At 38.0% G+C, this 60,436-nt stretch overlaps 4 protein-coding genes, 1 long non-coding RNA gene and 1 pseudogene across 7 annotated transcripts; 2 read left to right on the top strand and 4 right to left on the bottom strand.

Moving 5' to 3' along the window:
• Positions 1 to 3,783: 3,783 nt before the first annotated feature.
• LOC120112255 (protein BEARSKIN1-like) lies at positions 3,784 to 7,376 on the bottom strand. Its single transcript, XM_039131125.3, has 3 exons — positions 7,060 to 7,376; positions 4,716 to 5,005; positions 3,784 to 4,398 (listed from the first exon to the last, which is right to left on the bottom strand). The coding sequence occupies exons 1-3, from the start codon at positions 7,232 to 7,234 to the stop codon at positions 3,907 to 3,909; spliced, it is 957 nt and encodes a 318-aa protein (XP_038987053.3). The 5' UTR covers positions 7,235 to 7,376; the 3' UTR covers positions 3,784 to 3,906.
• A 5,741-nt stretch (positions 7,377 to 13,117) lies between these two features.
• Positions 13,118 to 16,951, bottom strand: LOC103701619 (chlorophyll a-b binding protein CP26, chloroplastic-like). The gene is made up of 6 exons (XM_008783755.6): positions 16,618 to 16,951; positions 16,381 to 16,465; positions 14,714 to 14,764; positions 14,280 to 14,400; positions 13,868 to 14,002; positions 13,118 to 13,520 (listed from the first exon to the last, which is right to left on the bottom strand). The coding sequence occupies exons 1-6, from the start codon at positions 16,841 to 16,843 to the stop codon at positions 13,260 to 13,262; spliced, it is 879 nt and encodes a 292-aa protein (XP_008781977.1). The 5' UTR covers positions 16,844 to 16,951; the 3' UTR covers positions 13,118 to 13,259.
• Positions 16,952 to 19,743: 2,792 nt separating this feature from the next.
• On the top strand, positions 19,744 to 21,199 carry LOC120106681 (uncharacterized). The gene is made up of 2 exons (XM_039119716.3): positions 19,744 to 20,039; positions 20,831 to 21,199. Exons 1-2 carry the CDS (start codon positions 19,798 to 19,800, stop codon positions 21,036 to 21,038), a joined length of 450 nt encoding a protein of 149 aa, XP_038975644.1. The 5' UTR covers positions 19,744 to 19,797; the 3' UTR covers positions 21,039 to 21,199.
• Positions 21,200 to 21,961: 762 nt separating this feature from the next.
• LOC103701617 (CLP protease regulatory subunit CLPX1, mitochondrial-like) lies at positions 21,962 to 37,606 on the bottom strand. Its single transcript, XM_008783753.4, has 15 exons — positions 36,737 to 37,606; positions 34,746 to 34,807; positions 34,443 to 34,540; positions 34,187 to 34,266; positions 31,696 to 31,746; positions 28,149 to 28,223; positions 27,988 to 28,065; positions 25,513 to 25,569; positions 24,118 to 24,188; positions 23,926 to 24,025; positions 23,671 to 23,775; positions 23,239 to 23,301; positions 23,026 to 23,148; positions 22,652 to 22,810; positions 21,962 to 22,146 (listed from the first exon to the last, which is right to left on the bottom strand). Exons 1-15 carry the CDS (start codon positions 37,529 to 37,531, stop codon positions 22,075 to 22,077), a joined length of 1,989 nt encoding a protein of 662 aa, XP_008781975.2. The 5' UTR covers positions 37,532 to 37,606; the 3' UTR covers positions 21,962 to 22,074.
• A 1,469-nt stretch (positions 37,607 to 39,075) lies between these two features.
• Positions 39,076 to 44,816, top strand: LOC103701616 (uncharacterized). Its single transcript, XR_001879126.4, has 2 exons — positions 39,076 to 39,584; positions 43,249 to 44,816. It is a non-coding gene; the product is annotated as an uncharacterized LOC103701616 (long non-coding RNA).
• Positions 44,817 to 52,119: 7,303 nt separating this feature from the next.
• Positions 52,120 to 54,626, bottom strand: LOC120112145 (zinc-finger homeodomain protein 4 pseudogene; annotated as a pseudogene). 2 transcript variants are annotated; one of them, XR_016398249.1, is made up of 2 exons: positions 53,763 to 54,626; positions 52,120 to 53,346 (listed from the first exon to the last, which is right to left on the bottom strand). The product of XR_016398249.1 is annotated as a zinc-finger homeodomain protein 4 pseudogene, transcript variant X1 (transcript). The 2 variants fall into 2 exon arrangements; XR_015972761.2 differs by having other exon boundaries at positions 54,191 to 54,626.
• Between the last annotated feature and the right edge of the window lie 5,810 nt (positions 54,627 to 60,436).

Raw genomic sequence — 60,436 nt, 5'->3', positions numbered from 1 at the left:
GGTAGTATCAAGATTGCCCATATTGGCGCATTAATATCACTGATTCAGGAAAAATAGCAGAATCAAACATATATTTATGGTCCGAAGGTGCCAAGTTACTGAGTTGGTAAATCTCTGTGTCTGTGCTAGAGACATAGGTCCAAACCCTGGCTTCACTAGGGTTTCAGGGGTTAGTCGTATCTGGTGGAGAGTTTAACCCCCTGTCGGCCTTCTTCTACCCTACACCCTACCCCACAGACACACACACAAAAATGATCATGTAAATTAATAGTGACAACAAAAAACTGTTAAGTTATCCTGAGTGACAAACAAAGGAAAGTTACTATGCATTTTCGCAAGCAGTAAAAACTAAGAGCAGATTGGTGGAAAGCTTAAGCTATAAATATGGATATAGCTCTCACAAATTTTTAGCATTAGTAACAGTCCAGTTACAAAAAAAACTCCACTCATGGTGGGTTTTTTTTCTGTTGTTGGTCAGTCATTAAAAAAAGGGCTCAAACTACAAAATTACAAATTGAAGTCAACTGAAAATGAATGAACATACATAACTTCAACGAAGCTTGAATCAGGACACATCATCTGCTTCTATCTTCACCAGTAATACTTGCAAGAACAGGTTCTGTCCCTGAAATTGTCGAACTGGTTCCAATCGGCCCAACAATTATCTCCTTCTGAAGTAACTTAGCTATAAATTTTATTGTTTCATGGCAATCGCTATACCCTCTAAGGTTGTTCACCGCTCAAATCGGGTTCTTTCCCCTTTTAGTCATAAGCCCGAAAGCAATTGCAATATTCTCAGTGTGATACAAAACCACATTCTCCTTCTCCTCATCCTCTATTTCGTAAAGTGCAGAATCTGCACTAGGCTGATACCCAGACTTCCTCAATTCCATTTCAAGCTCAACCAGAAAAGCATTTATCTGTTCAAACTGCAGGTACAAGGTATCACCAACCACAAACTCATGAACATGTTATTCACCTAGATAGAACTACATCCATGTACTTTTCGCACACCTCTTTCAATCATAATCTGCCTAACATCTCTCCACATCATTTCAGTGCTTTGACGATGCATATAAATTTGACAGAAATACATAATTAGCACCATCATTAGGATCTAACTCTAGTAGATAAGCACAAGCAGACAACAAGCTCAACATGGTGGTCACAGCAGGCCTCTTCTTCTCTACTTGCATCATCAAAACCACCATACTGAACTCCCTATGATGAAGTAGCCTGAGATCATCATATGCCACATCACCGACTTCTTCGCCAACCCCATCCTATCGAACAACTTGCATTCCATCTCCAGCTGCCCCAACCGGATGCCCGTGAAATATTCACATGCAGCACAAATATCATACTGCTTGCTATAGCAAGAAACTGAGCACGGGTCTCGACATACTCTTTCTGTTCAAGCCCTGACGTCTTCGTCGGGCTAAGAATTCAAATTCATTCAAAATTAAATTATAAACACGACGATTAGCTCGTGCAGTGTTCCCTAATCCATATAGATTATGAGTCGAGTTCAATACTATTTGTAACAATCCAGTATCTCACCTAAAATGGCTAGCTGAAAGGTATTATTTGGGTTCCTTGATTCTGTATAAGTACCTAAGATCTATTGAGCGAATAATTGGACTAAACACATGCCCGCACGGGTCTGACAATTGCAACTATTGGCAATAACATCTCTCTCAGGCATTTCTACAAACAGTTGCTCTGCAGCATTCAAGTAGCCTGTCTTAGAGCATAAATTCGAATAACCAGCGAGCAAGAACCGATCGGGAGCGTGGGCGAGTTTAATGATTTGGCAATGGAGGGCTGCAGCGGCATCGGAGGCGTTGGGGAGAGAGGGGAGGGGGAGGTGGAGGACTGGGCGGAGGATCAGAAGAGGTGGTTCCATAAAGAGAGTTGGTGGAGTTTGGGGAGGAGGCGTGGGTTGGGTCTGGGAGCAGCAAGAGATGAAGCCGAAAAGGAGGTTGGCGTCGGCGCGGAGGTCGGGATTTGTGAGGATCTGGGGCATGGATTTGTCGGAGATTTTTGAGGGATTTGGGGGATTCATTCCAGCACAAGACTTCATCAAGCAATGAAATGCATGCACTTTGGTCTTTGCAAAGAATCATGTCCATCCGGTGTGATGATATATGTATGGCAGGATTTAATCCGGGCCAAAAATTGACATGGGGCTAGCTTGAGCCTGTGCTGAAATGATTGGGTTTGATCTAGCTCCCATCAGACCGTGTCATGTGCAGGCCCAAGCTGCAACCATCAAGGGCAAAGGACAGGAAAGTGATCAAGTTAAATTAGCTAGATTTGGGTCAAGCAAATTAAGATTTCTGGTACCAATTTACTTAAATCATTTTTATATGTCACTACTCCTTTATCTCTATTTCGCATTATTAGATATGTTGTGATTTTAATCTAGTATCTATCGCAGCACTAAAGATTTTTTTTTAGCAAAGGGGATGGTAGATCCATCTACTTTTTTTTTTTTTAGGCGAACCGGCATCTCACTACATGCCGTGAGTACGTCCAGAATAATCAGAAGACAAAATACACTTAAATGCCACCAACACATGCTCCAGGACATCTCATGCGACGATCTAGAATGATGTGCTGCAAAGGAGGCGACCCAGTCCGCCGCACTATTCGCCTTCCGAAAAATATGTGGGACTCGGAATAAGTCAAACTGCCCACAAGATGACAAATATCATAAACTAGAGGGTGCAAGTCTGTCCTGGTACGTCCGTTCCGAATCCAGTCGACCACTGTAGCCGAATTACCCTCAAAAAGGACCCGTCCAGCACCTAGATGCACTCTGGCCTGAACGAGGCCCTTCCACGCCGCACGCAGCTCCGCCACTAAGATAAACTTATCAAAAATACACCATCCTCCAGCTGCAATCAGCCGATCCATCTACTTTATTTCACTATTCTATACTTGGTATGATGGTATGGTGCCCCATGCAATACACTAGCCCAGCTTCATCATGGCCATCTCGCGATAAACAAATAGCAGTGATTATAGAGCAAAACTACGTTTCAAACTCAATTCATGTTGGATAGGATTCAAGGAAATCAAAAATATAGCATACTTAATGTATATTATGACTGAGTCAAGTTGGATTCTAGATGGAAAAACTTTTAATAGACTTAATCCAAACTTAACAATTGAATGGATTTATCTTTGGACCAATACCTGACAGATAGTTCAGATCAGCCACATATTTACAGGTATCACAACAAAAATCTATCCCAACTCTTGTAACTGGAGTGGTAAATCTAATTATTGTCTCTATCATGTTAAGTTATTAACCCAATAGATCATATTAAAATTAACAACAGTCACACCTTCCACCTCCCTTCAAATCAAAAGGATGGAAAACCCACCATGTACCGGCAGTTCCCTCAAGCTGATGCTCTCTCGCTCGCCAGTAACATTTGGTCCATATTACAACAAACAATAATTTTGTAATCTTTGTAGGCTAACTTTAATTCTTACTCCAAGTTTTAAAAAAAAATTTAATTTCTGATCCCTAGTAGCTATACATGGACGCTTATTCTCTAATATATATGTAGTTACTTTGAAGGCCTGTATGGGTGTGTGTTTAGTTCCATATCCTTCATTCTCCAAAGGGATCTTGAATACCTATATAAGACTAAGAAATCCAAAAACTTTGGCTAGTTTTTTTGAGCGAGGTCTTCGATTGTGACATGGTATCAGAGCAAACTTAGCTCATAGTCTTTATAGACGAGGACATCAAGACTTGAATAGAGGGAGTATATAAGGACCACGACAAGAAACAATTTATATGTGCAAATCTTGTATGAATATGTGTTGTATTAAAGTCCGATCAAAGAAAGAACATGGTGTTAAATTCCCGTTATATTTAAGAATCTGAATTTACTTGCCATATCCCCACAAATCCATCTCACCACCGTGTTGGCCGGAAACCTGATTCATCTGCTGCACAGCGGCACCTCCGACGCTTCCAAACCTCCTATCAACGCCGCCGATCACTGCCCAATCATTCAGGCTCTGATCCCTGATCCCCTCCCCCACAGGCTGCACGGCCCCGGCCTGGAGCTCTCCTTCGTAAGGCCTGACCATCGCCGAGGACTCGCCGGGGAGCACGGAGAAGTTGCAGCCCGTCGGCCTGTGGTTGCTCAGCAGGTCCTGCACCTGGGCATGAGAGTAGGATTGCAGGGGCAACTGAGAATAGTAATGGTTAGAGGCTGGGTGTGGATGGATGCATTGAGAGCTTAATGGCCAAAGCTGGCCATGGCTGGCTGTGGTCATCATGTAGTTCTCCGAGCCTTGGCTTGCTCTGCTCTCGGTCCCAGGCTTAAAGAAGCACTTCTTCTTGAACACCCGGCACACCACCCAGCCTCCCTCCTGTTAGAAGACAATCATGTATATTAGCATGACATCTATGGTGTGTGTATGGATAAAACAACAAAGGCTTGTTTGGTTTCACGGGAAGAGTAGGAAAATATCTCATATTTGAGAATAAGATTTCTACGTTTCACTTTTTCTAAAAAAAATTATATATGGCGCATGAAAAAGTCTAATTCTCACTTATTGAGAATTTAGATATTTTTCGGATAATATATATTTTATATATTTTTTTAGAAAAATATATGCTCAACCAAATATAAGTTATTGAAAAAATTTTAGTGAAGTCCAAAGAGAATCGGAGAGGAGGGGCTTACGGCATTGCTGCTGCTGCTGCCGGCGGTGGCACCGGAGTCTTCTTCAAGGCGGTATTCATGCATGATCCAATGAGTCTTTTGGCCATGGGGGGCGCGGCCGCGGTAGAACACGAGGGTCTTGCGCATGCCGATCTTCTTGTAGCTGGTTCTGATGCACTTGTCCCGGCCGGTGGTCTTCCAAAAGCCGGCGTTGGTGGCGCGGTTGGTCCTCGAGCCGGTGGGGTACTTGCGATCCTTGTGGTTGAAGAAATACCATTCGTTTTCGAGTGTGGATCCAATTCTACATCTCTCTAAGCCAGGAAATTGAGAGCATGTGAGAAGTTGCATTCATTTAGAACAATTTTGTGATCTCTTTTAGTAATTTTTCTTAGACGCAACATTGTTCATGCTAGCATTCCACGTGTGCGTACATGTCTAAACTTGTTGCGGTAGGTAAAAAAAAAAGGATAACAAAACAAGAAGGCAAATCAGAAAAAAAGAAAAAGAAAAAAAAAACAAAGTACATAATATTTGTATGATTCTATCTATTAACTTTCATTCATGGATAGAAAAAAAATGCAAAAGTTTACCATAAAAATTTGGAACTTTCAGAATACAAGATTTCTTCACAAATTCTAATTCTCAGTACATCTAATATCTAAAACACTTAATTGCTTTCTTTTTTTAGAGTTATAGAAGATATATATAATAGAATAGATCGATTAGATTCAAACCGGTATCTTACAATAATAAGCAAATTAGTCTGGCCCGCAAGCTATGATCAAGAAAAATGTTCCTTTTTGGCTCTCTAGGGTTTATTATAGACTCAACAAAAGTTTCTCCTTCAGTATGCTATGATCTAAAAATATTTTGTAAATACATTTAGCCAGTTCTATCTTAACATTCACCCAAAACATTAGATATTTAAAGGAGAATGACCCTTAAGAATAGGAAATAGTAACGCCATATTTCTTTTTTATTGCCCTTTAATTTCCTAGAGAATCAAGTGTATAATTAGATTTTTTTTTTTTTCCCAAAGAAATACAAATATACAAAACATCACTACTGAGACTTCTATTTTTCACCGGGAAAGACATATCCAAGGGGACTGGGGTGGGCCAGAATCCTGTAAGTCCATTACTTGGAAGAGGTCAAAAGGTACAAGAAGTACTATAACATTCATCTATCAAACAAAGTAACAATGAATATCTCTCTTTTATCTTTTATTTACTAATTCTAATTAATTCAATAGATCTCTGCTGGCAAAAAATGATATATCAAGGGATGATATATTTTAACGTAGATAAACAAGACTCCAATTTCATAACAAACTTTAATGGTCGATAATAGTGAATGCAAGATGACATCAAATGAAAGAAAAAAATTAGTGTAAGGCAGATCTTTCCATAAATAAGGATTGCCTGTATGTGATAAGGAGTAGACGATAAAACATATGACCTGCAATTTAAACCCTGATGTAGAAACTACAGGAAAAAAAAGAAAATAAAAAGATATAGAAGAGAATTAGTAGAAATAGAAGATTGACAACTTCATGTATGAAAATTTATCATGCCAAGTATGTATTTAGAGCAAATGGAGTCGCGGACTGGGTGGCCTTGTATGTGGCTAATCACTCCGAAGATGCCCTATGGGTTGGAAAAAGAAAGTTGCTCAGAGCTCTCCATAATTTGCTATTTTTTAAAATTTTTTTTTTAATGTGTTCGTACTAGAACGGTATAATTCATTCGGTTTAGCAAAAAAAATAAATTATCATGGTATAAACATATCACATACTTCCCTCAAAAAAACATACTGCATACATACTTTGAGAAAAATCGCATTAAATATCTAAAAACAGAGAAATTATAACACATCCCTTCATGGACCAAATTCCATTTTACCTACTGAAGCATAACGGGATAAGGTGCCGCTTCACAACGGTCGTAATTTACCTTAATTTAACCACACCTGGTTCAGATCAAAATTTTCTTCAACTTAAACAGAAGAAAAATTGTTTTGCTGTAAACACTTTGGGTTGAAATATATCTTCAAAATTTACAATATACAAACAAAGTACCTGAAATAATATTCGAATCAATACATGCTTCCTAATAAACATAAGATATTATGTGATGCAATTTAAACTATTATGTGGGGAGAGCATCAATTCAGTGGCTGAAAATTTATGTCATCTTTATCTTCCGAAGAAAACAAAGTTTACATCATTTCGCCACTGCAGCTAACAAGCTTCAATCACCAAAAACCATTAACTAGATGAGCTCCTAAATCACAATTCATTTATTACTCCATATAATGCTTAAATAAAGCCCACTTTTTATAGATAAACCTAGACTTCCAATATTACCTTGCAAATCCCATGGCTCTATCTTATTGAAATCAATCTCCCTAATCACCTCCAAATCGAACTTCTCAGATGAGACCTTCTTCTGTAGATAGTAGAGGAGGAGCTCCTCCTCGGTTGGGTGGAACCGGAACCCCGGTGGAACTCCGGAGTTTGACGATGACGACGACGACGCCATTCTCCGGCCAAGCCCCCCAGAAACCTTAGAACAAAGTCTTGGACGTTGGTGGCGCCGGTGCAGTTATATTATGTCACGGGTGTCAAAAAGTTGACGCCGGCAGCTACGCCGCCGGGTTGGGATAGAGTAAGTAACGTAGAAGACAAGTCGAGGGAATGAGACTTGAGGGAATTCGGGGTTATTCTACTAGCTGCTTTTTATTCTAATCTGTTAACGATCCCGAGGAATAGAATAGTAATTCAATTATGAGGTTGATTGATCCCAAAGCAAGTATAGTTTAGACTTCAGCGCTCTTATCCCTGGAGCTTAGCATAGGAACGTTGAAAAGAAGAATAAAGGAGTTATGTGATTGTCTCAGTTGGACCTTTAGTAGTTTATGAATGAAATAACGCTAATATACCCAACCATTGCATGGTATAAAAAAAAATTGCTATAACCACCATGGCATGATTCACTGAATCAGTATGATTCATAGGTCAGGGCAATATGCAGTAAGATTGTGGTATAAAGTACCAATTTTCTTGTAACACGTGGCAGGCCAGTAGAGGTTGAGCTTCTTCAAATTCGAAACAAATCAATAGGTGGTTATGCTATCTTAAAAACATAGTGCATGCTATACATAAATTTCTCCATTTTTGGTGATTCTTATTTTGTCCATAAATTTTATGCAAATCCATAATATGTGAACTTCCCATTTCCATAGCGTTCTCAAAGGCATGCTTCATAATCTCATTTCTCTCATCAAAATTGGACGAATGACGATGTAAATTTTATGGTCATCATCACCGTCACTACTATCGCATGAGACCCTGAGTTGTTACAAATGACCATCATTATTGTCGCTACCGTATATCATTATCATCTTGTTAATTTTTTAAAGGAGCTAATGTCTCATCAAGTTTGGATCCTCTCCAACTCAACCTGCCATGTTCTATCAACCACCCTTGAGTTTGGACTTACATGCACTCAAATACGAACCTGAATTGGAGAGAATTAGGGTCTCATAATCTGCAGGTATGCTTCGCAAGGATAGCATGTCAAGCATCAGCTAGATTTCAATTAAATTATGTTTGTAGAGTGCTAAATGATGTAATTACAAAAACTATAGGCTGGCATATGAGACTGGAGATCCCACCATCCTTGTGATTCGAGTCACTTTCTAATGGATGTGGTTTATATATGCTACATAATGGAATCATTGTAGCAAATTTTAGACTTTTAATCTGTCCCATTTTTTTCCTTGAAGAATAACAATTACACTGCGCAAGCCAAGATATATATGAAACATGCGTGAATATCCTGGAGTATTTTGGCATGCAACAGAAGTGGCTAAAGATGAGATTAGGACACTATAATCCAACTAGAAAATGATATTCCCTTGTTTGCTTATGCTGGGATACCTTGCATGAGATGCAAGGACGTCTAAAGAGCCCCCTTAGCAACTTTTGTAAGGCTTCATTTGATAACTACTAGCAATTAATTACATATAGCAAGGTCTCCCTCCAACATCAGTTTAGCTTTGTCTTGAGGCCAACCAGTTTGCCTAATGATATCCTTACAAGTGTATAGCTGTTTGGTAATTTCTGCACCACTTCTTTCAGTGCATTAATTCTACTCTTAGCTGCCATTACACTCAACTGGTATACAGATAGGAGTAGTGAGAACAAAGGTATCACCAGTATATCTGGATTTTATTTTACGAAAAGAATATATATTTGGACCATTAATCTCCACCATCCATGTGGTTGAAGATATGCAAATTCTTTGAGCAAAGAATTCAGACATTGGCCTAAGAATAATTCGCGCTCTCCTAATGAAAGATTAGGATCGAAGAAGCTCTTATCCTATGGTATAGATCTTGTCTTCCCTGAATTAGAGCTCATCTTCTCATAAAATTGGCTGGAATTTTAGATTAGAGTGGGAATTGTTCGAGACGAAGCTGTCACAGCTAGCTTGGGGCATAACATGTGCAGTGGACTTCTGGAAATTCATGGAGCACAGCCTGCTTGATTGAGATGCACTCTTCCATCAATTCCATGGCGTCCATTTTTCATCAAGCATGTGTGATTATATATTGGTTATGATTCGGGGGTCGGCGCAGATCGATGAAAAGGTCGAGCGAAAACCATGTGCACCAAATGATTAGGTGTGGAAATTTAGGTTTACAGCAAGGAATCAGTGATTGTTAGGTGATTATCACAGTCACCAGTGTCACTTCATGCAGCTTCATGCATGGGGTTATTCTGACATTCTGTGGCCACTAAGCTGGAGTTCTTAGTTTCAGTAAATGTAAATTCTTCATGGATGGTATCGGTGGGGAATTGGAATTGACTTCTAACCAGCTCCTAAATTGTCTTCCTGATATTTTTCTTTATTCCTAACCTGGAATTTGATTTCTTTTTGGGGTTTCACCCCCTCTTTGTACTCTAGAAAACAAAAGACTTGTGAGAATAGGCTGGATGGGAATTTGATAGCCATTCTCACTTTCCAATTCCTGTCAACCATTGTATACGCTCACTGTTATTAGGTGAGTGGTATGCTTGCCATTGTTCTCAAAGAAAAAAAATATAGATATCAAAATATGTGCCATGTAACGTTGAGCTTACCTGCACCAAATTTTGTGTCACCAGGCTACCAAGTACCAATTGATGACTTGCTGAATTACATGGTTGAGCACTTAGGGTGGAAAGCGAGCATTCATTGTCATCACTTTCTTAATCTGCAAGTCCCTTAGCCTGGCCTTTGTTGAGAAAGAATAGGAGGACCATGCTGTCATGCATGCCCCAAATCTGGAACATAATACGACCATGCTACTGAGGGATACAACCCACAATAACACGAAGCCAAATATTTCATTTAACTTGCAAATTCATCTCAAACAAAATATAATAAATAAAAGTCCAATTTTACCATCGATTAAATAAAATCAATACTAGTTCAAAACATCTAAATTCGAACATAAATACCAAACCTATAATCCTCAATATTCAAAAAATTATTAACTATAAATTCATAGTCAATTTAAAATACTAAATTTTTTCTACAAAATTATCGAGCTTGCTAGCGCGAACTCCAAGCCTGCACCATCTTTTGTTCCCATCGACCCTATTTGTCTGGAGAAAAAAAAAAATAAAAATAGAGATTCGGTAAGTAAATCTTACTCTACCTTACTGAATTAAACATAAGTTTTTTCATGTCAATGTATCATTTAAGAAAAATAACAAATATTACAAATTAAAGCATTTCATAGTATAGTATATTAAAACAAGTCATAAATTCAATCATGCATGCATAAATCATTCATATTTCAAAAATATGGTTCTAAGTTTATTTTGCAAATAAATTCATAAATCATCCCTTTGCCATTGAGCCATATCATAGTTCAAAATATTGCTCACAAATATTCATGCTACAGTCACTTTAGACCCGTATCAGAGCACGTGTTCATAATCGACAAAGATTCTTATTTTGTATGCCAACTTTATACCCGCTGGCAGGGCCTGTGTTCGTATGGATGCTTTACCCGCTGGCAGGGCCTGTGTTTGTATGGATGCTTGCTCTAGATGTTGATTTTCTCAGTTTTATGGATCATACTCAGCTATCTGAGAGCATTTCAAATACTTATATCTTTTTCTTAAACATACACATAAATAGATAAAAAATACTAAATGGTATGATCAGATTCATCTTTCATAATAAAATTATTTTAATTAAAATATTCATAGAACTATTTTCAATAATAAAGCATGATTTTCAGAAAACATATGTTGATCCTTAATTTTAAGAAAAGCATGATACTTCCACAAATAAATTTTATGCACAAAAAATATGATCATTTAAAAAATAATAAGGAGTGTAAGATGTACTTACCTCTTCCATCTTAGATAATCAAACTTCGCTGGGCTAATCTACTAAACCTATTTAAAATATTAAAAATAAAATTAATTTCTATTCAATTACTTATATAAAATTAAAATAATAAGAAACAAAGAAAATTAGCTAGATGATAGCATTCGACAGTTCCAAGTGAGTCAGGCCTGGGCAACCCGAACAATGAGTTATAGGGCATAAACTCAATTAGGGTCAAGGTCGTTCGATAAGGCATAAACTCAATCAGGATCAAGGTCGTTCGACAGGGTTCATCATCAATGGGCTCCAGGGATACTTAACAAGGCCAGGGTCATTGATCCAATAGGCTATCTAGGCTTCAAGACTGATCAGGACTCTTTGTAGGGTCAACTCAATTACGTAGAATAGGTAGATGGGATCTTAGGATTTATGGGCTCCGTTTAGAGAGAGAGATAGGTAGATAAGAGAGAAAAAAGAGAGAGAAAGAGAAGTATGGGCTCTCTCCCTCCACACCTTCTTCTTCTCTTCTTCTTTCTTTCTTTCTTTCTTTCTTTCTTGGTAAACATGGGAGAAAGAGAGGAGGGCTGGTGGCTACCATGGTTGTGGTCAGGCAAGGATGCAGCAAGCACTAATGAGAGGCAGCGGAGAGCGGCCAGCGGTGGCAGCTGGCTAGCTAAAATCAGCCCAAATAGGGTCGAACAAGGATAGACTTGGCTCGATTATTGTCGTGTTTTAGGCCGCTCGCCGATAGTAGGGAGTCCGGCTCCCACCAGGGATGTAGGTAGGGATTTTGGACGACTTAACCAAGACCGCGACATCAAGAAACGGTAGTGCCGGTGGTCAGAATAGAAGGAAAACTTTAGCCAAAAATAGGAAAAAATAGGTGGTCTGAGTTTCGATCGATTTTTGGCCAATTTTACGGTCGTGTTCCGGATCATGGGAAGAAGAACAAAGAAAGGGAGAGAATATCACAGTGTTACCTTGGCTCCGATGGCTTCCGATAGCCCTAATTTTTGGCAAGCACAATGACTGGCAGTTGCGAACTCAATGGGAGAAGAGAGAGAGAAGGGAGCTCGATAATCGCCGATGGAGGTCCAAAGGAGGGGAATCATTTATATAGAGGAGACCTGGGGCTCTGGTGCCCCTAGGTCTTCATAGCAAGTTCAAAGAAAAAATATATATATTGTAGCGCTTCACTATCCTAAACCAACCACAACCCCCTCCTTGAAAAAGGATTGTAATGCATTATAATTCTTGTCCATCTTTCTTTTTATGTGCATTGTAACTAAATACATTTGATATTTATGAACACTTGAATTCAATTTATACAGGTCGCGTATGAAATTTCTTGCTACTAAATCCAGGAAATTTGTGGTCCATTGTTCTGAGTGGCCATTGGGTTCGTAGATTTCTTTAGAGGGAGTTGGAGGAGAGGATACTTTCTTTGGTGATATATTTTTCAGATTCCCATTTTCAAAGAGCAAGAATTATAAAAAAAAAGGGGATAAAATCAGTTCAAGCCTTTGCTCTTTTGATAACTTAAAATGTTTATAAAAAAATGAAAGGAAAAAAACAGCATATGGAAATCAGAATTCTAGCCCTCTTTGACCATGGAATTTTGTGTATTTCATCTCTATGCTTGTTTCAATCCATTTGGAATGTTTTTCATAGGCAAACAAGAGAAAGCAGTACATTTGACCCAAAAGGGGCACATTGGGGCACCTAATCGCCCTATACATGATGAGAATTGCTAAGCAGAGAAAGGAAAAGTGAGATAAATTAGCAAGAGCTGCTCCTCTCCCAATTCCGGGTTTCTTGAAGCATATGAATTCAAATGAAAGTGTGATTCCTGTTTCTCAAAAAATTTAAATTATGAGGTGTATGGATTCCAACAGCTTTCAAATTAATGGACTGGCCAGTGTTGGAACTGGGTTGGTCCAACCCTGGACATGTGAGCAAGCTTGCCACCATTGCGAGGGCAATTAGAAAGAAAGTCTCACAAAATCCATCACATCTCCTCCAAAAGCTTGGTCATCCAGAATGAGATATCAATCTCAATTGCTTGCAAAAGTCTCATGAAAACAGGCATAGTACACAGACATTTTACAGAGGCCTGAATGATCTCACAAACTTGGATAGCATTGAATTCGAAGGTGGTAAGGAGGCAAGGAAAAAGTTAAAGGGTTGGAGCTCTTTCAGCTGACCCGGCGATCACGGTAAGCAAATTGTTTCCAAATGGATCACTCAGGTGTTTGGTGAGATTCTCCACAGGACCTTCACCAGTCACGTAGGCCTGGAGGAAGAAGCCGAGCATTGCGAACATAGCCAGCCGCCCGTTCTTGATCTCCTTTACTTTAAGCAATGCTGCTTGGTCAGGATCACTTGCCAACCCCAAAGGATCAAATGGACCTCCTGGATGGAGCTTGTCCTCGAAATTCTACAGAACAACCGAAAAACAAATGATCAATTTGGTCTCATTGAAATTTTCTGACAACTAACAAAACTAATTTATAGGTCCCAAATCATTGTTAATGCCATTCCATGGGCTTACTAATGTTACTACCAGTGGACACAGCAGCTAGAAGAGGAGCCTAACAGTGAAGAGTGCTTAATTTGTTATTAGAAGTTGTGGTGCTTGTGTTAGTAGTTATAATGTGATAGAGGTGTTTGGTAACTTACTGTATGCAAGTCAAAGCTAGCAATTGCTGTAAAATATTTGGTCAGAGAGTAATATATGAGAGTAATAACAAAAATTTTCACACTGAAAGATGAAATTTCTCTTACCAGTTCATTGGTGATTCGGTAATATTCAGCACCTCCGACAAGGACAACCTCAGCAATGACAGCAAAAACAAGGTTGATTGGAATGTTCTTTCCAAAGTAATTTAATGTGTTTCCATCTAGGAGAAGAGCACCAGTCTGCAGACCAGTATGTAAATACTAACTGGATAATGATGACTATGCAAATATTATGACTTAAGCAAGTGAATCATGTCAAAGAATGAGAAAAAAAAAACCCAGATATGCACTATAAACAAACTTGCAGCCTCACTGTTCAGAAAGATTGAGGGAATGTTGGCCAATATTATGTATTTTCTAAAACCAAAAACAGAGGATTCTAGTATCTTAATGAAAAAAGAGCAATCTACCGATATAAATTTGGATTGCCTGAAATCAAAATGAATAGCTTGTGTACCTTGAACCAAACAGCCTCGGGGCCACAATTAGCACCAAATTTGTTGCAAGCCTCAGGGATAATGAAGCCTGCGGAACCGAGCATGGCCCACCTTGCATGAATGAGCTCATAAGCTTGGTATCTGCATAATAGTATGAAGTTGTAAGTGTACAAGCAGAAAGAGGGTGGGTTACCAAGTTTAAGCACTCCACTTGAGTCTTGCAAAGGCTAGCCCCAATAAAAAAAAAAGCCAAATTGCCCAAATGCTACAAGATAGAACCAAAATGCCTAGATGCCACAAGAAAGTTGGAGAATTTTGCTAGTTTTCTGCTAAATGAGTTGTTGAAAGAAAGAAAGCTAAATTGTGGAGATCTCAGAAGGAAGGAAATGCCTACATACTATCTCTGTGAAAAAAAATACTGGAAAATAGATAATTTGCAAGATAGTTCACCTACTTGCTGAAATTTTCTGGGTTCTTGCTCAGCCCAAAAGGATCATAGCCATAACTGCAAGGAGAAAATGGCACAAAACCCGTTACCATGTGATTTATAATTTCAACATGGAAAGCCTCAGTGAGTAGTTTTCAGCACTAAATTGAACATATCATGGTATTTTCTTAATACGTTGGTCTTGAACTTCATGTCTCTTCAAATATTAGGGCAATATAGTATATGTTAACAGCCCTTTACGTTGATACTCGAAAACATTACTCAATTCTAACAAAGGCACATATGCAGCATTGCTTCTACTGTCTCGATTTCTGAAATTATATAACCTTCAAAAAAAAAAGAAATTATGTACGTTCTACATCAAACTATTTTCTTCAAAGAGCTTAGTAACTCAATTAATTTAGAGCACTAAAATGTACAAAAGCAATGATGCTGTGCTTCGTAACTGGAAGGGGATCAGTTGTGGATACAGGGAAGTAGGTTTTTCCAAAAAAATTTAGTAAGAAAATACCTAGGAAGCAGGTGAGCTGATGAGTTTCTAAGGAGATTAGGAAGCAGATGTGCTACCTTAAATGGAAAATTTCTTCTACTAAAATCATGTGTATTCTTATGGCACAGAGAAAAATACAGCTTTCCATATTTCCAAAAGAATTCGTATAAAATACTTTTTGGTCAATAAGCTTGGGTTATACAGAACATCACAACAAAACCAACTACAAGTAATTTTTTTTCGGCAAGACATCAACAATTGCTGGATATAAGAGATGATTTATGATATCTCACTTTATTCATTCAACTAGAAAGCATTTCTTCCTTTTATTTTTTGTGGATCAGATGAAAGCCATTTTAATATTTGTTGGTTTTGTTTCGAGTTTTAGAAGTTTTTTGTTATTGCAAGAATAATCTATAGCTTTATAAACGTCTAACGAGAAATAGCAATCTCCATCTTTCACTGTCTTTATCATTGTTTGCTGGAAACTGATAATCATTCTGTTTTTCGCTTATATTTCTTCATCCAAAGCAATTTCAACTTATCAATGCTAGATTGTTCATGACTTGAGAAAATCCAATTTCTTGTGTGCAGTCTACATAATAAACAAAGCATCAGATTCAAAATATGTAACATATCAAGTGCATTGACCTTGTCCCTTCATTCTTCTTTCTTTTATTTTTATTTTTTTTCCCTTTTTCCTTGTTCGAGATGGTTGATCCGAAATAGTTGGAACAAGGCTTGATAGCTACGACTACAAATCCAACAGAGGGAGGGGATATATCTGGCAGATCCCTATCGGTCCACTAATAGCAGGCATAACTTGACCATTACAACATTAGGATCCATAATCTATAGTTTCAGCCACATTACACAGATATCCTTGCAATAGTTTTAAGTTTTTTCATACGAGAGAGATAAAGAGAGAGCAACTTCATATTCCTCACAAATAAACATTGAGAAATAGTAATAGATGCAAATCGGATATCGAAATCAAATGTCCGAGTAATATGAATCTTTACACCATTAATAAGGCTCCAACATTGCTCAATTCATTGAGAAACCAAAAGATTCTTAATTAAAATGTCATGAATTAAGTTGTAAGTCAAAAATTAGGCAATCAGGTCCTTGTGCAAGCATGCAGCCTCTACACATACATAGTAGTGGTTTGTCAAGGACTTACTCTCCGGGTACTTCTCCGGTGAGGTACTCTGGAACCTCTGAGCGGTCCAACAAGCCTTCCGGCAAGAAGATTCTTCTGTCAGGACCTGCCACCCATTACCGCATGCACCATATATACTCAGTCACCAACTCAATATCTCAAAGTATAATTTCACCAAGCAGTTAAAAAAATTATGAATTCAAACACAGACTGAACTCAAAACCAATCATGAGAGAAGGAAAAATGAGAGTCACTCACCATACCACTTGGCGAGCTCCTCGTTGGCCGGAGAGATGGAAGCAGGCTTTGTCCTCGGAGGGGGAGCGGCGGCCTTCTTCTTGGAGAAGAGCGAAACAATCTTAGAAGACCCAGCGCTCGATGGCGCCGGAGCCGTGCGGGCTGCGGCCTTGGAGTTCAGTGGTGTGCCGAGAATCTCCGACACTCCCAACGAGGCCGGAGCGGTCGCTGCTGCAATGGATGCCATGGTCTCTTGGCTGAAGAATCCCGGCCGGAAGAAGACGGTGGACTGGTGGCCGTCGAGGAGGGCGCGGTGTGTGGCGGGGAGGGGAGGGTGGTGAGAGGGACTTAAATGGTTGAAATGGTCGATGTGGTGGGACCGCTTGGGAGTTAGATTCCAAGGCTGTGATTGGTCGGGACTTCAGCTTGCGTAATCTATTGTGAGGATATGGTTGGGTTCATTTGGATGATGTGGCAGATGATGGTGCTGACATGGAACAATGCTGGCCACAGGTACTCCTTCGGTTTGGGTGGAGTGAAAAGTGACAGGGAAACGGGGAAAGAGGATGGCCACAACCAAAGAAAGCTGAACTGCAGCTTACCAATTGCCACAATGTTGTCCTGATTATTGAAGTAATCCCTATTCCTTCAACCCATATAGTTGAAGAAAATGTGCCAGCAACTCTTGAAAGCCACAAACTACGTAGATTCTTTTTCATTGATGTCTTCATTTAGAGAGTTCTTGGAATATTATCTGAGTATTGAATAATTAATATCCCATGTTCCGGTCATCATATATAATTTTATATGATATGACTTTGAACCAGATGTTTTTTTAAATAAATTATAAACATTTTTTTTGAAGTTTACATATATTATACTTACACCCAATAGTTATAAAATATATATTTACTCATAATTAAATTAACAGTATTAGTAAAAGCATTTATCTCATATGAAAAGTTGAAATTTTTTTGAGTAAATTACAAAAACCATCTTGAGATTAGGGGTAAATTATACTTATACTCAATAATATAAAAAACCTATACTTACTCCCTTGAGGTTTATTTTTATCTAATACTTCAACGCATAACTCAATAGAATGTTAGTCAAACCGTTAACTTTTAATAGGACCCAAATGCCACGCCAAAAAAATAAAAAAGTTAAAAATAACCAAAATAACTTTACAAAAATCTTTCTAAGGTTTATATTTATTACACTTACACACAAGATTTTGTAAAAACCTATACTTACACCTATTTAAATTGACAGCATTTGTGAAACTGTTTATCTGAAGTAAAAAGTCAAAATTACATTTATAAGAAATAAGGCTCTTCTTTCACTTTTCCGACTCTCGAAACTCTTCGAAGTATTGCATCTTCAAGAGTCTTCTTCTTTTCGAGATTAAATGGCTCGAGGTTCTTTCCCACTTCATCACCCCACCACGAGCATCCCTTCCGACAACAAGCTTTTTTCCCCAACCAACATCCGATGATGAGCATCATTCCCAACCAGCCTCCGTCCTTCCTGATCAGATTTTGTTCTTCCTTCCCCACCCACCACTTTATAGAGATCAAGGATGCATATGTATTATTTACTAAGTTTGAGTTTTACTTGTCCAATACTATATACATTATTCCTTAACATTATCGTTGTGAATGAGGATTCCTATATCTATATATGGAGCTATAATAGCTCTGACAGCCTATCATCAAAAAGATCCAAATCAGTACATGTGTAAGAATTTATTTTTTTTGAGAGTGCATCAGTTACGGTTCCATAGCCTGGCTTAGACCATGAATAGGCTGGCTCAAGCGACAAAACTCTTGATGTTAATTTCCTACAACAGAAAATTTTAAGAGCATCCACTTGCTTGAGAAATCTAGACTTTTTTTCTCTTAGCACATGGCTCTTTTTTGATAATTCATTAAGATCAAGCTCAGACCCATAGCGCCTCTCAACTATTCTCCTTCTTGAGTGGATGTTATATTACTTAAGGCTAGTTTGGCCATTTTTTTATTTTTTTCTGATGATCCATTTAGTCCCATTTAAGTTACTGATTTGGCTAACATTTTATTAATGTTATGAGTTAAAGTGTTAGATAAAAACAAACCTCGGGGGGATAAATGTAGATTTTTCAAACTATTGGATGTAAGTATAATTTATCCCTAATCTTAGGGATTTTTTGTAATTTACTCATCATGCAGGAGCAATTTTGATATTTCATATGAAGTAAACGGATTCGCTAATATCATTAATTTAACTAGGTATAAGTGTAGGTTTTACAAACTAGTAGGTCTAAGTATAATAAATGTAAACTCAAGAGGTTTTTTATAATTTACTTATTTTTTAAAATGGAGATGAGGATGTACTTTTTTTTTAATACCGTGGGATGGTTGTTATGTCACTTAAAATTATTTTGGTCATTTTTTGAAAAAAATTATATAATAATATTTAGGTTCATTTAAGATTAACAGTTTAATTAATGTTATGTTAAGTTATACATTAAAGTATTGGATAAAAATAAATTTCATATGGTGAATATAATTTTTTTAAATTATTAAGTCGATATAATTTACCTTTAATTTTAAAAGATAGTCACATTTGAAATATATTTGATGATCAAAATTTAAATTTCTCATGAAAATGTTTTCTTTCAAGCTCTGTCACCAGTTTTCTCAATGTTGTCGGTCAGATATTGGATTGACATGATTCCAAGAAATGACGAACCGGGCCATATCGCACAGTTCAAGCTGAATAGAGTCGATCCGGTTTCTGACCGCGTCGGTTCGGGTATATAAAACGGTTCCAGCTCTTATGGGGCCAAAGCTAGCCGGTAGAAGAGTGAATCGGACGGAACCAGACCGGTTTCGTCCGATTCGGCCGGTTTGCACCAAGTCCGATTAGATTTGCCACACAGCACGCTGCGGCATTTGGCTAAAGTGCGCGCTGCAGTATTTTTGGCTACCGGCTGGTAGTGAATCGGATTAGGTGCCAATTGGTACGGCATCCGGTACCATTCCGTTGTCCTTGCATGATACAGATCTACACCTGATCGTACACTTAGGATAACAAATGAATGGTTCCGAAATAGCAAGAAGAAATTACGAAGAAAATTGAAACATGCTCAATTTTATTAAAGAAAGAAAGAAATAAAAAAAGAGGAGAGAGACTTTGCTCTACCTTTCTGGAAAGTCGCCGATGGCGAGCCCTATGATAACCAATCGAACTCCAATTTCTTGCTCACTTCTCTTCGGAGCCTCCTTCCCTTCTTCTTCTTCTTCTCTGTCTTCCCTTCAAATACCAGCGCGAGCACGGAACAGGAGGGCATCGGGTTTCAGGATCAGAGCCGAGACGATGGCGACGGAGAAGCTGGGGATCAAGATCGAGAGGAACCCTCCTGAGTCCAAGCTCGCCGAGCTTGGCGTCCGCCAATGGCCCAAGTAATCATCAAAACCCCCTTCTTTCCACCTCTTTTCTCTTTTGCGGGATTTTTTTTTTTTACTCTTCATTTTCAGTGTCGATAATTGTGGGAATTTTATTTAGCGCACTTTTAAATCTGAAAAAATGGAAAAAGAAAAAAGTTTTGTGTCCATGATTTTTTTTTTTTAAAAAAAAGTTCAATATCAAGATAACAAGATCATCTATTTCTAGTTCCAATTTCTAGGCCCTCTTTTGGCACCTCTCGAGATTGGCAGGTTGTTATATTGGGCACATGTACACAAAAGATCTTTGAGAATGGATCGAGCCTAGATTTCACCTTAGATCGAGTCTATGAATCATTCATACCTTTGGATTCTCAGTCCGTATAAACTCAAACTTGGGTCGAGTCTATAAACCAAGCATACCTTTGCATACCGTTTAGGATGGGACACAGCTTGGAAACCCTTGCTCCACCTTTGATAACATGTATGACACGTAGGAATTGAGACTTACATTGGTACATCGTAGGATTCGGTAGTTGGCCCTTCTGCTTCTCTGATCTGGCACAGAAGGGGTCGGCGCACTGAAATTTATGATCATATAGTACTCTTGTATTAATGACTTAGAACTAATAGAAAATATTATCTAATTTTTTTTATTCTATATAACTATTAAAGATTTATCTAATATATGGGATTTGATTCTTGCACATATTTATGCTAAAATGCATGTCAGTAGAAAGATGGGCTTGCTTCATAGCTGCTGTGGGGATGTCTTCATGATGCCATTTTTGCGTGCTTTATGTATGTAGGTGGGGATGTGCTCCTAGTAAATTCCCATGGACATACACCGCAAAGGAGACGTGCTATCTGCTGGAAGGAAAGGTGAAAGTATACCCCGATGGGCATGGTGATGAGTTCGTGGAGATTGGGCCGGGTGATCTGGTGGAGTTCCCCAAAGGCATGAAGTGTACCTGGGATGTCTCAGTGGCTGTGGATAAGCACTACAATTTCGATTAGGAACTGGAAATGATGAACTACCAAACTTTTTCATGGACCAACATTGATCTCTCTGTAAACTGGGATGGGTGTCTCAATGTTTTGAGATGCCAATGCTTTGCAGTACCCTGTTAACTGATATAATTAATAGTGATGGTATTAAAGAGACTAGTTCTTTATCATGAGGTTGTTCGCCTTATCCTTCGTTCTGCTCCTGTCAGCTGTCCATGCCAGCGACTTTATTCTGAGCAGGATGGTTGTTCATTTGGCAGCCATGTCTATTATCGTGTTATGAATCGGCTCTCTCTCTCTCTCTATCTATCTATCTGTGGTTTTACTCATTAATTTTAGCATGATGAAAGGACAAAGACAACTCATTCTTAATTTCATTGCTTTCGTATCCTTGCTGTAACTGCTTCAGGTACTTCTAATCGTGACATTTTGAAACTCATTGCACATCTTCTGCCACAAAACTTGCGAATGTAATGGCTTTTGAAAGCGGAATAGAATATCACCACTTCTAACCTCTCACAGAAAAGAAAAAAGTTTTTAAATTTCGGACTTCTTTTTTGAATTAATGTATGATTACAGTATGCAAACACAAGAATGCAATCCTGGTTTCATTGATGGACAAATCACAAATGAATTATAACAGAAATGTCTCGCGTCCATGTCCACAGAGAACTAAAAAACCAGAGTTATCATATGCCATATATCGAAAGAAACTTGGTTACTGAAAAAAAATTGAGGATAGCATGCTCCTCTATGGCTCCAGATCACATAATTAAACTTTTCCGAGAAGCAGATCACATAATTAAACTTCACCTCCATTGTCTTACGATCTCTAGTTTGACAACAAAGAATGGAAGAATAGGGCACTATAATTCTCTTATCTGCCATGCACAGTTCGATATGCCAGAAATATGATGACTTGGACGATGTCCTGATGCTTAAATTAGCATGAAATATTTCTAGTTAAAAAATAAACTTCATATACAAGGATTATAATTACATCAATAAAAATGGAGATTTTACAATAAATGTAGTCTGCTAGATATTACATGCTCATGGCTCTAGATGAGAGTTCAGATCCCCCTTCCAGTTCACCCTCTGACCCATCAACCATTGCCTGCAGAATTCATCAATTAGACTTGTGCATTAAGTATTCGAATTCTTTGTTTTTTATTGTTCCCCAACAGACAAATGATTAACATGCGGAATTCGATCAGCCGTTCCACACAAATAACAGCCAGATGTGAAACGTCTGCACTTAAGTGGGTATCCACCCAGAAATTGGTAAATTTTAGGCCTTCATTTGTGCCAAACAGCAATTGCTGTATGTATAAGTGGAACAGCTGGTTGACAATTCAACTGGAAGTTCAAATTCACCCAAGTAAATAGTGTAGTAGAATCTTATCAAAAAAATGTGCGGTAGAAACGGTGCAGCTTCTGTTAAGTAAAAGCTTCAGATGTGCAATGTTTGGAGTACAGAAATTTAACAGGAATTCAGAGCATATGTTGTGGCTTAGAAGAAGTCAAAATCCTTTTCTGCATTCATTTTGTTCCAGCCATCAATCTATATGTTTTGCAGAAAAATAGAATTTAGTAAGATTCATGGAGTAACATGTACGTACCGCTCGATCCTTTATCTTGTTTTCTTTAAGGTACTGTTCCAAAGCTCCATCGCCATGAAGAATTTTAGCTCCACTACCTGGTCTGTCAACAGAGCCAACAGCCTCTTCATCCACCACTACTGCATCTATTTGCTCATCGCCTGTCTTTACATCTGGAATCTGAAACCAAGTGAACCCAGAATTTAAAGTTATTAAAAATTCATAACTAAAAGGGCAATAGTTAACATGCGTTAATCGTGTGAAGTGAGATCCTACTAAGTCAGATACTGGAATACATTGTACGCCGCTCAATCAGATCTCTATTTTCTGGATCATTTTGTTTATGTTGATTATAAGCAAAGGAGACAAAAATCTGCAAAAGTCAAGAAACATACCTCATACATGGCATCTGTAAGAATATTTTCCAATATTGCTCTTAAACCTCGTGCACCAGTATTCTTGGCCAATGCTTTTTTAGCAATCAGCCTTAGTGCAGTGTCTGTGAAATGTAGCGTCACCTGGAAGAGGCACCCACATTAAGGCACAAAAATAAACAGTTTTTGTCAAATAAAGGCACCAAATGATATCAGTAGAACAGGGACACTCACGTTGTTCATGCGAAATAATTTCTTGAATTGTTTACCAATAGCATTCTTTGGCTCCATCAAGACCTAAAGTTAGCCATGTCACTTCATTAAATTTTGGAAAAATCAAGCACTAATTTAAAAGAAGAGCTTCCACCAAGTAACATGATTGTTGCATTCAAAGACATTAAAAGTTTGAGCTAAATAATTTTAAAATTCAAGTTAAATTAAGCCTCCCGAGAATCAAAATAAATTCTATAAATAAAAAGACAGGTACAATAGTTTCATTCACCCAACCTTCTGTTAATGCAACAGCCAAACAAACTTGACCCACCCACCAAATTAAGCGATAAATATTAAGCCGGCAAATTACTAAATTAACATGATACATAGTTGAGAAGATTGAAACAAATCTCATGAAAGAACAAAAGAGAGAAAATTCAGACAAGGTAATACCTGAACAAGTTGGTCCTCGCTCAGTGCTGACAAACTAACCAGTACTGGAAAGCGTCCAACAAATTCCGGAATGAGGCCATATGCTATAAAATCACTACTTTCAACCTGTGAAAATAATGCGCATAGCATGTTAATTGTGTCATTTGTAAGGAAAGAAGTCCACGTCCTTGTGCAAGGTAAATTTATTATGTTGTCAATGATACAAAGGACATCAATCGATTTCCAGTCATGGCCTTTTAATTTTTGGATCCTTACTGATTCCAACAAGGATGACGTCACTGCAGCATTTGTTAACCCACTAGCTCTCATGTTTGCCCGTATTGGTGCTCCAAAACCTATAGAAGAATCTTGTCGTCTGTTCCAGACCAAAAATTCAGGTCCTCCACAAACAGCATGTTCAGCAATAACTATTTGAGGAAGATTATTACAAATATTCGACATTATTACCTTTCAGAAATTGTCTTTTCCAAATCAACAAAAGCACCGCCACATATAAAAAGAATATCTTTTGTGTCTATCTGCATATCAAACTAGTGTGAAACTATGATAAAAGAAATAAAATTGCTAAAACTATTGTAAGTCCATAAATACAAAAGTTCTGTTACAAAGTAACTTTATATTATATACTAAATCAAACTTACATGCGTAAATGTCAATGTAGACCTACAGAATAACCAAAGAAAACTGATACTAGAAAAGGATTCAAATGGTGACACCCTGGTCAATTTCTTATCTATTTATTAAATGAACAAGCATGCTGCAGCAGGAAGTTAAGTGAAATTTGTACCCTAATTATTTATCCCTCGATTATGTCTATGATAGTTGCTATGTTGCAATTTCACAAAGTAATGATTTTATTTTAATTAGTTGGAAGAGTACAGTTAACCTTCTAGAACAGTCAGCCTGAACCATGAATATTCCTTTCACCAATGCTGTGTAAACCATAATACATGTCCACAATCAAGTAGCAAGGAAACAACGGCATATTATTCTCCAACGACAAAGTTTACACGTGCTTCAAATTTGCAACAAAAATACTTGAAAAGGTTTTATATTTTGAAATATGTTTACAGTAAGGAGTTTATTTATTTAATTTGTTTTAACCTTTATGGATGATTTATATGCAATTTAACCAGATGAATGAATATACAGGAGATGTTAATAGGAGACCATTAAGAGATTCATGAAGAGGAAATTCTAAATTAGCGCCTTCCATAAGGAATCTCGAAACTGCAGTATTGTTTTATTTCATGGTTTACTTCAAACTTCTCAGGTGCAGTTTCCTTTTTTGCGCTAAATTTCCAAATCGTATATAGATATCATGACAATAGATTAGTAGAATGAAATGGAAATATGTCTGTGCTATGTCTTGTGTCCTAGTGTATGAAACAATTTTGCATGCTCCATCTACTTTTTTAAAATACAATAGGCATCAAGGTAGAGGGAACTTGGATGACTTTAACTCCAGCAGCATAAAACTTTCTGACTAGAGTAATCTAGCTGTGCAATGGCCTCAAACACAGCATGTCGGAGAAAGTAAAAAAAGAAAAGGTTCATAGGCCATGGTTACTCCGTAAATATGAGACTCGTAAGTTGATAAACTCTGATGGGTTAGTCATTACAGTTTTGAGATCATACAATATCACAAGCATACATAATTGAAATCCAAAAGATGAAGCAAGACAAGCATATTACTTTAGAAACGACAGGACCATAACCAGAATTGCCTTGACTTTAAGTGACAAAAACATGCAGAAAAAATAGTTCAACATTAAGAAATAAGAAAAAGTTGGGATAGTAAAAAATTGTGCATATTCTAAAGAAATATCATGTCTTCAATACCTGTATATTGTCACCACGAGGGTGCTTCCGAGCTCCCTTCTCTGGAACATTGACTATCTGCACAAAAAGATATTTGAATTTCAGTTCTTATTGAAACCAAAACAAGAGTACCACATAATTCAGCTCGCACCATTAAACCTCCATAATGATTAGATTAAAAAAAAAGCATTCATTTACAGCAATATGAAAACACTAATGCAAAAGAAGGATTCCACAAATTTATTCAACAAATTAGCAATATTGGAAGTCTCAAGCTGTCTTTGGACAAGTTCTGCTCAAGTTCAAGGACCTACAATTCATGAAACATGTTAATGAAATGAGAGATCATCAGGAAGCTGAAATAATAATTATATGATCTGATAAATATCAGGCATCTGGAAGAACGTTTCAGAATACAGCAGAGGCAAACCAAGTTTTTTCTCTATAGTTCAAATGATAAAGGACAGGGGATTGATCCACCAATTATCATGCGGCAAAAACAGTTTGAGGATATCTCTGCCAAGAATCAACACTAGACAGATAGCATTATTATATTTTAATGCAAGTCAGATAATGGAATCAAAAGCAAAAAGAATCAATCATGAACGTAGTAAGTTCTTGAGAGCAGATGAATGAAGACATATATCTCAAAGGGATTGTTGGAAAAGATCATATCCATATATCTCTCTAACTTGTTGCAAATTTTTGAGTGCTTCAAAGGGCAGCATCTGTTCTAGGGCCACATACATGATTACATGTTTCCTGCTATCAATAATCTACCACTCACAAATCCTGCCCTACTTTTCATAATCATTGTTATTGTAAACTTGGACAAGCACGAAAATGAGGTATTATAAAACACACTGACATAATCATATTTAGTCTTAAAGTGAAAATGATTATGACATTTTTCTTACGGCCAGCTTTGGAATCCATATCTCAAAATAAAAAAAAACTATTTTATCCAAATTCAAACTAATATTTATGAATAAGCAGTACATACACATTTTGGTTCTTAAAACTCAGAAGTTTCATACAATGTGAAACAATTACAATAAAAATGATATACTTTAAAATGTTTGTTTCAATCTGCAGAAAAGTGACATTTCTAATATATATTCTAACAAATCTCTTTATTCTCATTCAACCTGAAGCATCTGTGCAACTCCCCATCCCTGCTATGGAACTTCAGGGACTTGAGTCTCTAATGATTTATAGAAACACAAAATAAAAAAAAATCATGTTTACTGGCACATGCGATGCATGTTTTCAGTGTATAATGAATCGTCTTAGAGAACTCAGTCATCAGAAGAAACAGATATCCAAGATCGTATGTTCAGGAGCATCACCACCATAATTAGTCAGCACAAAGGGATAAAATTTATTTGTGGTTCTAAGCTTAATGTCTTACCCTCAGAACCAAGATACTTATCAGCACACATACACTTATGACTGTAGAGCTACATCAAGGGAAAGTAGGTTATCTAATCATATTTGTCTTTACCAACATTAAGGGCAGACCATTGCATGAGGCTCCTACCATTGTGGAGTCTAGTGAGGGTCAAATGTACCTAGTCTTGCCCCCATGCGCGGAGAGGATGTTTCCATGTCTCGAACAAGTGATCTCTAGGTTACAATGGAGCAACTTTACTGTTGCGCCAGGACTCACCCTCGTCGTTTACCAACACTTCTCTTCTAAAATCATATAATCTATATATTTCCACCAGTCAATATACTTAACCATCATTGTAGAGTCTTCTTCATATACTTTAAATCAAGCTTCATAGTACCAATGCATACTATCCTGTATTGATACGAAAATGATACTCCTATCATGTAGTAGGGGGGCATACTACATGTTGATAAGCTGAACCAACCCAACTGGGTGTACCAACACTATACTAACATGGTAATGGTATGTTGTTTGACACCAAGATTGCAAACCTTACTTTAAATGTTACCTGCCTACTAGCATTGCTCCAATTGTGCACTTATATTGATCGATCTAGCAATCTAAACAAAATACGGTGAGTCTAAATTTTTTGTCGATTTCTCATTAACTGCTAACAATATTTCTATTTAATTCACAAATATTTAAACCCAAATATTTAGACCATTTGTTATTTATGATCATTGGTATAAATACAACAATCAGTGGAACCAAATGGGCACTACATAAATGGACCTGTGATGAATTCATAATAACCTTATAATATCACACAAAACATATGAAATATGCACTTCTATTTTTTTGGAAATTATGGGAATAGTATCATGCATATATGAAAAGGAGGAAATTATTTGTTCTTTTGCTTTTTGATGATTGCTAGACTTTTGCTGTATGTCTTATGGATACGAAGTGGAATACCATAGAGCTCCTAAAGATGGTGCCAAGGGTCTTGAATGCTATGCACATTCACATGATGTACAATCTAATTAGTGATAAATACATATGAAAATAAAAGTAGTAATACTAAGGCATGATAGATGACTTACAGTTCCTTCTAGCATTTTCAATAATGCCTGCTGAACACCTTCACCAGATACATCTCTACTAATATTTAGGCTCTCAGCCTGCAAAGTTAACCATTTATAAAGCCTGTCAACGAATTGTAAATGAAGCCATATTTAATCAATAACTTAATCAACGTTAATACCTTCTTAGTTATTTTATCAACTTCATCAATGTATACCATTCCCTGTTGAGCTGCTTGCACGTTGAACTCAGCAACCTAACATATTTTTAAAAAAAACAAAAAAAAAATTGTAAGTCGGAATGTTTGAGGTGCATTTGCAAAATAAATGGGACACAGCAGTATAAGGATTCAGCATTTTCTTCAATAATCACATAGAAATGAAATAAATTCATAGTTCCCGATATCTTTGAAATTGCTAGGAGAAGTCAAGAATATTTGGCATCCAATTTTCACTCGAGCTTTTCGCCATGATAATACTCCCAAGAATGATGATCATACTTCTTCTAGAAATTGAAGTGTAGATGTCAACTACTTGACCTCAATTTGTATTACTTTAGAGTCATGGCAGCGGTAGAGAGTGTCAATTTTTTACAGGCCTACAAGAAAAGCAGGAGAAGCAATTATAATCCCAGTAATTGATGATTTTAGACAAGATGTGCCGTATCAATTGGTCTTGTACCATACTGAGCGTATTGTACCGGTATGCTGTATCATATATTGAGCAGTACCCTACCGAACCACGTATCGACACTGTAATAAGATGGTACCAGTATAAGGTCCGGTATTGAGACAGCAAACCTTGATTTCAGAGCTCATCAAAACAGTTGTAGACCAACTTGGCCACTTCGAGTAGGTTTAGATAAGGTTTGGGAACAAAATCCGCCACATCCAAGACCAAAGGTTCAAAAGTGATCATAGGAGGGCATACCATTTTTTTCCATGAAACAACACCCTATATACCATCCTGCATCTTCACACTCGAGATCGGGTGCATCCGATGTCCCCAAGGACTGGCTTTTCCAATAGACCACAAGTAAAATGGGCATTAAAGCATCATTTGGGTATTAAAAAGCCCCCCATTAGGAAGCCATTTAGGGTTCCAAGGCAAGATTTTAAATCCCGTGAGAGAAGGATGTTCCGGTTTTTCCATAGAACGGGATACGTCGCCATCCCACTATATCCCGACACTTGGGATAGTAGATGTCCCAAGATATGCCGATCGGAATGCTAGGACAATGGTGGGATGGTCATATCCCGATATGTAGGATGGTACCCCATCTCAGTGTCCCACAGGACGTCCCATCGGGACTTGAGTCCTTGCAGGGTTCCTCATTGTGAAGCCACGATGCACCATCTCTCTCTTCCGGGTTTGTCACTCTCTCTTCCCCTCCCTCTCTCAACCTTTCTATTCCAAGTTCAAGGACTATGAGGGCGAACCACTCTTTCGGGGTTTGTTGGATCTAGATGTCATGGGGATTCAATGAAGTTTAAGGCTAGAAGCGGGGCGGTCAAACTAAAACATTCCTTTTTGGTAACTCTTTGATCTGGCATATCTTTCAATCCAAAAGAATTAGGTGATGTGATAGGAGACACTTAATGTAGGAGTCAAGATCTAACTCATGCACAAGTTTCACTCAAATGTAATTTCCTTACTAATTCAGAAAAACCTTCACCTCTTTTGGTTAGAAGAGAAATCTGGTTCACCAAAGGAGAATGGACCACACCAGTAGAAAGAGAGGTACTACACACTAGCTTACTAATCAATTAATGAAAACAAAAGGGGCTAAAAATCCCACTTCATAAATTTTACTATTCTCTTATTCTTTTCTGTCAGAGGACCAGATTGAAAAAAGAAATTTCTTCTCTCTTCATTCAAATCAATAGATTAGTGGATTGTTGATTACCAAGAGCTATCTCCATGGCAAATATCATATGCAGGTAATAAATTGTTCAAGGTACGAAGGTTTGATTCTAAAAGTAACGGAGGAAGCCCAAGCAAGATCAGAGTGCACTAAAAGAAACTTTTGTAATGAAATATATAAGATGCAGCCCTGGTAGTAATGATTGCCTTGGCATGCCACAAAATGATAACAATTATTGTCTTAAATTAAAGATACATTCAAATATATCCAGGGGGAAGGGGGAGTGTGAGAGAGAGAGAGAGAGAGAGAGAGAGAGAAGAGAATTCTACCAGAAACAAAATAAGACAAATGAGGCAAATGCTTACTTTGAGAGTGACATTCAAACTTTCATTATTAAGGTACATAATGTTAGATGGCCTAAAATGTTCAGAAAGAAATAGTTTAGATATATAAGATAAGCATAGCATATATGAGAATGTTAAGGTTGATCACACTCATTCTGTGTACTTAGAAAAATTACAATGAAACTATAGGAAGTTCAAAAATTGCTGAAATATAGGATAAAGTGAAGGAGGCCAGTTAAAATAGCCTGCATTATCTCCAACAAAGACCAAAGGTGGTCTAGAAAGGTAGATGCCCAGATCTGCATGGTGGGCACAAGAACGACGAAAAGATCTATCAAAGCATACATGATAATTGCAGGTACTTTATGGAGTCGCAATTGGTTGGGGATTTAGTAAACAACAAGAAAGAACAAATGAAAACAAATCTAGGTTAGATTGGATGTAGTTTGTTGGTATATTTAAGATGAATGAACTCATTAGGTAAAAAAAGAGGAAATGAGAGAGTACTTCTTAAATAAGAAATGGGAGACAAAAGAAGATTGGTGTCAACAGATACACTGCATGAGAGAACCAGGGCTAGCTTGTTTTACAAAGGGAGACTAGGACATATTCCAAGGGAAAAGGTTTTAAGGTGCAATACACAAGAAAGACAGCAAGCAGTTAAAGACAAAATGGCAACATATTGTATAAGACAAGATACTTACATTATAAACAGAGGCATGATAATGAAGATTCAAAAATTTTCAAGTACTAGTTCACAAATATTTATGCACTTGGGATCATTATTTTCTTTGGCAATGTCATATATCTTTCAGCAATATCCTTACACCTTCAGCATGGCCTTCATATAGCCAATTTATTGAGGAAAAAGCCCAGCAAATTAAGACACATAATGCATATAAATAATTAAACAACTTCAGTCATCGGAAAGTAATAACTGACAGCACCAATGGACCAGCCAAGCAAACTATTACTGTAGCAGTCATTTGAATTGCATCAGCAAGCTCAATAGTGTCCTAGTACTGTTCATAGGTATCATAGGAAAGGTACCTTAGAAACAGAAAAAAAAAACATAAGGAAGGAAGGAAATTGAAAATGTCCTATTGAGGACCTAATTAATGACTGCATTTCTTAAATCGGTATCCTCGTTATGTTATATTACTTTAATTGCATAATTAATTGACCAGTTGACTTTTTTTAAGTAGGGCATACAACTAAACATATTTTTTGAAACCATTAACAGGAAAATCCTAATATGTCCATGGAGTAGTGTGAATTTCTCAATACCTCCAATAGAATGATTCATGCTAAATGTCAAAAACTAATGACAGTATTCTTGCAAAGAAATACAAATAATGCCGCAATTCAGATTATAGTTACCATAGAATGCAATGGCAAATAAGATTATAGTTATCATAGTATGCATTCAATTCTCTTTAATATCATGGACACTAAGGTAATAAGGTCGGATCACCAACAAGCAATATAAAACATCTAAACAGGGAAAATCCAAAATCATACCGTAAGCAACTTGTATAACATTGATTCAACATCCTCTCCAACATAGCCTGCCTGTACAAATATTTGTCCATTCAGTTTTCAGCACTGAAATACAAAAAGCAAATATAAAGACATGCAGATAAGTTAACTGTGATGTAATTCTGAAATGTGCATGGTATCATTATCTACCAAGTAGAAATTGCTTAGCTATCTCTTGTACAAATAAAGCATGTAATCTGATAAGCAGCTAGTCAGCAATATTCCTCAATTATTTAGCTGTTAAAGACTTCAGCATTGGTCAAATAGTCAGCTAAGGTTGTATGAATCTTCTTATTCCTATAACTTAAATACTTATAACATTTCGCAATTCACATGCAACATAAAGACACATGCAATAATGCAAACAAAAGCACACATTCAACTTGGGCCAAGTAAATTTTTTTTTTATTTCTCCTATTCTTTTGCTTTTTTGCTTTTCTCCTATTTGGTTACCTTTTTTATGCTTTATTATTTTGTTTTACAAATTACAATTACCACCAGTCCTTAATCTTTGTTAACTATACCTTTTGCTGAATGACTTATAAAGAGAAAGGGAAGACCTCAAGTAACATGGATGGAAGTTGTGAAAATGGATATGAAAAGGTTTGAACTAACACTAGAGGTAGCATAGATAGGAATACTTGGTAACTTAAGATTCGTAAGAGTGACACAAAATTATTGGCACAACGTTTGATGGTTAAGATTATGGTTGACAATTGTCAACTTCCTCTTCTCCATTTTTTCAACACCACCCAAAAAATTAAAAAAACAAAAAGGAAAAAGACAGAAAGTCTTCTCCCTTGCAGCCAACAGGTTAACTTAGGGCATAAGTTTCGTAGGCAAGTAAAAAAGTCTTCTCACCTTTGAGACCTAGCAAGGGAGAAGATTCTGTCCCTAAATAGCTTGTTTTGCTGTTTTTCTTTACAAAACCTATCAATGACCAGGGCCTCTCACTGACCTACTACATAAAGAATGCCCACCTTAAAAACCTGGAAAGGTCCCTAACTAACTTGTTTTTGCTCTTTTCTGTATCAGTGCCTGGGGCCTACTGATGTCCCTCAAAAAACAAAAGAGATTACTGCAAGGTATATTTCACAAGACTAGCTAACAAGCTCTGCGATCAATTGATCAAATAAATGAAAATTAAATTGTTCTTTATCAATATACCTTCATAGCACATATGGAGCCTAATCTTCATACAAGACAAAATGATTTCTCCCACTACAAAAAAACAAAGAACATCATACAATCAGATGCTCCATAATTCACATTCAAACATCTTCATGATAAACACCCTACACGCTGGGATTACAGGGTGGAAAGTAAATCACCTAGTCTAGGCAGGCTCTAAGATCAAAGACTAGAGAGAAAAAGAATCCAACCAACCATTGATATATTTCTGAAGACTCGAAACCTAGTAAAATATATGACTGCGTGCTTCCAAAGGCATCTAACATTGTCATAAGCCCTATTTACATTAATCTTACAGAACACGCCTCACCTAACATCTAATTGAAAAACATACATGAGCTCGCAATACCTTCTCACATGTTCCACCAAGGGAGGAGTAGTAAACTTTATTGAAAACTCGCCAAATTTTGCAGCTAGCATGGAGGTTACTTGATTTATATAGACCTGTATGGAATATTTAATCGATGTAATACTTAGTGCAACTGGGGTTCAAAAAAAAAGAAGCAAAGACTACCTAAGCTGAAGTATCCTCTCAAAGAATCATTAAGACCAAAATATAGAATATGATCCAACTTAGATGTTAAGCAAACCTTAACCAGAAGCATTTTTCTCTTTGCTATGCTTTCATTGCATCCTCGCAAAAGCATCATTTTTAAGAAAAAAATAAATATGTATAAGCTAGAATGTAAATTGTTTACCCAAAAGTAACGCCCAATTGCCCATGATTGCAATTAAAAAAAATACTGAGCAGATAGCAGATTTGACCCAAAAATTTCACTCTTCCTCTTAAAGGATCTACTCCATGAGGATCTCAATAGATCAAGATGAATTACTCATACCACTATATAAACTGGCCATGACTCTAATTCCTAAAAATATCATCAGATGTTTTCTTCCCATTTATGGAATTTTCTTATGATGCATGTACCAAGATACATGCATAAAAGCAAGAAAGCATACCAACACAAGCACATGATAACTTATATGGGGCAGATAAAACTTGAATTTTCCATTTATGGAATTTCTTGATTTTTCTCCCAGCTTCATGCGAAATATGAGAGTTTTAAATAGAGGAACCATTTATAAGGTAATTTAAAATAAGAGGATAAAAAAATCGTAAGAAAATCATAAATATATGCTGTAAGAAAAAAGAAGTATTAGATCTGAAAAGCTAGGAAATCGCAACAGTAAAGATACTTGGATCATAGGACATACTAAGAAAAGAATATATAATTATTATTTTCAACATAGTAGGGAACTAAAAGAACAGTAGCGCACTTACCTGTGTCAGTGTTGTTGCATCTGCAATAACAAACGGCACATTCACAAAGCGAGCTAATGTTTTTGCAAGTAATGTCTTTCCTGTCCTTACAGACAACACAAGAATTTATATGTAGGTCAGACCATCAATCAATAAAATCCAGTAGATAATTCCTTTTTAGTTCTCATGGTGATAGATAGGACATAACAAGTGCCAGCATGTTCAGCAAAACCATCACATGATAAAAATGTAACAAATAAAAAGGAAGACATTATACCTGAGCCAGTAAGGCCCATCAAGAGCACATTGCTTTTCTCTAACTCTACATTATCATCATCATTTTCAGCCTCAAAATTCCCTGAATCAGCTCCAGATCTGTGTATTTTCAGTAAATTCAGCTCAGCATAACCATCAGAAGACCATCACAAGAACAAGCAAGTTTTTGATGCTTATAAATGCAAGTCAACAATCTAGATATGCTTAAACTTAAAGAAACAATATATAACAAGACAAGATCAACATAAGCCATAGCATTATAGCAGAAAACTGAAATAGATATAAAGGTCATATGAAAACATACACTTTCTGTAAAGATGCATGATAGATTCTTTTATAGTGGTTGTACACAGCCACAGATAGCACCTGCAATTTTTATGGATTACTAATCATAAAACAAAAATTCTAGAAATAATTAAAGGCATGATAAACAAATAATTAATTATTATTAAGAAAAATAAATTCTCATTATTGGTTTAACCAGATAAACATGGTATCTGATAAAAAGAATAAAGAAATCAATCATGAGACTTGGTATCTTGAGAGATAAAACCAGATATTATGGAGAATTATCTTTGATCACTCAATTGGTAACAGATAAGGTTGATCGAAGGAGAAAGTAGACTCAAGCAAAGGACCAGGTGCCAGAAAAACAACAGTAAATGTATAGAAGAATACATATAACATGAACTGACAGCCTGCCATCTACAATCATCATGAAGTATGAATTTATTCTTCACTAGCCTATTTAATTCATGGAGCTCAACTATTTCCTGCAATACTGACTAATCACTGTTAGCAAGGCAGCAAGATAGCTGTCCAAATTCATAGTTACCTTGGGACTTATTTTACTCCTACTTACCAGTTAAAGGATTGTCAGCACATCCCCTTGCAAGAATCAATCTGTTTTCAGGCTATACTAGGTAATTCAATAAAAGACCCTCCTACGATATAATGGAAACATATTATTAAGGCTATTTTAAGTGACTTTGGAATTAAAAAGTTTTTCAAAACACATCCCCAAGGGAGCAAGGATGAGTGAAAGAAAGTATGAATCTTGTTTTTAGGAGGAAACTAAAATTGAAAAGACAACATTATAAAAATAATAAAGGCTATCAATCTTTATTCTAGGAGTCTAAAAGATGACAAGACGATGGATTCTTCACAATATCTTCATGGCCAAGTCTTAATTCTTCATCCCATATTTCCCTTCTATTATCTTCTTCTGATCCATTCTACTTTTGATCTATTTGAAGGACTGCACCTTATTTTTGGGTACTCAAGAACTAGAGCATGGAATATGGATGAACAGTTGGATATAAAAAGATCAAGTTGAAGAACTTGAGTGGTGTTCTAGGGTGAAGAATGAGGTTATTTGGTAGACATTTTGACTGGAGAGATGAAGACCAGATCTGAAATATTTTCTCTATTACATCCCTTTAACTCAGCTTGGAAGGTAGGAGTATGCCCAAAAGAAGTAACATTCACTTTTGGATGATAGACCATCCTCCACCAAAGTAGTTCATACAGGGTGGACTGCAACTTGTGGCAGTCTTTCCAGCAAAGCATAATTTGCAGTGAGCATGTCTTTTTGAGAGAGTATTAGGATGAATTTGCTCGCCTTCTTTCACTTCATTGCAATTTCATGTGAAACTAGCAGAACTATCAGCTTAATAGTTTGAACTTTCTCTTCCACCAAAAGGATGCTGTTGAAGAGTAAAGAATAACATGGAATCACCCTTTACCTGGCAGGAATGGAATGAAGGCATGGATTTTATTTTCTGCATTACATCTTATGTGAAAATTGGATAGGAAAAGCCACGTCATGAAGAACTTCATGCTTAACCATAACAGAGCTTGAACTTTGCAGCCTTAATGTTTACAAGTTCTCTAATTATGTCAAGAGTGCAGACTTAATGTTACGACTTGTTTTGGGTTTCAAGAAGCATCACTTTTTGAGTGTGATTGTTGCAACGCAGCTCACATTTTTCCCACTGGACTCACATATAGCCTTTTGTTTTTTTGTAAAAGAATGCCGCTCAAAGGTATAGATCAAACAAAGCAGTGAAAGAATTTCAGTAAATCGACAAATTTATAATTAGAAATAAATCGTTGATCAGAGTGCTCTCCAGTATCTTCCAAAATTTTTAGACTTTGTCATATTAAACTCGCATTTAAAGAATTGTATGTTAACAAAAGAATCGATTTCTTATATAGAAATTCTGTTATATCTTCTATATCCAAGAACCTTAAGTTCAAATAATTTGCCAAGAAAGTGATTAAAAAAAAAAGTACCTTTTTAGCGTTATCTTGCCCAACCACGTACTTATCGAGCCCCTTGCAGATATCTTTGGGCGTCGGCAACTCCTTCCCCAAATTCGCCCCGCCCCACCCGTCCTCCCCCGCGAATCCACTTCCATCACCAGTCCCCGCTCCTCCCCCGCCCCCGCCGGGCCTGGCCACCCTCACCACGTTCAAATCCGGCGGGAATGGTGGGCCTGGCGGCGTGTGCACCGCTAATCCATTACTCTCCGGCGGTCCTGGCATGGGCGGCCAGTTCTCAGGCGGCTCCCCGTCGTACCACGACCTCAGCGCCTCCCAGAACGAGGTCTTTAGGCGATTCCCCTGCCTCTCGTCCTCCCCGACGCCGGCGTCCCTCTCCCACTCAAGGTCGGGGCCGCGGACACCCTCGATCTCGACGAACTTGCCCTGGAGGGAGACGAGCTTGTGGGGGCGGAAGTAGTAGGCGGTTTTGCAGCTGGGGCAGATGTTGACGGCCTGGCAGCCGCCACGGTCACCGGCGCCGGCAATGGAGGGCGGGGAGCGGTTGGAGAAGAGGACCTCCATGTGCTTGGTGCAGCAGGGGTAGTTGGCCTCGTCCCGGATGCGGCCGGTGTGGAGCTCGTCGGCACCGCCGGCCCACTTGTGGCGCTCCTGCCGGTGCGGGAAGCCGGGGTGGCGGCGATGCGGGACGGGGGCGCCGGAGCGGGTGCATATCGGGCGGCTCTGGGCGGCGGCGGCGGCGGCATGCCGGGCGGCGCGCGTCGCGGGCTCTCTCAGCTTCTTCCATGGGTGAAGAAGCCCCGACATGACACCGCCAGAGAGAGATAGAGAGAGAGCGCGGAGGGAATCAAGAAGACATCCAAGGAGGGAATTAACTTTGGTGCGATCCTTCTGGTTTTATTGCGGTGCGTGGATAAAGCTTCTTGGGGACGGCATCTGGAGGGATGGGGCTTGCAAGGGTGTGCTGGGGTGAATCATGGCCGTTCAATCGGTGTGTCCGTAGAGATGGTTTTTGTGCGGGATTGGAGATTCGTACCGGAAAGTTCATGCGAGAAAATTCGTTGGCTCCGTTTGCCCCTCCGAATGTCGCGAGTCCACGCTCGCTCTGGTTAGGTACAAAAACGCCAGTTAACTCACTAACCATGTTAGAAAAATTCAAGAGAGATCAAGTAGTTACGAAAAAAGTTGGTGATTGGAACCACCACCTATCAGCTATGTTTTATATCCATCCTCACCATGAAGATTGCTGCATTGAGCCAGTGAAATATGCAGTGAATGTATGGGCGCTTGCAATTTCAAGATTTTTAAACCACTTAAAGTATTATTTTTATAGAATTTAGCTAGAAATTCTATAAAATTTATAAAATGTGCGGTTGATTTAAACATGACCTTACATCAACCATACTCTACTTAACTCAAATTCTATAGGAAGAGAAAAAGATCTACATAGGCCTTTTTTTTTTCTTCCTATAGCCTAAAGTCAAGGATTCATGCAGGATTTGGATAGGCTCTTAAAAAAATATGAGCTAGATTGACAAACAGGTCTAATTTCTATGAAATTTTCAGTTCCATTTTGTAAGAATATCCTAACAGTTCTCAAAAATCTTGTATTTAGATGAAATATATACGGATCTTAAAAATTACTAATACATATTACATGGTTAAGAGATATACACCTAGTAGAATATTCATCCAATGACCCAATACAAATATTTATGTAAATTGATACATAATTTTTAAAATATGGTGTTCACATGTATATAGTACATGGTCAGATGATATACATATAGCAATAGTAATCCAGCATCTCAATATACACCTCCATATAAATCAATATATAATTTTTAGAACATATTGTTCATTAGTATACACCATATAGTTATGTGGTACACACTCATCGGCTTTCATATACATATTGTAAGCTTTTTTGATATACTGCTAGTAACGACCTAGTATACATCTCTAATTAAATTGATATACAATTTTTAGAATATAATATTCACCAATACATAGTATATGGTGAGACGATATATACCTAGAAAAATAGTCATCTAGCATCCCATTACATACCTTTAGATAAATCAATATATAATTTTCAAAATATGACATTCATCAGTACATATTACATTGCCAGATGATACACACTTAGCAAAATAGTAATCCAACATCCTAATACATATATCTAAATAAATTGATACATAATTTTTAAAATATGACGTTTATTATTATATAGTATACGGCCAGGTGATATACATTCGTTAGCTTCGATACATATTATAAGCTTTTTTGATTAAAAAAAGAGAGAGAGATTTAGATAAGAAGAAAGAGGTTTGAGGAAGGAAAGAAAAAATAAGGAAGAGATGAATTGATAAGGAAGAGGATTGATGGATCACCTTCTCATATGCGATTTTTTTTTTTTTTTTAAGTGACTAAACTGATGGGTTTAATGAGTAGCTGGGCTTGAGGGATTTGGCTTCTACCTTTCCCCGGTAAAATAAAAGGCCCGCATCTTCCCTCACGGGTCACGGCAAGCCCGAGGACCTCCCCCTCACCGCCGTCGGCTTCGATTCCGACAAAGCGCTCCTCGAGGCCATCCCAATCCCTAACCCTCGCTGGCGCCGGCCGGTAGGCCCTCGTTCGTCCGGGACGCCATGCGCTTGGCCGCCGGCGCCGTCTCCGTCGCCTCCGCGCCTCTTGCTGCCGGTGCTGAGGCTCGGGCCCGCCGTCGAGGGTGCTCTGCTGCGAGGAGATCGATGGTCGGCGGTGGAACTACGTCGTCGATTTGGAGGGTTCCTGAAAGCTCCGGAGGGGCTCGGCGTTGTAGGCCGTCTCGTTGCAGACCCCAGCAGCTCCAGTGGACGTAGGCTTTTCAATGTCTATTTGCTTATCACTCTCTTTCTTTCTACTGGGCTTGGCTTATTGTTCCTTCGTTCCTTTTAATTCATATAGTTTCATATTTTTAAATATTTTTCATTTTATACAAATTCTTGTTATCTTCTGTTTTATCTTGGTATTATAGTCTGTTCAGGGGAAAGTGCTTACTAATTCAGTCTGTTTGTCTGCAGCATTGCTGCTTTCAGTGAGAGGGCTAAGTAATTTGTGCAATATGTGTAGAAATTCTAAGTAAATCTAACATTTAGTATCGCAAAATGTTGCTGTACTGCAGAGAATATAGATCTTTAATTTATGTGAGTCTTCTTTTTATTTTGACTTTAGGAAAAATGTTGCAAATCATTGATTCGTTATGATTGGTCTTCTTTGATAAGTAGTTGCCTGTTGCTTCATTTTCTACTTCTCATATTTGGCGAATTAAGATTTGGAATTAATTTGACTGAGGTTGTTGAACGTTTGATCGATCTGAAAACAGAATTTAAGAAATCTGTAAATAGAAGGAAAGGGACAATAAATTGGGAAAGCTGTAGCAATGGAATAGATTATTTTTATTGTAGAACAGGGGAAGAAGTTTTCAATTATCCTAAATTCTCTAAATAGGATTAAATAAATGCCATAATATTTTCCCTTTATGTGTATAATAATTATGCAGACATGTCCTTCTCGATTCAGAAAATTGATATACATGAGCATCAATTTTTCAGAGGAAATTCAGCTAGATATGAGTCTTTAGACTGGGTTTGTACAACATTCAAAAAGATTGCTATCAAAAGGATCATAAGAAACTTTGAAGAGCTTGTCAAAATCTTCTTTATGATGAAAATAGCTATATTAACACCGGTTGTAAGGTATTTTAAAGAAGAGCAGGATTTGGAACCTCATATCTCCTTCTTCATTTTTTTTGACAAGATAACCTGAAACAAGGATAGAATTCTTTGGTATATTTTAGCTCATGAAGTGTCAATAGTTTGTTCTCTTTATCACTCGGCTTATATATAGTTGAACAAGCAGTCATATATTGAGTATTCTTCCCTGTGCTGAAATGTCAGGGTATTTGAAAGTGAAAGATAAGAAAAGCTAAAGATATCATGGATAATGGTTATGAGCTTTTTGTTAAAAGAATGATTTCCCTTGAAGTGGGGCAATGGGGGTTAGAATTTGAGAATAAAATTGTTTTTGTCATATTTGGAACTCTGAGCTGGGTGATTATAAACATATGAAAAGGAAAACAACAAAGCAAGGTAGACTAAATTGTCGATGATGTTTTGGTTACCGAAGAAGATGCAAAGTTCATGCTTTCAAGTTCCAGCTGACCATATTGGCTTTCTCTCATTTGTTTTTTCAGACCTTTGTTTGCATCATTAATTCTTTCTGATCTGAAGGGTTTCCTGCTTCAGCTAAGGACCTGTTTCTGCCAGTTCAGTGTGTTTTTTTTTTGTCCCATTAGTAAGCCCTACGAACACTGTGTTTATGTCCGGAACCGTTGTGAAATGGTGGATTTTAGTAGTGGTGCGAAAGGAGTGGTGCTTGGCCTTTTGAAATGTCCACTTTTTGGCTATATGCTACTCTTAGTAGAACAGAACATAATTTGACTTGTGTTATTGTTGATCTCACTGTATTCCCTTCACCGAACATAAATGCTACTGTTATTGCTATCTATGCCACCATCAAGATTCAGCTGACTAAGCCCCTCAGCCAAAAGTTATTTGGAGCTCACATTAAACTGACATTGAGGCTTCTATGAGACATATGTTCACATAATTTTTTTTGTAAACATCCTAGAAAAGCCATTTATTAGCGTGTGATTACACTTTTTAGTGATCAACATGATCGTGGTAAATGATTTTTGTTTACTTTTTAAGTTCCTGGGTCAATGATCATGTGTTGCCAACCTTGCTTGATCGGGATTCTTAATACTGGCTGCTTTGCTTATGAACCTTTTATCCTGTAAAGTTAATGCTGACTACAAATTAAAGAATTTACAGTGAGCTGATTCTTGATTATACAATTCAAGGTTAGTGCAGATTTGCTTCTTTTATTTTAGTTGAGTGGATAATGAATGCCATAAGCTGGTGGTTATGGGCAGGTTCAAGTCAAAAAATATCATGTTCATGGCTATTCCTGCATGACATATTACTGATATCGTTCCTTTGGAAAACTATGTTTGCTAATAAAATGTGTTGAGGGAGCTTTGCTAGAGAATTGTGGTATTTAAATTGTTGAGGAGAAAAGATCTGAGAGAATGCTTGGCTTCGATTGATATATTGAGAACAATAATGCCGCATTCATGAGTTGTTGGAACCTGTGCTGAATTTAAGTGTGGAACATTGAGGAAGGAAGATTGAAAAGGTGGCCTAAGATGAAACCTTGGAGTTGTTGATAAATACTAGTTAAAATCAAAGTATAAGTTTCACGAAGTATGTCTGAATAATTGAACTTGAAATTGAGTTTAATGTTGGATGAAATTTGGAAAGCAAAGGGAGATGTTAGGTCGAGATTAATGAGGAAAAGCTAATGGAGCTGGAGGATGTTCATTAGGGGTAGTTGTTTAAGTGGTTGAATTTAGTTGTACCTTGTGCCTTTTTGTAGATGACCTATTATTTGGAAAAAAATGAAAACAAGGTAGAAAGTGGGTAAAATATAGAACTCACTAAGAGAAGAGAACTTGTTAAGTGGTTGGGTTAAGCTATACTTGTGCCTTGTCTTTATTAAGTATAATTCAAATATAAAAAGAGAAGGTAGGAGTGGGTAAAACAGCATGGAACCCTTCAACAGAATCCATGTTGGCTTTTACATGGCATTATTCATGAACATTGTAAGGATCCGTGCGGGTGTGTGTTTAGTCCCATATCTGTTATTCGCTGAGAAGATTTTGGGTACTTATACATGACTAAGGAGCCTAAAAAATATCTTTCGGCTAGCTTTTTTAATTGAGGTACTGGGTTGTAACAAATAGTATTAGAGCGAACTCGGCCCATAGCCTATATGAATTAGGAAACACTGCAACATGGGCTCATAGAGGCTGACCACGAGCCGATCATGGTAGTTGTGATTAGATTTGAATGGATTTGAACCCTTAGCCTAACGAGGACGTCAGGGCTTGAATAGGATGAGTATGTGAGGACCCGTGTGGGCGTCTGTTTAGTCCCACATTGGTTTTTTGCCGAAGAGATCTTGGGTACTTATATAGGACTATGAAACCCAAAAAATACCTTCTAACTAGCCTTGTTGGGAGAAGTCCTAGGTTGTGACAACAAAACCCATGTTGGCTGTTCATGACATTATTCATGAACATCAAATGACATCAATTTGGTGTTACATGTTTTCACTCTTGTTATATATGATTCAAAGAATGCTCTTGCTACTAAAGCTTTGAAAACAAACAAAATTGATATACAATTCAAGTGCAGCAAGCATCTAATGCCTTCATTTAGGTGTTCCATAAATTCTTGGATTTTTGTCACTGCAGTCTGTTGGTATGTTTTATAGTTTATGTAAGAAGAAGTATTTGCAGCTAGCAATACTTCCTATAGATGGATTCTGGAAAAAAATTGTTTTCTTTTTTAAAGGGAAAAAAATGAAATCTACGGAGTCTAACCTTTGTTGCATCATTAATGTATCTTTTGGTGCAGGATTTTAAAGATCCTAGGTGGTGCCTGAAGGCTTTCCTGGTAGTGCTACCCCTTCTTATGTGCCATACATGACATGGAGAGCTTTGAAGGTATTCTTTTTGACAAAATGCATTTCTGATACTGAATTTGCACCCTTTGTTACTTGAGACTAACCAATTTTTAAATGTTATTGTGTATAAATTGGCTTTTAAGTATGTTGCTTTCCTATTGACAAAGTTGACTTTGGCAACCTTTTTTTTTTTACTGGAATAAAATAAAGTATTTTGACTTGTTTCTAGCTTAAGCATTTTGTTCTATCTACATTTTTTTCACATTGTTGTACACGGTTAATCAACTAACCTATGTGAACTTTGAGGCTCTATAGTTGTTCAATAGAGAACTTCTTTCAATTTAGTAGGTAAGTTGTTGCTTGTAATAATTTGTCAATGGTTTGACAACTGCTACCCATTCAGCTGTTTCATAAAGGAAAAAGGGGTTCCCATAAATGAACTTCCATTATCTTTTGTTCCATTATCTAATAACGGGAATATGTTTAACTATTTAAAAGTTTGCTTCTGATTTCATCCTTTTTGCTGGATCTGGTTGTGAGGCAGTTGCATAATATCTCTCTAATTACCAGTTAGATGGACTTGGGTATAGCCATGAATGGGGAACGTGGATGGGAGATCAGGTCAAATGCTGATAAGTACTTGTATTGCTACTGCTGGCGGACCAATCCCAATCAACTGCAAGGCCCATTTGTGGCTCTGGATACCACAATAAAACATTTATTAATCTTTAACTTTCCTCTTATTTCTATTTCAATCACGGGGCTCAGTCGTCTGAAAACATTTCTAACCTATTTCACAATGTGGATTATATTTGTTATAGGGATGGATTATGACAGAATCATTGCGTAATCATGGGAGAGCTCGGCTATGTGGGCTAAAAGAAGAGTAATGCTTCATAAAAATCGAGCAGTTTTATTTCTTTCCCTGGGACATCTCATGGTTTAAATACTACAATTGAGAGTGGAACTGGCACTCTATGCTTGAAACTAGCTCTTTAACTGAGATGACAGCCATGGCTACTCCAGATATTATCTTCCGTCACACTGTATCTAGATACCCTAACCCCAAATTGTATTCTTAGCTGTGGATCTTTCCAATCAGCAAATGGCAAGAAATTCATCTGTGTTCAGCTTGGAAGCTAACTGCTCTTGGAATCTATTGTCATTATGAACATATAAGTTGATTCATTCGTAGCTTGGCAAACTCCCTATAGTGAACACAAATTTTCTGAGCCGTTACCTTCCAGCCTTTTTAGTTATACCTTTTTTCCTCCACAAGATTTTGTAGTAGTACTGTGTTGAATACTCAGGAACACTGAGTTTCTAATGGAAGCCTTTTTAGGTGCAAGTCATTAAGTGGAATGGTTTGTGCTATGGTAGTTGAAGAAAGGGGATAGATCTTTCCTGACTTTACCGAAGTTATCACATCAGTGTATATACCTTTGTGTAACTTGATTTGTAAGTCATCTATTTTACTATGGTGATCAGTAATCAACAACAGGTGATAACAGGTTTGATATCTTCTCTTTTTTTTTTTCTTTTTGTTTGTAGACTTTCCTATTGCTATTATGATATGAACTGTTCCTGTTTAATCTGCAAAGCACCGGGTGATTCATTTGATCTGTAGCCGTTTTATAATCTTAACTTTTTCATTTGTGCACAAATATTGGTGAGTTGATAGTCCTCTTTCAGAGGCTAGGAAGGCATGCAAATATGAAATCTCAATCTGTGCAAGGATCTTTAGTTCATTTAAGAAGTAAAGCTCCAAAAGGTGCATTTATCTATTGATTGCAGATAAAGAGTAAAGGAAATGCATAACCAGCAAATAAATTGTACTGTGATAGTAGGATGGAAAGATGGAGGGCTTTCAAAGAATTGTTGAATAATGATGATCATATGCAGGGGCTAAGGAAAATGAGGAGGTTTTCCAATCAGGTAGAAGTAGATCAACTTCAGATGGATGAAAAGAAAAGGAATCAGAGCTTTAAGACAAAACACTGAACTACTGAAGCACGGATAAAGATGGAATACAGTAAGATAACTTAGCTAATGAGACCATTTAGGTGCCCTGTTTGGATTCTGGAAAATGGGTAATGGGTTTCCAGTTTTACAGACAACATTGGAGGAGAAGCATTCTGGAAAATCACAGCTCGGGCACAACAAGTCCCTTTTTTCCCCGGGACGAATTAAATCATCTTAAGAAACGTATTAATTGTCCCAAAATAAGAGATCTGTTAAAACTACACAGTCTGAGCGCCTCCTTAACCTCCTCAACTTCCTCTTCTTCATATAGTTTTTTCTTCTGTCTGCATAAGCATATACTATTACTGCGGTAATTTGTTTTAACATCCACACGGGCCCTTGATGAGATCTTAAAGACTGAGAAGGTGGCAGAGGGAGGAGAAAGTTAAAAAAATTGTTCCAATTTTGCGAATCTAGAAAACAAAAATTGAGGACTGTCACAGGACATGGCAGGATATGATAGAAGAGACATGAATGAGGAAAAGTTGAATTTGCTTTATGTTGCAATTTAAAGAACCTTTCTATTTTAGAAAAGTAGTTTTTTTTTTTAATGTAGTGATTAAAGCAAAGTCGGAGTATATCTAGATCCTAAAATAATAAAAAGACATTGTGCTTATCCAATAGTTTAAGATATCATAACATTTTTGCTGGAAAATTTTTTGAAGTTCCTGAAGGCCAGTTTTATTCTAAGCCTAGCCTTTCACCTTTTCTCATGTGGCCCTCTTTTTAGATCCTTATTGCAGCTTCTCATGCTTTGGGTAAATGACACTAGATTTTCCGGCAGAGAAACATAGCATTCCATAATCAATACGGACATGACACAAACCGAGGCTGGATACCACATACAAGGAACAAGTCCCTCTTTGTTAGCCTTATAAAGTTTCACTGTTACTAACTATTTATTACACTAGGTGCTGTTCAAATTTCGAACTTCTGAGTTCCTTGCAGTCCTAGATTTAGCTGCTTAAATTCCAGGAATTGGCTGTTGGTGGATCTCAGTTTGAGTTTCTGCAAAAAAAATTGGCACAGGTTTATCTTATTCTTACGTGCTAGGACAATGGCTTTATCTTTTCCTCTCTAGCCAGGATTCCACCAAGTGCAGTTTTTCCTTCTTCCTTCATCAACCTGCCACTTGTTACAGTACCAGTACTGTTTATAGGTGGAGTCAGCTTTAATGCCACCTGTATCCTCTCGTGAAGAGACCCCTCACCTAAGCCCGGCAGAGGCCAACCATTACCATGAAGCATTTACTGTGGATTTTTGTGGTGTGGTGAATGCGTGCTGCCATGGCCTGGTGCTGCTGCAACGAGATGATTGAACAAGATGGCTGTCAGGATATCACACTTTATTCCCCAATCTTGTTCGAGGTCTCACTGCCTGCCTTTTTGTTTGTCCATACCCACAGCTCTTTATTTCTTACCACTTTCTGCCAGAAATGATCAAAGGTTGAAGCACCAGAATACAGTTTTTATGTTGGAAACAAACAAAGTTAACCACCAGAAAGAGGATTTGAGAACATAAAAAGTCTGTAAACCATCTTGAATGAACCCTTGTTGTATGAAGGTAATCACATAAAGTGATAATCTAGCAAAGAGGCAATAAGTGTTCTGGAAAAAATTGAGAGAATAAAAGATAGGAAAAATTGAACAAGGAGACCTTCGGTTCAATTAATCATAGATTTCGATGGATATCAGCGGTAATTAAGTTCATCTCGCAATGAAGTGCGAACAAGTAAATTGTGATAATTCACTAAAAATTGTGTGTATTTGTATGCTGAAATGCACAGTGTTGTTTCCACCTTTAGTTTTCAAACCACTTCTGAATTTCTAGCCTGGCAACTATGTTTGAATGCCATATTTGTAGTGTCGGTATGTCGGATTACGGATAACTTGGCGAGAGACCAAACTAGATTTGGATTGTGAAAAGTCTTCGACAATTCGCGGACGAATCTAAAAGAAATAGATATAATGTATAAATGGAACAAGGTGTACAATTATTGTATACATAGAGCTAGTAGCACGTGAAATGCGAGCTTGAAGGCGACAGAGACAGCAAAACACAGCAATAATTGGTTCTATTTGTAAATAATTTATATAAATTCAGGAAGCATTGATTGATTTGCAAATAAATCCATTACCCTTAGAGGATTTAAAGAGTCATTTCATATAAAAAATTTGTGATATAAAAAATAGCACATAAACATTGTTTAATACTCTGGGGCAGTAGATCAAACTATTTAGGTACGGTACATATATTTTCTTTTCCCACCTCAACTAAGAGCATCAGTTCCACCAGCCACCTAGTTACCATAAGATATTAGGGCAATCAAATGCAGCCTGGTATAAACAAGCAAAAAGATCATGGAAACATCATTAAGTGTTTATTGTTTACCTATAATCCCTAAGACTATGAATAACCCTAAGACAATAATGTTTTTTTTCGCCCTAAAACTGATGATTCAAATGGACATATACAAAAAAGTCGAAAAACAGTAAATCCTGAAGCGCTCTAGTCAGCTTTTTCTCTCCGACCTGCTCTAGAGTGATAAGCCATATATGAGGTTACCCAATTTGTGGCCTGTTAGCTTCTCTGTACACGTGCTTGGCCTGAAATAATGCATTCTTTATGTTCCGGTTTGGATCGATGATGTAACATGCCGATATATTAGAGCTGCTATTAGGTGCACTTGTGCCTAACTTAAGCTTGCCTTAATCACTAAATGAGATGATGATGCATTGGTGTCTACCACCTTGTTAGGGGTGATGCAGCGGTCTCCATCATGACATGAGATGCAGGCCCTACATCTGACGTCCGATGGGTGTCCTTTGCTGACATTGTCTGTTGCGATGGCAACTCTACAGTAACCTTTTTCTCCAGAGCTTTCAATTTGCATATGCTTGGAAACAAACACTCACACTCACACACACACACACACACACACACACACACACACACACACACACACACGAAAAAAGGCAGGGATGTGAAGCTTTGCAAAAAGGAATACAAAAACTTTCTAATTTTTGATAGAAACATCAAACATCACATACTGATTTAGAGGAAGCCCAGGGCCCCCAGGTAAACCAAACCATAGCTCACATAACCACTCTTTAACATGGCCTTCAGAATTCAACCCCCCAACCTCTTGTCAGTGGCTTAGAGGTAGGAGGCAATGTTCAGAAGTCATGGTTATGGGTATGAATGGTTACCCTCAACCTCTAGACTCTTTAAGTTCATGCGTATGAATGATGAGTAATCAACTACTGCAAACAGTGGCAATGCACTTCATATTATTTTTTTTCCATTGGTTATGCCAATCTTTGGCATTGTTAAACATATAAAAGAAGCATGTTATCGAGTTAATATAGCTATAAAACTCTAGTTTCTTCTAAGATGATATAAGACATATGTCTCATAGCCCCATAAACTATTGTTTCACATGTAGAAATCTAATGGTAAAAGATGGTAAAGAATATGATAAGGAATCAGCTTATTTAAGCTTCCTTTTAAAATATTTGGATTCTTTCCTGCAAAACTAAATTCTTTGTTCATGACATCAATTTGTATTCGACATAGGTGCATCTGCTATGAGGGAAAAAAAATTGCAACAAAGAGTAACAAATGTCTCCTCTGTAAAATGGGAATTATCCCTACCATACAACAACTTCAGAGGTGCAATCCACATAATAGTAACTCCTTATCAACCATCGGTCCTGGAAAAGATCTGAAATGATATTATTGCCACAACTTTCAATTAGCATAAAAATGCTACCAACCTTCTAGTGAAAGAGAACGAATCATTTCTGCCCGCATCGAACATTCTCTTGACGGAGTGGGGGTGCAGTGGGGGCTGCTACGCGGGGGTGGGCTTGTCCCTTCCTCCCCCCTTTCCTTTTTTTCAAAGCAAAAAAAAAAAAAAAGAGAACGAACCAAGCAAACAAAAGCATATTACAAAACCCTCCCACATCGATTCATTTTTATTTTTGTTCTTTTTTATTTATTATTTATTTATTTTTTATTTCTGTCATTACTCTATATGATATGGACACAAATGCTCAATTGCTTTCTAGACGGGAAATGACACCAAACTCTAGACAGGAAATGACACCAAACTCTAGTACGTGGGGTGCATCAACCAGTTTAAATGGTTGAGTGCTTAATTGTACATTATGAGTTCATCGAACACTCAAATTTAAGACAACATTTTATATCCTTTATCCTTAGGACTCGTTTGATTTGTGGGAGGAGGAAGGAGGAAGTGTGGTCAATCGAAAAATAGAGAAATACCTTATCTTAGGTTAGAATTTTCAAAAGAGATAGATGAAAAAGTAGCTTTTCTGTAGAAATAAGATTCTCATATTTTACAAGAAAAAAAAATTCATACATAGCATGGAAAAGTCACTTTTCCACAAGCTAAGAATTGGTGTATTCTTTTTTCAAAAATATCCATAACCTTTTAGATAGAATAGGTAAGATCCTTTCTTTTATTAAAAATATATTAGGTATTTTACATAACTTTTTCAAGAAAAGTAGATGCTCAGCTAAATATAAGCCATTCTGAAATATGCTATTTTTTTATGATCAGCTAAATATGAAAAAATTATTTTTTCAAGCATTATATACTCAGGCATCAACTTCTCAGAAAAAATAATCCAATAAAAAAAAAACTTTTCTCACCAACCAAATGATGCAAGTGCAAGATTCAAGCCCTAGTCACACCTAAGCTATACATAGATTTCAAATTAGAGCGCAGTTGTGGAAAGCATTCTGGTTTCGAATTGGGCACTGTGGCATCTATTAATGTCTCCAACCTTTGTTATAAATGACATTAAATGGATGGCCAGGGTTTCTCATACACCTCACCAAGGCCATGGGCCCCTGTACTTGCTGGCGAGCCAGTCCAAACTGCGACTGTCCATTCCGAGATCAAGGGAGGAGAACACTAGCTAAGGGAACGAATTGGTCTGCATATAATTAAGTGATTACTTGCAATCTGAGAGAGTTGCATGAGCTGAGGGAGGGCTTGATTGACAACAAAAACTGCCATCTGATGTTAGTGAACTGCGCCATTAGTTCCATGGCCAGAAATTCTCTTAATTTGTTAATGTTAAGAACTAACTTAGGAGTATCAGATGATCTGCCAAAACTATTAGCCTGCCAAGGTGGTTGGATGACCTTATCGACCTTAGTTACCGACAAAAAGAATGTCATCAAGTCTTAGTCGCATCCATTAGAACTACAAAGAAAGCATTAAAGCTTTCTCATTAAAGCTTTCTGCTAATTTGTTAATGTTAGGAACTAGCTTAGAAGGAGTATACTAGATGATCTGCGAAAACTATTGGCCTGCTAAGGTGATTGGATGACCTTATTGATCGTAGTTACCGACAAATGCATCCGTTAGAATTACAAAGAAAGCATTAAAGCTTGCTTATTAGAACTTAGTGTTTGATATTTCTGCTTTGTAGTCTCAATAAGCAAGTATTGCTTGGTGGTTGGCCTCTTGGTTGCTTACTTTCCCTAGCCAACAGCTACAGGCCTCATATGGCAGAACATGCAGGACTGCAGGCTTGCCTTCACAGCAATCACATCTCACATGCTTTTACTAAAATTCAGTCATGAGTCTCTTCCCACCTTGATAGGAATTGAAGGCACTTTGAGGAACAAACATGGCTACCTTAGTTGCTCGGAAAGACATGGCCGGTAGGTAGAATTATTGCTCGTAACCATCGATCATTTATATCCTTTTGTAGAGCCTGCTCTTCACCTACATCTCCTTCTCATTTTTCCTTCATCTGCATGCATACCAAATCTTCTTGATAAATAAATCCCAACCTTTCTGAGGGAGGACAAGGCAGGGAAATTTAATGGGGACATCAGGCTTGCAGTTAACTATAGCTTTCTGATCTTAATTTTGTATCATTGTCTCCTAATCACCTCGATAAGGATGCCATATTAACCAGTTTTGTTGCTTCCTTGCCGAGAGAGAGAGAGAGAGAGAGAGAGGGAGGGAGAGTATATTATATATATATATATAATACTAGCTTTCTTGCTTCCTTGTCATGAAACTTGAAACCTGTTTTAAGTTTCTCCATCTTTTTGAGATGAGAGGAGTTTCAGTAGGTCTTCCATATCTATACTGCTGTAACATTCCCGAGATTTTGTTATGTCTTGCCAATGACTACTTCCATTTCCCTACTCTTTTTTCAAAGTAGTCCCTAAGAAGTTGGGTCCTTTACATTCCTCCATGTGTATAGGATTTGAAAGTGCTCATATATCATTTAAACATTGGAAGAAACAAGGAGACCGAGGCCTTGTGTTGTGTATAAAATTATATAGCCAAGTTCAATGTAATTGACTGCTGAATCTTCTTCTCTCGAGCATTAAGCTATATCTTCTTTTTTTTTTTCCTTCCTATTTTTGTTTTGGGGGGTGGTTTGGGGTGCATTTGCTGTTCAATGTCTTGATGATCTTTTGCTTGTTCTCTATAAAATGTAGAAAACTGCCTGCATTTGGCCGTTCATTTATGTAGCATTTAAAAGGAGAAATTATTGGAATGATCCCAACAATACTTGTCATAAACATAATAGAAACATATGCAGAAGGAATTGATGCTAATAATATAAGACAGCACAAAAATCAACACTTCACAAAAATTTCTTGCTGGCACAAAGAGAGGCACAGCCATCCAAATTCCAGTTATGAGAAGAAAGAAGCTAAGAGACACCCATGCTCGTCATGAAATTGCAGTTTATCTTTTAATGGATTAAGAGGAACGTTACTTAAAAAGAAAATAATATGACTAAAACAAGAAGCAGTTCATCAAGGGGTTTCTTCCTCATCTGCTGTGGAAAACCCATGAAAGCATTATGCGCAGTTCACATCCAAATGATCAAAGTCTTAGGTTTTTAGCCATTAGAAGAAGAAAAGAGAGAGAGAGAGAGAGCATGGTTGATGTCTACCAAACTGCCTAAGCTACATCACCTTAACAATCGAGAACTAACAAGAGAGATGAAATTCCAAAGAGTAACAAAGAAACGACAGTCAAAACATGCTACTATCTAAATCCACCTCTAGAATCAGCATTGGCCATAGAAAACCATCAGATTAAGACCGAGAGGAACTAAGAGAGGGAGTGGAACCAGCAGTCATTCAAGCTGGAGAGGGGGGCTCTTCTTAGCCAAGTTATGCTTGTTGTTGTGCATCCACACCTTGAGGACCCTCCTCTTCACCCCAATCTCTTGGCAGAACTGCTGCACCACACTCTCCTCCTGCTTCTGGAGCCTCCACCCGACCTTCTCAGCAAAGCTCAGCATCTTCTCCTTCTGCTCTGGTGTGAACTTGGTCCTGAACCTCTTCTTCACCATGGGAGGCCTCACCATGGCCCCACCACCGAACCCTTCCATATCATCAGACTCAGAGGTCTGCAGGGCTCCCAGGGGCATGATCATATGGTGTGGTGATGCCCTTGGAATGAGACTGTTGCCGGCAGGAGCATAGCCAAATGCCTCTGGTCCTGAGATCAAGAGCCCCTTCTGGCCAAGCACCTTTCTTCCCTTAAGGTGGTGGAAGCAGTCGCAGGAGGAGGACTCCCCTTCTACCTCTTTCCTGTGGAAGTTCCTGTGGCAGTTGCAGGCAGAACACTTCAAGGCCTCCAGGGTGCCCTCCTCACCGCTTGGCATGAACTCACCACAGCCATCAGTGGCATTACCACCAATGGAGGCTGCATGGTTCTTGAGGCACTCCCTGTACTTCAGCACCACTCCTTTCTTAGAGCTGTAGGGGTTGGTAGGGTGGTGCTGGTGGTCCTCTGATGTAGCTGTGGGCAGGGGAGGGGGAGGGGGAGGTCCATTGGAAGGGTGGTGGTGGAGGGGAGGGGTGTCATGGATGATGGTGTGCCCATGGCCACCAACATATGCGCTGGTTATTGGGATTGGGATTTCTCCTTCATGGCCAGAAAGATCCATTCTTTCTCTCTATCTGTGTGCTAATTCTTATCTTTTGCTACTCTCTTTTTTTTTTTTTTTGTCCTGGACACCAAAAGGAAAAGGTTAAGGACAGGAAAGAATTAGACCACTCAAATAACAAAGATAATAATAATAATAATAATAATAATCAGCTGTGGCTTGGGTCTGAGATTCTTGGGACTCTAAGTGAACTAATAATGAACCCACTTGCCCATTTTCTTTTGTTTTGGCAGAAAAACACTGAAAAATTGGAAGCTCTGAGACTCCAGAGAACCTTATCTAGGTACCCCGCTTCTTCTCCAAACTCTTTCCCAACCTTAGAGACCCAGCAGTGGAGGAAGATGGATAAGAAAATTAGCTACTGAATAAAAAGAGCACTGGCCTTTGCTTGCAAGAACTCTATTAAGTGAAAGAATAAGAAAGACACTCTGGAATTGGAATGAGAAGAAATCTTTGTTAATTGTGGACCAGTTCCTGACCTTTTCTTTTGAGGGAGCAGCAAGATCCTGAGCCTAAGAACCAAAGCCACCTAACTTAAGTAGTCTCTTGTGTGGGTGTGGGGGGCTTAGCATTTTCACCCATGTAGAAAACAACAATAACTCGAACAGTGCCTAAGCTCCTCAAATGCTCATTTCATTTTCTCAAAGTACAACATGATAACAGAAGCAGGGGAATTCCAGGTGATGGCTGGGGTTATGCAACAATGCAGAATGTTGGAGAAACTAAGACAAAACAAACCCACCTTGCCCCCTTCCTCTCTCTCTCTATTAAACTCTGGAGATAGAAACAAGCTATGGTAACTGGTTGCAAAGGTAAACCAGAGGTAAACTCTTTAGGCGCAGAGCATATGAAGAGATTGCTTTGGAGATTACCAGAAGGAAACCATTGTATTCCATCAATGACTTACAGGTGATGCGTAATGAATTCTCCAACACTGAATTCCAAGGCAAGATGAAGCCAATAAGAAGAACTTAGAGGCTGAGGTGAGGCAATAAACAAAGAAGGTCACCAAGGGCCGCAGGAAATGTGTGTGTGTGTGGGTGAGAGAGAGAGAGAGAGAGAGAGGAAATGAAGGTATTTTGGTGGAAGGGTTGTGGTTCGGGAACACTAAACAAGAGGCTTATAGTAGTAGTGAGGGAGCACAAAGGTTGGAACGAAATAGAGAGAGAAAAAGGAGAATTCTCAAAGGACAAAAGAGAGAGAGTTTTAGGGGATTGTGATTTAAAAAAAAAAAAAAAATGAAGTGTGGGGTGTTTGCTTTGCTTGCACTATCAGGAATCAAGCTTACGCCATGGATGGGGAGAGAGAGAGAGAGAGAGGGGACTGTAGTGTCAGAGGGAGAGGCACAGAGAGAGGGAGAAACAGAGCTATTGTCCCCACACATGAATTTGAAAAGGGAAAAATTAAACTCAACTACCAAAATACCCTCTCAGGACAATAAAAGGGCAGAGCTTTGTGTTATTGTCGAGCGGACCAACTGCTCACAGTCAAAACTACGTAAAAAAACCTCATAAGCTGCAAGGTTTCCTTCCATTTCTCTAGAGCTCTAAGCTTTTAAACAGTTTGGCCAGGACAGTGGGACAGGGATGGTGAAGATGCTCTGGTGTTGGATCATAATCCACTCATGAAGAAACTAAATACAAGCTTTTTGATTTTTTTTTCTTTACTTATGATGAGATTAAATACAACTTTTTTTTATTTTTATTTAAACTGATCTTAATATACTATAATGTCCTACAAATTGACTTCTTTGCCCTTATTTTATGTTTAGATTAATTTCAGTGCATCATTTTATAGTGAATCCTTAGGAGATGAAGATTATTGCACCTCACAAGTTAATTACTAGTGGATGACTGAGGTTTCAAATACTTCATGAGTTGAGGGAAGATAGAAGAAAGTCTTCCAAGGGGCTTCACAAGTGCTTCCCATTTCAGACATTAGTTTAGGTTCAAGATTTTCCTGCCTTCATTTAGCACAACCCAAAGTCTAACCATTCGTTGATGCGTGATTCGAGCCATTTAAATCTTATTTCATACATCTTATGATTGGTCGCATGATTTTGGTGGCTTATTACCAACCATGCATGAGATTAAAATAGATGTTAATTGGCTTCCATGTCCTACTTTTAATTTCTTGGAACCCTACCAAATTAGCATGAAGGATTGAACAAAAAAAAAAGAGAGAGCATGTAATCATCTCAAACTCTTCATTGTTGAAAGATAAGATAGGGATAGCCGAGACCCGCACCGGTTTGCTAATGGATAAAGGGCACAACATGCTAGATGGGCATAAAATGTTCACAAGATGCATTGTTCCTTGGCTTTATATCATCTAGATGTCTCCTAGTTCTGAAGGAATGTTCTTTACCATGACATCTTTTGTTCTTTAGAACAAGATACGTGGAGATCCTGGAATATGTTTTGAGAAAGAAGAGGACATGAACACTTTTATATGGAATTTTGTCATAGAACAACCTTGCTTCATCAATCCCTATTTATACATCTACTTTTTTAAAAATTAGTCTCTTTTCCTTTTTTGCTTCATATCTTTTACACCGATGTCACTTTATTCTTCACTATCTACTTCTTTATTCTACTTAGCCTTATTCGAAGACCCTTTTCCTTGGTTTTTCTGCCCCCTTGTTTCTTTTAACTATAACAAGCTTAATTAATTTTAGAACCTCTGCTCAAAAAACTAATTTCAGAAAATATTTGCATGGATTTTTCGTTCTTTGTTTTTCTTTTTTTTGTTCGACCGAACTAATGTTATAAACAATACGAGCAATTATCATCATTATTGAAGTGGCCAGACCATCTTTTTATTTTTTCATCTTTAAAAAATTTCTTTGGAAAGAGAACTGTTATTGTTTTTCTTCAACTTAAAAAACATCCTAAGTACCAGACACTAACAAATGCTTAACTTTGGTTGGTTGGGTTTTCTTAGAGGAATGCCAATTATGAGGCTGATTTAACCATAGAGTTGTATATAAAAAACTTAATTATCTTGTTTCTAACTGTCTAATCAATTGTTTAACAAAGGGAGAAGGGGAATAAAATTGGATCAGATTTTTAAAAAAAATGGTGACATGCCAATGCATGAGACAAGTACTTATGGGCCACATCTCCTAAAGGGTCAAACTTTCTATTCTCCTGTGGATCTTTTAACAGCAACTGAACTCATTGATCTGAGCTATTCTATCAATTAGCAGCCCCTAGGATCAAGGCAAAGTTTTCCTGACCATTTAATAAATCACAAGCTTTTGTGGCTTTACAAATTAAATGCCATTTAAGAAGATGTGCCTCTGTGTGTGTGTGTCTGTGTGGGTGAGTGAGTGAGAGAGAGAGGTAGAGATTAGGGTAGGAAAGCATGCGGTGGGGAATTCATTTGAGGGACTGACTGCGAGAGAGAAGTGGGGCAGTTGGACCAGCAAATTAAATGGGATTGTGATGGCATAGCACGCATGTCAAAGACTTCTTTCTTAGCCAAATACATCCCCATCCCAACCAGTGACAAGGCTGAGAGCCCAACCCAGCCGAGTTCCACTCTTATCTCTTCTCGTTGCATGGGGTGGGATATCTTATCCCCTCTCTTCTCCCTATCCATCCACACATCCCAATAAAAGCATCAACCTCTCTTAACTCCTAATTTCTTTCCCTTTCCATTCACTTCTCTTGCATTAGCTTCTTGTTAATTTTCCACCTCTCCCTCTCTCTCTCTTTCACTCACTTACTCTCCCACACGCATACAAATATACACACATACAAAAAAAAAAGGATTCAGTAACTAGTGGAACCCAATGCAACTCTGTTTTCTTAATTTATTTTCAAACGCATGCCAAATTTCTTCTAAGGCTGTTAAACATGATACTATATGTATATGAGCAAAAAAAAGAAGAAGGAGGAATCATTGTTGTATCTTGCATATCTAGCTGATTCACACCAATTAAGTGGCAAACATTCTATAAGTTTTAAAAGAAAATTTGTGTAGCATTAGTTTTTATAATCAATAAATATAAGTTTTTCGCTTCATGAGAAAAGAATGAATCATAATTTACAGACTAAGGACTAATGGACCAGTTTAGTTTTACCAAGTTAGGCATTCTCTCATTTCGAGTACGGTTTATTCACCAAAATCTACAAATGTATATTTCATATGACGCATCACTCTCGTGAATCATAAGTTCTTGAGTTGCATGCAGACCAAGGACATTACATTTCAATGCCCCGACAAAGTCGAGAATTAGGGCTCGGTCTCGAATCCGGACTCATGCTTCTATGATCAAGCTTTAAACTGTTGCTTGAGCATGGCTTGTTTTCTAATTAAAATGAGCTCTTGGAGCCACTTAACAAATCAAGCCCTAGATGTATATGAAAAGATGAGAAGCTTGGCTCGTTTGTAGACAGACATCCAGGGCTGTTCAGGTGTACAATCCCATGGTATTGATGGACCACAATCAGATGGTCCTGCCAATGTTGCTAACCCTTTAATGGACATGAAGGGTGGAAGCCAATCCAAGGCTGCACCTGGGACCGCTACATAGCAATATGACCTTGGACAGGGGTCTTATATACTTGTCGGAGATATCGAACCGTCCATTTGACTGAACATGTCTAGCTCTTTCTCCCGCCGCTCGTCTCAATTGGAGGGCATTTTTTTCGCCTCGGAGGCCAAAATCATCCCGTGCAATTACAAACTATCAGATGGAAATGTAATTCCACTTATGTGACAATACCTCCAAACAAATACAATTATGTTTTCAAACTAGGTTAATGACCTTCCAATTTGACCAATAATCAGATATCTGATCAACTTAGTGGAGACATGAGGAAACATTATTATTCCATATTCTTTAATCGTGCAATTGGCGGTCCAAATAATTCTAAAGCAATTGAATCGGTCAAGAATTTTCGTCTGATCGTAAATTTATTATTCTAGAGCATTCCTTCATGACATATGCATAGAAACTTATGAATTACAATGAAATGATGCTATATGTTGCTACTGATGGTGGTTGCTTTGCTATTGTTTGTTGTTCTACTCCTCTCATGATTGGTTCACATGAACTTATATATAATTATACCAATTTCTTGCATGGTCCATCTTATTAATGTTTTTATCTGTTAGGTATTTGAATTTGAATGTTTGGTGGACTCTCCCCACTTCCTTACCAAACTTGTGACTACATTTAAGGCACATAGGCTTTGAAGGTTATTGCCACTTTGTCTTGAATGGATTTGTTCCTTAACTAGAAGATCTAAAATTCTAGTATAAGATAGGAATTGGCCAAGTCCAATAAGTCTCTAGGCTTGTGTACATAAACAATATAGAATGTTCTCTTATCCCATGTTGAAGGCCGCCATGCTGAAAGTCTAATTTGCAAATCTTTCATAAAGTTGTCTGTGTATTTGAAGATTACAGAAGATGTGAAAATAGGTTAAAAGGGATTGCAATGTGGACAGCAAATTAAGAGTTTGCACAGAAATTTCCGAGCATCCTTGTATGTAGCGTGTATAAAACAAGGTAAATATGTATAAAATGGGCATAGATCATCGGTGTAAACGATTAAGTATGACAACTAATTGTTAGTAGAAAAAGCAAGAATGGCAACCAAAAAGAAGAAACAAGAGCTAATTATAAAATCGTAGTCAAACCAAAGGGCAAGAATCATTTTGCCCTAGCTTTTGGCTCAAGCACATCAATTAAGGAACAGTACAAATGACCTTGGTCTCGTAGTGTCATAATGATGCATGCACTGTTTGAGTGTCTCTTGGGATAATTGGCCTAAGGACATTGTCCTTACTAGGAAGGAGTGACTTGAGCACACCAACTAATATAAGCTAAAGTATCTTTCTCAAACACTGGAATTTATATTTATTTAAGTATGTGCACAAGGCAAGGAGTGAGGTTGCTTGGAAGGGAGGAAATGGAAAACAGCAAGCTTTGAGAAGCCTTTTCCTTCTCTTTAGGACTCACTGAGCAATTTAGTAATGTGATTTGGAGTTGTTTTGAGGCTAAAGGGATGTGCATGTGGAGTTAAACTAAGATTAATCCTTAATTCCTATGGGATTTCTTTTGGATGCCGTACGATGATGATGTTGTAGCCCCATTTATATATATATATATATATATATATATATATATATATATATATGTTGTGGTTCATATTTGGCCCGAGAGTGACCATGTCGGAGGAGTCGGAGGAGCTGTCGGTCGAGACAGAGAAAGGACGCCACCTCCCGTGCGCCGGCGTACCTGCACAAAGCCTCACCGGTGTTTCCAGTGAGGATTCTCCGATGTTTAAGTTAGCGTGAAGTTTATATTGGCCAAAAAAAAATTTAGGCGTTACTTGATGGGGTTGTTTATAGTCCCACGGAGGTGCCCAGGTGGTGGAGGTGTGGTCTATCCTCATCATGAGAGGAGATAGTGCTGGCCAAGTGGCGCGCGGCCACGGCTTGCTTGAGGCACATGGTTTGAGTTATCTCTGCGCGCGGTATGGTGCTGGTATGTGCCGCAGGTATGGCTCTTGTTAGCAGGCATGGCTGGAGTAGCAAGGTGTAGTTCTTTGTCAACGTATCTCGGCGTGGCCATCAAGCGAAGCATGGCGCGGTGAGGTTGCCGCAGTCCATGGCCGCGGTGTGTACTGGGCGAGATTAGCTCGACCTTTGGCTGGAGCCGAGATCGGCCTTTCTTGCTGGGCTGGGTGCTGAGGTTGTGCCGTCATGGGGGGCCACGACAAATATTCAGTAAGGTCGGCTCAGTAGGCATTGAAGTCGGGCCGACTTGGGGGCCACAATATGTTTAATGAGGCCGGCTTGATGGGCTCTAAGATTGGCCTAGCCTCCTTAACTTTGAGGTCTGCTTAAAAGAGTGCCCCGAGCTCGGGCCGGGACGCGTCGTCGTATAGGCCGCCTCGAGCTCAGGCAGGGGCACGTCGTCGTATAGGGCGCCTCGAACTTGGCCGGGACGGGTTGTCGCTGTAGACTCAAGAGGAGGTTGCTGCAGATCATAGCAGTGGAGAGATCTGACCGAGGTCGGCTTAGCCTTCGGTGAGATTCGAGATCGGATCGGATCTTAGCGGAACTGAGGTCCCGCCTGGTCGGCGCCGAGGTCTACTTGGCTGGAATGAGGCGGTCTCATCCTGAGCAGGACGATC

The sequence above is a fragment of the Phoenix dactylifera genome, chromosome 13 (genome assembly GCF_051530095.1).
Source record: "Phoenix dactylifera cultivar Ajwa chromosome 13, Ajwa_hap1_PhDact_Kaust_v1.1, whole genome shotgun sequence".
NCBI lineage: Eukaryota > Viridiplantae > Streptophyta > Magnoliopsida > Arecales > Arecaceae > Phoenix > Phoenix dactylifera.
This window is presented reverse-complemented; position numbering and strand designations above follow the sequence as displayed.

What these genes read in the sequence shown, in the direction of transcription:
- LOC120112255 (XM_039131125.3), bottom strand. Translation starts at nt 7,234, where the DNA reads ATGGCGTCGTCGTCGTCATCGTCAAACTCCGGAGTTCCACCGGGGTTC. An exon ending in AGAGCCATGGGATTTGCAAG is followed by an intron (nt 5,006 to 7,059) that starts GTAATATTGGAA and finishes TTCCTGGCTTAG; the next exon opens with AGAGATGTAGAATTGGATCC. An exon ending in GCAGCAGCAGCAGCAATGCC is followed by an intron (nt 4,399 to 4,715) that starts GTAAGCCCCTCC and finishes GTCTTCTAACAG; the next exon opens with GAGGGAGGCTGGGTGGTGTG.
- LOC103701619 (XM_008783755.6), bottom strand. Translation starts at nt 16,843, where the DNA reads ATGGCATCCATTGCAGCAGCGACCGCTCCGGCCTCGTTGGGAGTGTCG. An exon ending in GGAGCTCGCCAAGTGGTATG is followed by an intron (nt 16,466 to 16,617) that starts GTGAGTGACTCT and finishes AATGGGTGGCAG; the next exon opens with GTCCTGACAGAAGAATCTTC. An exon ending in ACCGGAGAAGTACCCGGAGA is followed by an intron (nt 14,765 to 16,380) that starts GTAAGTCCTTGA and finishes TTCTCCTTGCAG; the next exon opens with TTATGGCTATGATCCTTTTG.
- LOC120106681 (XM_039119716.3), top strand. Translation starts at nt 19,798, where the DNA reads ATGGCGAGCCCTATGATAACCAATCGAACTCCAATTTCTTGCTCACTT. An exon ending in GGCGTCCGCCAATGGCCCAA is followed by an intron (nt 20,040 to 20,830) that starts GTAATCATCAAA and finishes TTATGTATGTAG; the next exon opens with GTGGGGATGTGCTCCTAGTA.
- LOC103701617 (XM_008783753.4), bottom strand. Translation starts at nt 37,531, where the DNA reads ATGTCGGGGCTTCTTCACCCATGGAAGAAGCTGAGAGAGCCCGCGACG. An exon ending in ATGCAACAACACTGACACAG is followed by an intron (nt 31,747 to 34,186) that starts GTAAGTGCGCTA and finishes ATATTTGTACAG; the next exon opens with GCAGGCTATGTTGGAGAGGA. An exon ending in GAAAAGACAATTTCTGAAAG is followed by an intron (nt 24,026 to 24,117) that starts GTAATAATGTCG and finishes GGTCTGGAACAG; the next exon opens with ACGACAAGATTCTTCTATAG.